This window comes from Tenrec ecaudatus, chromosome 18 (genome assembly GCF_050624435.1).
Source record: "Tenrec ecaudatus isolate mTenEca1 chromosome 18, mTenEca1.hap1, whole genome shotgun sequence".
NCBI lineage: Eukaryota > Metazoa > Chordata > Mammalia > Afrosoricida > Tenrecidae > Tenrec > Tenrec ecaudatus.
Genome location: NC_134547.1, coordinates 13581739 through 13653827, shown reverse-complemented (window position 1 = coordinate 13653827; position 72089 = coordinate 13581739). Strand labels below are relative to the sequence as shown.

Sequence of the window (72089 nt, the reverse complement as noted above, 5' to 3'; positions counted from 1 at the left end):
GGTCATCTCGGGACCCCACTTCCTGGACTTCTGGAGTGACACAGACCATGTGTTTCCTTTGGTTCAGTGAACAACGTTGGTACAAATCACTCTAATCGCCTTGGGAATCTGTTGGACTTTGACAACTTAGCCCAGGTGAGTGACACCTGGCCCTGGCTCCTCAGAATCACCTGGTCCTCTGACTCGTCACTGCCCTCTGTTGGAAAGCGGGCGCAATGTTCTCGCTTTGTTAGGTAAGTGCTCTATATGGCTATCTGGAGGAAGTCTGTTTTGGAAACTCCAAGCCTGTGATGACCTCGAAGATACTGACCACCCTGTGAAGCAGCTGCGCTTCTGCAGTGCGCAACCAGGACCACTGTTGGTCCTGCTCTCACCCCTTAAATTTTTATACTTTAGTTGCAGTCCTAATAAGAGTATACACAGCAAAGACTTCACCACCTCAGCAGGCATTTCCACGTGTTGAATTCCGTGACAGTGACCAATTTCATGCTCTGGGAATTTTTTCCTAAATCATTCTACTTCTGGTCACATGTAATCAATGCCAACGATGCATCTGCCCTTTCAGATTCCAGGAATATAAATGTGTATGTGAATAGCGAGGCCTTGTGGCACATTGGGGAAAGCACAGGACTGCTAACCATCAGTTCAGGGGTTCAAACCCACCAGCAGCTCTGTGGGAGGAAGATGAGGCTGTCTGCTCCCATAAAGATTCACAGTCTCAGAGCCCTTCCCTGAGGTCGCTATGAAGCAGAACAGATGGCAGTGGGTGTGAGTGGGAATTGACGGGAGGACAGAGATGTGGCTTACCTGCATAGGAAGGCAAGTGCGGCCCACTAAGGATGTACGGACTTACATGTATGCATTTTTATTTGGAAGAGATTTTCTTCTAGTTGAATTCATATATATGTGTGTATGTGCATAGGTGTGAGCCTCCGTGTATGGATATGTCAGCCAAAAGAAAACCAACCTGCTGCCATCAAGTCTACACCAATTCATAGGGACCCAACATCAGGTTTCTGAGCCTGAAAATCTTGATGGGACCTGACAGCCTCATCTTTCTTCCTTAGAGCGGCTTGTTTTTGAATCACCAACCTTGCAGTTAGCAGTTCAAGCCTTACCCAATGCGGTTGCCAGGATGGGTGCTGATATATATTCAAATATGATTACCAGTAATTTTAAAATGGGATTACACAGGAAGATGGTAATACTAAAGGTCCACTGGAGATTCTATAAAACATATTACTGCTTTTTTTTTAACCTCAAGGAGATGCAAATTTTAAGAAATTAAAACTTTTTGTCATCGAGTTGATTCCGACTCAGCGACTCTACCAGAGTAGAACTGCTGCTGTGGGTGGATTTTGATGTCAGTCGGAATCTGAGCAAGCTGCCGCAGCTTTCTCCTATGGAGGGATTTGAAGCCGCTGACCATGCGGCTAGCAGAATCATCCTTAACCCACTATGCCACAGGGCTCCTTCTTCTAAGAACTGGTTTCTCTAAAAATGAGCCTTACATCCTTGGGGGGGTCTCTTCAGAAGGAGGTTGAGAATTATCGCACAGTTGGGAGAATGTCGGGCAGGTCACCAGGAGTAGAAATTACTGAAGTCATGTAGGTGTCATTGTGTCTAGTTTCAACAATACGACACAATCAGTAATGTCCCTGTAACAATGTTAAGCTAGGAAATCTGGAAAGGGTAGGGGTGTCTGAAAGGGAAGGAGGGATTGAGTGAACTTCCTGTCCCCTCCCCCCAGGGGCTCTGGAATACTGTGAATTGCAACATGATGTCCCTGGTCCACGTGAGGCCCGGCCACATGGGTGGGTCTGGGACCGCCCTGAGCATCCAGCTGGGCTTCCAGAATACCCTGCACTAGAGGGGTGGGGCAGATCTCTTGGGGTGGGAGCAGGGTGAGGGGGCTGGAAAGGGGAAGATGCGCCCTTCCCCTCTTTTCCTTAGATGACCAGAATCGTCCTGCCCCAGATGGTCTCCAGGTAGGAGCCGGCCACTTTCTTTGCCAACCTGGAGACTGTTTCCATTCTCCAGCTGCCCCGCCCATGTCTCCACCCATCCCTCCCATGTGTCCCAGTTAAAGGGCTCTGCCCAAGGAGGGGGGGATGGGAAAGCCCTGTCCCCTGCCCTCTGCCTACCTGTCACTCTTCTCCAGAGAGTGCTCTCTCTCCAGGCACAGAGGGATCATCATCAATGTCTCTTCCATAACCGAAAACCACCCCTGGCCATTCCTTGCCATCTATCCAGCCACAAAGGTAGCAAGAGACCACACACCCAGTCCAGACCTGCGCTGTCCACACCAGAATGTTCCCATTAGCACCTCCCTCAGGCCTTCAAGGGTAGACTGCAAACACCTTGAAAAGGGAGGGTTAGGTGGGCCTTGATTATGGGTTATTCATCCAGACAAAAACATACTGTCATGGGATGGATTCTGACCCAGAGCCACCCTATGGTACGGAGAGAACTGCCCCCTGAGGGTTTCTGAGACTGTCACTCTTTAAAGGAGCAGACAGCGCTACGTCTACCCAGGAGCAGAGGGTGGGCTTGAACTGAAGGCCTTGTGGTGAACAGCCCAGCTCATCACCTACTCTCATGGAGATGTATAGGGCAGAGCCGGGACTGTGCATTTGAAGAGAAACAGGGGCTGGGAGTCAAGAGGAGGGACAGATTGGATCCAAGGACCCCCTGGAGAGTAGACGGAGACCCGGGGTTGAAGAGACAAGGAGACAGGCGTGACTGGGAAGGGGGTGGGTCTGTAGGAGTGGGGGAGGGGTCGCCACCTGCAGTCACCCTGGTGGCCCCCGTGACCAGGGTGGTCAGGACCCTGGGGTTTCCAGACCTTCAGGGTGCTCTGAAAAGGGATAGTATGGGAGGGGGCGGGGGCTTTACATTCTGTGACCCTCCTTCTCTCTCCTCCTCCACAGGTCTTTGTGCAAAGATTCTCTGCGGCTGTGGGTGCTGAGTACCCCTCTCAGGGTGTCACCATTCAGGTGTGGGTTGGGGCAGGGTCGGGGACTCCTAGAGTGCAGGGAGTTGGAGGGTGTGGTCTCAGAGGGGATGGGGCTTCATGGGAAGAAGCTCAGAGACCCAGTGAGTAAGATGCTTCCAGTGGGGTGGGACTCAGCAAGGCCAAAGAAGGGGGAACGCCTTTTCTTTACCCTCCTCCTTTCTGCAGACCGTGAGCCCAGGTGTGATCGCCACAAACTTGACTAAGAACCCCGAAACCGGGTTACTGGTGAAAGGTCCCCAAGACTGAGCTGAGCAGGTGGTGCACACCCTCGGCCTCTCCTTGCACGCCTCTGGGTGCCTCAGCCACGAGGTGCAGGTGCGTTCCTGGCTGCAGGGCTGGGGGGAAGATCCCTGCACTGAGTCCTCTGGCCCTGGGAGAGGAGGGGGTGTAACAAGCCCCCACCCTGGGCTGGGCAGGGAGTGGGCGAGCTGAGATGCCAAAGAGGGAGGCGGGTCCTGGTCCCTGTCCCTTCTCCTTCCTAGAGCTCCCTGATTGGGCTCCTTCCCTCCTGGTATTTTCACACTAGCTGGGCGTCAGAAATGTTGAAACTCCTGGAATCTTACATCGAAAAAGCCTAGGGAAAGGTGTGATGTAAACGTGGGGGCTGGTCTTCCCGCTCCTGTATTCAACATCCTGGCCCAGGACTATGGAGTTTGGAATAACTGTGCAGACCAAGCAGTGCAGCCAAACTGGATGCTGGGAATTGACATTTAGACCTTTGGGAGAACGACAGCTGGTGTTTTCTTTTTAAAATCGTTTTATTTGGTGCTCATACAACTCTCACCACAATCCATCCATCCATCCATCCATTGTATGTCAAGCACATTTGTACATTTGTTGTCCTCATCATTCTCAAAATATTTCCTTTCTACTCGAGCCACTGATATCACCTCCAATTTTCCCCCTCCCTCCCCGTGACCCCTTCCCTCATGAACACTTGATAATTTATAAATTACTATTATTTTGTCATGTCTTACACTTTCCGACGTCTCCCACCCTTCACCCACTTAACTGTTGTCCTTTTAATTTGTTTTTAAACTTTTATTTAAAAAGGATTTTTTTTTTACCTCAAATAGGTTTTCTGGGAATTAGACATGAGGGCAGTTAAAATGAGTGGGAATTGATTCAATGGAAGTAGCTTGGTTTATCTGCATGGAAGGCCATTGAGGGTCATTGGGATGTATGGATTTATACAGTTGTCTTTGGAACCACTTTTTAAAATCCAAGCCACATGTGTGACACAGTAAGTATATCTATACCTGAAAACAAAACCAGCCCACTGTGACGGAATCTATTTCAACTAATAAGTATCCTCCATAGGATTTCTAAAGTTTCAATTTTTAGTGGTTTCACACAGTTTAAACATTTTTCCTCAGAGCAGCTGATGGATTTGAATCATTAACCTTAAAGTTAGCTGTTCAGCACTTCCCAATATAAGCACCGGGATGTGCTCAATATATAAATATATATATATCACACGCACACAAATGGCTTAGTGGGCTATATAGTGAACTGCTAAGAAAACGGTCAGTCATTTGATATAACCACCCAATTGGCTAGAGCTATAGAAACCTTTTAAATCTCCCTTTTAACTTATTATGAATTGGGGTAGATGCTATGATAATTAGTGTTATTCTATTTATGTGTATATAATATATATTTTCTTTTTACAAAAAGTTCATAGAAAAGTACAATTACAAAAAAATTTTTTGTGGGGCAGGAAATGTATGGATGTGCTTCATACAATTGATGCATGTATATGTATGGATTGTGATAAGAGTTGTATGAGTCCCTAATAAAATGTAAAAAAAGAAAAGAGGAGGAAAAAATGATTAGGGCAAAGACTGTACAGATGTGCTTTATACAATTGATGTATGTATATGTATGAACTGTGATAAGAGTTGTATGAGCCCCTAATAAATTGTTTAATTTTTTTTTTTTTGAGAGAAGGTTCTGAGCTATGGTTCCACAAGGGTTTCAGGGCAAGATGGCAACCAGGTAGGCAGGTTGTGCTGGGAGCTCTGTGGAGATCAGTGAGGTGGGATTCTGAGGCTCTCGGTCAATTCCTGGGACAGTTCAGGGAGCTTCCTGCACTAGGAGCTGACTCCCACCCCATTACCTGCACCTGCAGGAATTGGTTAAAAATGACGCGCTGTTGTGGACCACTGTGCCTCAGCCAGATGCAGCATCCTGAGTACTATCAGAAGCTCACCTGTACATCCCAGGTTTGATACCCAAAACAGCACAGAGCACTTCCCCTAAGAGTTGGCAGATCCCTTCTCCAATAACAGCACTCTCCTATCTTTTCCCTGCCCTGCCTGGTGTTCCCTGCCTCTCTAACACACGCAGATGGGCCCTATTTCATGCACCCCTATCTGTCTGCAGTGCCTCTGGTTGGGACCAGAGAAGCCCCACCCCATCACATTCCGAACCCCATAGCTGGCTGCTCCCGAACCCATTCCAGCACTTTCCTATGAAGTCCTCGGGGTTGCTGAAGTGCAACCCCAGCTTACATCAGAGCCTGATGACTGAGAGAGCCACCAAACCTGCCCTCCAAACAACAGGTCCCCAAGAGGCCAGAGTCAGAGGGAAATCCCTGTGGGACAAAGGTGTAACACATTCTCTCAGGGCAGTGGGCTACTGGCAGCCTGCACAAACATTCATATAAACCTCCCTAAGAGAGATCCCAGGGCACTCGATGACAGGAATAGCACCTAGTACATCCAAAATGACATGTAAACAACAATCTGCTTTAGCAGCCTCAACAACCCCCCCACCCCCAACCCCCTAAAAAACCCAAAAGAAATAAAACGAATGACAAAGGATGACCTGGCCCTAACAGCAGTCATTCAGAAGGCAGACGTTGACCAGCCACAGAAAGAAATCTTCAGAATGCTGCTTGGAGTCATACTGGTTATGATGGAAGAAATACAGAAAGAGGATAAAATTATAGAGGAGATAAAGGTCATGCACCAAAGGGAAATATATGAGCTAGGCTGGAGATAACAATAGCCAGTAACTAATTCACAGACTTTGCCAATAGACTTGAGGAGGCAGAGAACTGTACCAGTGACCTAGAGGATTGTCAGACAGACTTCATCAAGTGGGAAAGACAGTCAAATAAGATAATCAGAGAAGGTAAAGAAACCCCAAGAGCCGTGTCTGATGCTATGAAGAGGAAAAACACCAGAATAATTATACCAGCAGAATAAGACACAATAAAGGAGTCAATGGTAAAAACAGGGAGGGAATTATCCCCAGCTGAATGAATGAATGAATGAATGAATGAAACTCCCCAGCTTAATGATTGAAAACCAGACAACCATACAGGAGTTAGTTAAACTATCCAACTTTGAGGAAAAGGAGGAACTTATAAGATCAGCTAGGGGAAAAATGCAGTCAACTATAAATGCACCCAAATAAGAATTGGCTCAGATCTATTAGTGGACACCGAAGAAGAGGAGAGAGTAGAGTAACTTGTACCAAAAGTTTAAGAGAAATAACACAACCCCAAGGATCCTCTATCCAGCCAAATTATCAATCAAGCTGGATGGAGAAGTGTTTTCCTAGACAAGGAAAAACTCAAAGAATATGTTAAAAGAAACCCAGCCCTACAAAAGATCCTTGTGGACTCAGTATGTGCAGAAGAACAAAAAATCACTAAGCACAAATAAGAGACCACCACATAGAACAACCCCACCCAGTGTTCAACAAAGAGAAAATCGCCCCCAAGGTAGCAATGGCCCAATGGTGGAAAGAAGGCAAGAATGAACACACATGTACAATGCATTGCTAAGAAAGGGACTTAGGAAAACACCTAAGACAGTGTCCAGAGATGGATGCAATAACTCTCAATATCAAGAGACTGAACCGAGGCATTAAAAGGCAGAGGTTAGCAGAAAACACAACCCTTTGATCTGCTCCCTCCAGAAGACACCTCTCAAGATTACAGACAAAAATAGGCTGAGAATCAAAGACTGGAGAAAAATATAGCTAGCAATTGGCAATTTTATTTTTAAAATTTAGTTCAAGGGTCTCTTGTTGGTCTTCAGGGGTGTTTTCCAGTCCATTCTATTGGAGCACCACACCCTTGTCCCAAAATCCACCTTCAGCATTCCCAGGGGACCTTGCCACTCCATTCCCTCACTGTTCTCCTGCACTGCCCCAGTGCTTTCCCTCGGTGTGGTGGGATCAGGTTGGGCGAAATTCCCACACTGTGTCTCCGGTGCTGTCCCCTGCAGGGCCATGGATCAGTGAGGGACGTCATGTCTCATAGTGGGGCTGGCCATGTGGTCCTCTCTGTGGACTGGCTGCTCTAATTGGATCATCGTCCTCAAGGCCTGGTGGGCCAGGTGTGTGCTCCACTCTCTCCTCCTCCCGTGTGCTCCGATCAGATATGGCTCTCCTGGAGCTGCAGATTCAATGCCATCCTTTGAAATAAATTCTTCTGGCAGGAGGGGCAGGCATCCACTTAGTATTTGGTAATGGGGTCAGCCGCCCAGCAATTGGCAAATTTTTAAAAGCAGGGATTACAATCCTAATATCAGATAAAATTGATCTCAAGGTCCAAGACCTAAGAAGAGATAAGGAGGGGCAATGTATAAATTATATAATGCTCAAGGGAATAGTAGACCAAGAAGCAGTGAGTATAATACATATATAAGTGTCCAATGAGAGACCCATAAAATTTGTCCATCAAACGCTCCAAATGATGAAGAAAGAAATCACAGACTCAACAATTATTATAGATGACTTTATTACTCCAATCTCCAAGATAGATCGATTACAGGAAAAGAAGCTTAAAGGAGGCTACAGATGAAATGTTACATTTAGACTACTTGACCTGATAGATCTTTTCAGATCTCTCCACCCCAATCCAAAGGATTTTACCTTTTTTCCAAGTCCACATGGCACATACTCGACGATAGACCACAGGTCGAGTCAGTGAAACTTCAAGCACATACAGAACATGCAGACTTCTCTCCGACCACTATGCCATAAGGCAGGAAATCAACAAAAGTATGATTAAGAAAACAAGGCAAACAATTGGAGGCTGAATAACTCTATTGAAAAAGGAGTGGGTATTGACGCAGATATGAGATGAAATTGGGAAGTTTCTAGAAAGTGACAAGAATGAGAATACAATGTACCAAAACCTTTGGGACCATACAAAGGCAGTTAGCACAGGAAGTCTGATAGAAATTTTATAGCAATACATGCACACAGAAAAAAGGAAGAGCAACTTATGATCGATATGGTGGCACAAAACTTACAATTGGAGCAGAGTCAACAGGAAAATTGGACAAATATAAAAAATAAAAATCATGGTTGAGATTAATGAGAGGGAAAACAAAAGAAGTATAAAAAAAATTAATGGAGCTAAAAGTTGGTTCTTTGAAAAGATGAACAGAACCGACAGACTGCTGGCAAACATGAGCAAAGAAAGGAACACATTTCAATTAGGAATGACTTCCATTGGGAAAGGATCTCCTCGTCCATTCTTTCCAAGGCTATGCCATTTATAACCCATCATTTTCATCAAGTCTTTGCTGTGGGAGTTTGTCAGGGGGTATACAGTCTGGCTCCCCACTGCTGTAACAGACCCCTCCCCTGTAAATGAATTGGGACAAGAGTCATCCCAGGTTTAAGTAAGCCTGGCTGTCCATCAGGCCTTGTGCATATTAAGATCCTGCCACACTCCCACACCTATTCCTAGTTAATCACACCTCTTTCCATCATGGGAAAACGAGGGGCTCTTAGTGGCCAGGATCTGGGCCTTAGCTGATGGCTCATAACAGTGAGGTCAGCCCCAGAGTCTAAAAGTCCAGAAAATCCCTTTCCTTCAATCTTCACTCCCATATAGGGGTGCTCTTGTTGATCCATCATGGCGTTCCAAACCCCCCATGACCTACGGGCAGATCTGATTCTTCTGCTGCCTTTGCTCGAGCGCTGGTAATTTTATCAGCTGGAACATAAGGGAGCAATGCTAATTGTTTTTGGAAACACCCCACTTTCTAAAACCCACGGGACTTCTGATTTAATGACAGCTATCCATTCCCCTTGATACTCATGATCAATAATTCCCTTAATCTGAATATCCTGAGTATTCAAATTAGTCTTCCTAATAGAAGCCCCATTGTTCATTTAGGTAGCGGCACAGAAATACCATTCTTAATAATTGCTGGAGGAACACCTGGTATAAGTTAGACTTCTTCTCCAGTGGTTAAATCTACTCAACTGCTCCCTCTGGTGGTGGGACTGAATGATAGGGCTGTCTGGGGTTGCACACATGTGCCAAGCTGAGTAGGATCGGATTTCCACATGGGCATGGTGTGGACAAGGAGCATGCCTCACTCCCCATTTCCCAGCTAGAAAGTGCTCAACAACAGGACTCCTTCCTTCTTGAATCTTGAGGGAGGCTGATTTGCCCACTGATTTCCATTATTACAGCAGCTCACTTTTAGCTGCCTGGTGGATGCTGACAGCCCTCTGAAAATACCCAACCCTTCCGCAGCTAAAACATTTCCCTTTAGGCCTGTAGTTGACCATTGTGGCCCCTAGGAGGTCCACTTTATGTGTCTCAGACCCATGATTTCTGCAAAACTGGAGTCTAAAGCATGCCCTGTTCTGTATATGGGAAGATAGCTGACCGACAGTTATGGTTAGCATGACCATAAACTAGAGTGTGTATGAGATTATCTGCTATTTAGGCACTGTTGACTTTCTTATGAACTGCTTCCGGTAAATGACATACACAATTTACATATGGCTCATGATTACAATGGGGGTTAGCCGTGTAGCTGGGCCGTTCACGTACTTGGGAGAATACTCGTTCAGCAATCTGCAATTACCCCTCCGCAGTAATAAAATTCCCACTCACCAGTTAACTGGTCTACCCTGTGGGCTCAGCCTGCTCCGTGTTGTGGTGGCTTGCGGTTCCGTTTCACCACCAGGTTTGGTAGTGTCTGTCCTCTGATGGAGAAAACCAGCCTTAGTTAAATCCTTCCAGGGTGTGGAGATCGAACGCGCAGCTTCAGCTGGGAATGGAGTCAAGCTAATCCCGAAAGTGGAGCTTGGGCTAGAGTGTTTCCGACTTCCTTCTTGATGTCTTTTGGCAGCTTAAAGGGGAAGGCACTGTAATGGCCTTCCTGATATCCTCGTGGGCTGTCTGCACTGGGTTGTCTTTCAATGACAGGAACAGGGAAAGGTAGTCTGGTCTCCACGTGTCCTTCCTCTGCAGTTCCTTTATTCATCCTCACAGTAAAGGCGCTGTGCTCTGCTCAGTATCCCGTTCCCTTCTCTCCTTCTGTTGTTTCAAGGCTATTGGGCCTCTCCCAGCTGCGTTACTGCGGTGGGGCGAGGGCATTTACAAGGAAGCTTTCTGCTGAATCCTCCTTCGTGTCTTCAGTTTGTTCTAATAACTTTCAACTACTTCATACCCATTCTGCTTTTGTAAGGGTGGATAGCTTCTTTCAGACTCTCCCTTCCTCGGATGCTCTTCTTTCCTCTCCTGCTCTGTCCGTAGAGATTCCAAAATCATTGTAACTCGTGCCCACAAAGCCTATGGCTCCATCGGGACAAACTGCCCTTCTCTTTGAACGTTAAGTTTACTAGGACCTTCTCGCAGGCCTCTAGAGCAAAAGTTCCACCCTCAGGGAACCATGGATTACACTTTGTAACTATGCGTAGAACACTTTGCCCCTTTTTCTTTTTTTTTTTTTAGTGAGAGAGTGAGTGAGAGATTGAGAGAGTGAGTGAGAGAGTGAGTGAGAGAGTGAGTTAGTGAGTGAGAGAGAGAGTGAGTGAGTGAGAGAGTGAGTGAGTGAGTGAGAGAGTGAGAGTGGGTGAGAGTGGGACATTAATAGAGTGAGTGAGTTAGTGAGTGAGTGAGTGAGTGAGTGAGTGAGAGAGTGAGTGAGTGACAGAGTGAGTTAGTGAGTGAGAGAGAGAGTGAGTGAGTGAGCGTGAGTGAGTGAGAGAGTGAGTGAGTGAGAGAGTGAGAGTGGGTGAGAGCGGGACATTAATAGAGTGAGTGAGTGAGTGAGTGTGAGTGAGTGACAGAGTGAGTTAGTGAGTGAGTGAGAGAGTGAGTGAGTGAGAGAGAGTGAGTGACAGAGTGAGTTAGTGAGTGAGAGAGTGAGTAAGTGAGTGACAGAGTGAGTGAGAGTGAGTGAGTGAGTGAGTGAGTGAGTGAGAGAGTGAGAGAGTGAGAGTGGGACATTAATAGAGTGAGTGAGTTAGTGAGTGAGTGAGTCTCCTCTTTTTCTTTGTTACTGTCACACGGTGTTTTTCTAGGAAGTGGGTGAGAGTGATAGAGGAAGCTTTAGACTTCCTTTCACCTTGCCCCCATTGGCCTGTTGAATATAGTTATTTGTAATTATTGATATTGTTTATCTGTGTTTGTCTTCTAATCACCCAACCTGATTCCCACTTCAAAACAAGTTCCGTGATTCACTCCACCACCCAATGGGGTTACACAATTATTTTATGGGCTAATTTCTCCTTTGGGAAGAACGTCCCCTAGTCTCCATTGAGAGTGCTATTCATGGAGACCAGCCTCCACTGTCCAATGGGTTCAAAAGGGTCGGTTGTGTAATGGAAAGTGCACTAAAGCTGAGTCAGACAAGACACCACTTCCCAGGACTCCCTTCTTCCCAGGGGACCTAAACCAGAATGAGTTTTCCTCAAGGGATTATCTCATCTCGGGTGTGCAAGCCAAGGTGAGGATATACGGAACAGGAAGGGGTTGTATTAGAGACGCAATAACACCATGAGGGGAACATGTTAGGGGCATATGAATAATTGGAAGTGTAGACACTAGACGCATCCATGTGACAGGAAGGCACCTTCTTAACAAGATGGGCGAGTTAGAGAGTTAAAATATTGGCCTAACCTTGCTTGTCCCTGACCTTACCTGCAACAGAGCTCTTCTGCAGGGGAAACAATCTATGATCCTTATCAGAAAGGAGTGGGACTCTTTAGGGTTTGATGGTCTGACTCCTATTGATGACTAGTAACCACCAGGCAAATAGCCTTCAAGGAGTTCCCCTTCAAGTGCATATAGTAGTGACCATGTGTTGGCATCAGCACCTTAAAATGGGCAATATGTCCTCACACATCTTGGGGAATAACTTTTACTGATGAGCGTGTGACTGGAACGCATCTGCACCCTACAAGGTTGCAGCTCTCCCGGCATGTGAGCGCTGGCTTCCCAGACTCCTTAACTTATAAGAGGGGAGAACTTGTCCTCTTGAACCCTCTTCCTGGTTCTGTTTCCCAGGCTATCTCGGAAACATGTGAGTCTAAGCATGACTTGAAATTTAAAAGTGACAATGATAATGTACACATACAATCAATAGATCATGAAGTGTAATTAGTGATAAGCAGGCTGAAATAGTTAGGAAATATGTTCTGAAGTCTGCAACTAACTTTGAAGTGGCCTGGGGCTGGAGGAGTAAGATAGTGTGGGGGCCACTTCTGACCCTTTCCAGCTCCACTGGGAAGGAGAGCCCACCTCCACACCAGCCCAAGTGGATCATGACCATAACAGGTCCTATATGTCTCTGACCTCCTGTCTTCTTTTACTGTATTTGAACACCATCCCTTCCTCAAGTGGCACTCTGCTAAGCGACTGGGATCAATAACCCATTACAATGACCACACAGAACACATGGACAATAATCAAGATTATGAGAGTTTACTAGGGAATTTAAGAGATAGCCATTATGCAGAAGCAAAATACATTAAGGATACAGCCTTTTGTCCAGAGCAGCCCTCCCCAAACTTCCCATGCCATTTAATGCAGATTCCAACACATAGTTTGGGGTCACAGCCTCACACTGTTCTGTAGGCATTGAGTTGGAAATGGACTGGGTGGCCATTTCAAACAGGATAATCATATGACCAACTGTGCCAGGGAGGGCAAATTGAACAGCAATCGCAGCCCATGCACGGTCAAAAGGAGAAGTCCAATTTCTATTATTAAATATATGTGTGGTAGCAGCCCTCCTCAATACTTACCCTAATGGCCCGGACGATATACGTTTTATAGCAAAGTATGGTGAAGAGATTAGATGATACCCAGCTATCAGAAACAGCATCTGGGTTCTAAAAGCTTGTTTTTTTAAAAAGTAGCCATCTAAAAGAGACCACAACAAAGCTTACAAGGAGGAAACACGCCAACATCTGTGATCCAAGGATTGTAAATTATGTACCTAATCCAAATCCGAAGCAAGGAATATTGTCAGAGCTTAGATTGTGAGATTCTTATTGCAGAAGGGTATGGAGGAGAGAGGAAGCCCAAAATACATTCACAGGATCTACATAGAGAATAAGCCTCCTGCGATTTCCCTCTAACCGTCATTGAAGGATGGGAATAACCTGGTTATCACACAGAGTATTGCTGAGATGAATACAGTGGAGTAAAAGGATGACGAATCTGGCTTCATGAGTGAAAATCTTGTCCCTTGATATCCCTTATGATACTCTTTGTGTTTAATTTTTTTAAATTATGTGTTATTTTCTTTCACATAATGTTTTCTCAGTTTGCTTTCTAACAGATTCAATGGCATTGATCCACAATATCATCATTCAGAAGTTCAATCATATCAGGAAGAGTTGTACAATCATCACCACAATCAATATTGGAACATTTTCTTCTTCCTTGGACTCACTGCTATTCCTTTGATTATTTTTTTCAATTGTGGCAAAAATGTATACAAGAAAACATTCTCCAGTTCAACAATATAATTCACGAGTCATTGATTATATTCTTCGTGTTGTAAAATGATATCTTTAGCAAATTATTCCACTACCATTAACTCAATTTCCCCTAAGGAGAACCTTTTCCTCTTTCACCCGAGGTAAACATTGGTGAACTTTGGTTTCTTTTATTTTGCTTGATATAAAATTCCAATATCATACGCTCTTATAGTTAAGTTGCTTTTACCGAGAGTTCCATATACACCACCACAGCAATTCTAATGCTCCCACCCACTCTCGCATTCACTGTTTGCACCCCAATTCCATTCACCCACCATACTCCCCATTTTTGAAGAAACATTATATCACTTATTGTCCCAATGCATCTACTTCTTCTCTGCTTCATAAACAGGACAAACTACTAAAGCCAAAGAAAACCAAAGCTAAAAAAAAACAAAAAGAAGAAATAATAATAATATCAAGATTAAAAATAAAGAGAAAGAAAGACCACAACAATATTTTAAAAGTCAGAGAAGAAATTTCTGTCTTAGAACAAATGAGAAATATTTAAGTATAGCCCAAATTGGAACAAGAGAAATGTCATCTAATGAAGTATCATATTATACCGTGGTTTGATCACTATAACCACGTTTATCATAATCTCTATCTAATAGTAAAGCTGTTTCACAATCATCGCCCTGGGGTTTAAGGCAATCGCATTGATAAGATCAATAATTTATCCAATGCCATAGATTTTATGGTACTGTTGCTATGAGGAGCATATGTGAATATAGTCCAACTTCAAGCTGCAGTCTAGGATTTGTTGCTTTGTACAAACGTTTTCTAAATTGATTGAGCTCTATTTACATCAGGCATGGGCTCTGGTGCTAGGGGAAGTTTTTCTCTGTTGTACTATGTCACTGTGTTTTCTTCTGTTTTTCGCCATATGAAACCCAGCATAGGGGACCCTGTAGGGACATCAACTGGAATGACAGTTCCTGGAAGCAAAGTGAGAGGTGGAGGTCGGTATAGGGAACCTGATATAAAAGAGGTCAAGAAGAAACAAAATGCTTTGAAATGGATTGTGGTAGTGATTTTACAACACTGCTTGATATGATTGCACGATAAAATGGTGTGATGTGGGGATTAGCTTCCAATAAAATGATTTGGGAAAAAGGGTACCTTGAAAAGTATTGGTGATTGCAATGCCAAACTTAGAGGAAAAAAGTCAAGCATTAATAATTGGAAAATATGCCCTTGATAGAACAGCACCAGAGATCACATGAGAGGATTTTTCAAAATCCACAACTTATTCAATGGAAATACTTCTTCAGTCACACTAAGAGTGACTGTTCTTGTGAACCTCACCAGATAGAACAGACTGGAATCAGATTAACCACAGATCTGTGGAAAAACACCAGGGAGAAAGTCAATATCTTCAGTGAGAACAAGGCCTGGGGCCAACTGCATGAAACACCTGAATTGGTCTACGCAAATTGAAGATAGGAAATGAAAGTTCACGGCACCCAATATAAAACTTGGAGCACGTGCCAAGTGATTTCAAAAGGCATATAAAGACTAGTTTTTATGCACTGGACACCAGGGGCTGAAGACCAGAGACGTCGTAGGATGACATTAAGAACATCATTAAGGACTTTTTGGGCGGCTCCTACTTACTGTGCGCTGCACTTGGTGCCAGAGGAGCGCAGACAACCTGAGCACACTGTAGCCAGCGCTCCCAGTGGAGCCTTCTCCAGGAGACTCCTTGTCCCTCTTCAGCTCAAAGTCTCCAATGTGATCTGATTGGATGAGTCAGGAGCTTGCCTGTGCAGAGCCTGGTGCTGCCTGAGGACCGAGACCCGAGCTGCCATGAACAAGGGTGGGAAAAAGCCTCGTGTTGCAACATCGCTCTGGATGCGAAGCTCCACGATACTGAGTGTCCTGTGCTCATTCTGATGAATCTGCTACAAATGGATTCCTGACCCATGAAAGTGCTGGCCAAGAACATCCGGAGTACCATGGACATTGAAAGTACAAACAAGTCTGTCTTGGCAGAAATAATGTCAGAGTGCTACTGGAGAGACATTTTAAAAGATAGGCCTGGTGAGTTACTTTTGAAAAATCAACCTTTAAAAACACTATGAGGCAAGGAGATTGGGAGAAAATGGCAACCAGATAGAACTCATCCATCCAGAGCTCCTGCTGCCAGACCAGAAAATTGGGAGGGGAGGGTATAGTTTGTGTCTCCACAGGGAAAGAGGGACCATATATAAAGCCAGTGCCAGATGACTGCAGTGTGCCGACAAGGAGTGGGCAGCCAGTGGAGGGGCCTCAGGGCTCAGCACCCATACCAGCTACGTGGACAACTGCCCATCACCCCAGAAGAATTTACTTGAGAGGACAGCATTGAAGCTCCAGCTAGGGGAAAGGGGCATGTCGGATCAGCACAAAAGGGAGCAAAAGAAGGAAGAGGAAGAGAGCATGGAGCACATCCTGGTCCAGTAAGCCTGGAAGACGATGTCCCCGCTCTGAACAGCCAATGAACAGAGTGGACAATATGGCTGATCCCACTAGGAGACACACCATCCCTTGATGGCCCAGGGCCCTAAGAGGGACAACACTGGAGAATCAGGGCCAGGATGGCCCAGACTGACCCTGTGACACCGAGGCAACACACTAAAATGTGCTACACAACAACAGTGGGAGCAGAGCAGGGAGCCCCCCGAGGGACCACAAAGGACAGACTCTGGTGCCAGAGCATGGTACCCCATTGGACCTGACTAAAGGACACAACTAGAGATCAAGAATCAGACCTTGATATATTTACAGGTTATTCTTTCTTTAATTTTTTTCCTTTTAATTAATTTATTCTTCTATGGGTAATTGGTTTCCCTTTTTATTGTCATAGCTGTGTTCTCTCTCATTGCCTATCTTGCAATGACTTGATTTTTGGTGCATATTATTATCTCTACTGATCTATATAGATAAGATGGACTGGACGAATAGTCTGGAGGAAAGAATAACGGGATCAATGGTTCCAGGGGGACATGGGAGAGGGGGAGGAGGGGACAGGGAGGTGGTGCTGACCCACCCAGGGACAGGGGAGCAATAAGTGATCCAAAATCAGTAGCAAGGAGGGTGTGAGTGGCCTGATAGGGAGGCAGCAAGGGCTAGGTAACCGAGAGAAATTACTGAAACCCAAATGAAGACTGAGCATGATAGTGGGACAAGAGGAAAGTAAAAGGAAATAGAGGAAAGAACTAGGTGACCAAGGGTATTTATAGAGGTCCAAAGACTGGAATGTACGTATGTAAATATATTTATATGACTGTGGGGAAACAGATCTATGTGCATATATTTAGAGGTTTAGTATTAAGGGAGCAGATGGATATTGGGCCTCCACTCAAGCACTTACTCAATGCAAGAACACTTTATTGAAATAAATTGGCATTCCATGATGCACACCTTCCCGACACGATTGCTGAAGAAAAATGTGTGCATAAGCAAATGTGGTGAAGAAAGCTGACAGTGCCCGGTTACCAAAAGATATAGCATCTAGAGTCTTAAAGGCTTGAAGATAAACAAGCGGTCATCTAGCTGAGAAGCATCAGAGCCCACATGGAAAAAGCACACCAGCTTGCCTGACCACGAGGTGTAGAAGAGACCAGTTATCAGACATCAAAGAGGTAAAAACCACACCAGTGGGTGCTCACCTTCCTGACACAACCACTGAAGACAAACGTGTGCATAAGCAAATGTGGTGAAGAAAGCTAACGGTGCCTGGCTATTAAAAGACATAGCGTCTAGGTTCTTAAAAGGTCAAAGATAAACAAGTGGCCATATAGCTCAGAAGTAACAAAGCCCACATGGAAGAAACACACCAGCTTGTGTGACCATGAGCTGTCAAAGGGATCAGGTATGAAGAATCAAGGAATATAAAATCATATCATTGAAAAGGCCGGTGAGTGCAGAGTGGAGACTCAAAGTCCAAAGGTAGCCAACAGGACACCCCTTGCTGAGGGGCTGTGGGGAGGAGATGAACCAGACAGGGTGCATGGTAGCAACGATGAAACATATACCTTTCCTCTAGTTCTTAAATACTTCCTCCCGCCTCCACCCCCCGCCCACTATCATGATCCCAATACTACCTTGCAAATCTGACTAGACCAGAGGATGTACATTGGTACAGGTAGCAACCGGAAACACAGGGAATCCAGGACAGACGACTCCTCCACAACCATTGATGAAAGTGGCGGTGCCTGAAGGGTGGCGAGAATGTGGGGTAGAAAGGGGGAATTGATTACCGGAATCTACACATAGCCTCATCCCTGGGGGAGGGAGAGCAGAGAAGAGGGCAGGGGGCGACATCAGACAGTGTAACATATGAGAAAACTATAGTAATATATGAATGATGAAGCGATCAGGAGTTTGGGGGAGTGGGGAGGGATGGGGAAAATGAGCATCAGATATTCAGGGCTCAAGTAGAAGGCAAGTGTTTTGAGCATGATAATGGCAACAAATGTGTATAGTTCTTGACACAATGGATGGATGTATGGATTATGATAAGAATTGTACGAGCCCCCAATAAAATGATTTTTAAAAAGGAAAAAAAATTAAATCATTAAGCACGCTCACTCACACACTGCCCTTGATGCCACTCAAATTCATAAAAACCTGGTATGATAGAGTGAAATGTCTTTTGGGGTTTCCCCAGCAGTGTATTTTTACAGGAGTAGAAAACCTCATCTTTCTGAAACGGAAGTCGTGGTGGTTTCCAACGGCTGACCTCCCAGTCAGCAGCCAAGCACATAACCCACCCTTGCAGCAGATGAAGCAAAAGTTTTGTTTTTATCAGTAAAAGGCGTCTATGCTCGTGTAGCAATCACAAAGAGAAAGAAAGAGAAAACGTAAATGATGTCTGAAGAGACTCAGTGAAACAGAGGATGACCCCCAAGCAGATGGTTCTACAAAGGGGTTGCAATGTTGGGCTCAAACTGTCATGAGAATGGCACAGGACCAGACAGCATTCCTTCTGTTGTTATGGTGTTGAGTCACAACCAACTTCATAGCACATAACAGCAACAGCAACAACAACAAAAACAAACTCTTGAAAATTATAATTCTATGTCTAGCAAAAAATTCTCTCAGCTTTTGTTTTACTGGCGATGTCATCGGTACTCTTTGGATTTGAAATGGTAGTTTTTTTGGCTACAGGGCTCTCTTTCGACAGGGCCTACCACTATCCCCTCCCAACCCATTGAAAAACCTCTCCCAGTGCCCTCAGACCTTCATTGTTCCTGTTGAGAAGTCAGCTGTCAGTCTTATTCGGTTTTATTTGTAATTGATGGGTCATTTTTCTCTTGCTGTTTCCATGTTTTTCTCTGTCTTTGAGTATTAGAAGTAATCGTCCTGTTTTACCTGAGGTGTATTCTCTGGCCAGTTGCCTTGGTTTTCCCACTCTGGAATGTCCATCCTACAAGTTATCTGATAGAAGGATGGTATGAGGCCCATATTCACAGCGTGCTATGCCTTATGAGGAGGGACTGAGTGGAAGAAGGGGAGATTGGACCTCTAAGCCATGTACCAGCAATTTAGCCTCTGAATTGCGTAAATTAAGGGTAAGAAATACTTATCACGTCTTCATTCTGCTGAGATACTGGTCTGAGATCCAAGACTAACCTTTAATTTTGGTCACAGTGGCCTTGAGTGGACCTTCCATTAAGCAGAGCTGTGTGAAGGAATGGAACAGGTTATGGCTTACATGGTCATATGAGGCCTCAGGTGCTCCTTGCCATCAACCATGATTCCATTCTTTTTATCCCCATGGTTTTGTTTTTTTCTCTCAAAACCAAGCCCCCATATTTTATTTTGTGCCTTTTCAATATAAATATATTAGTTTTTTAAAGTAAATTACATCAGAAGGGTGGGCTCATCTGTAAATGCTTTTTCGTATAGCAAAAGAGAAATGTGTCACAATGGGTTCCATTAAAAAGTGTGTGCATGAGAGAACAATCAGGGTTTCTCCTGGAGCAAATGGAATGAAAAGGTATAAACATTTTCCATGAGGTTGTTGTCGTTTATTTGCTCTAAGCAATTTGGAAGAACAAAAGCCTACACATAAGAATATATGTTCTAAAACAAATGGGCAGTGTGGGCACAGGGTACTAACCCAACCATGAGGAGGCTATTGTTTATACCTCCATTGTGAAAGAGGGACCAGACTTGAACCCAGTGCTCCAAGATGTGAATGCAACACGCTGGCACGGAGTAGGCAACCAGTGGAGAAGTCTGAGGGGCCGGCCCTTATGTTAACTATGTGGACACCTATCCCTGTGTCCTACCCCCACCCCGTGAACTATTTATTTCAGAGGACATCTCTATTGAATCTTCAGCTCAGGGAGAGGGACGTGTTTGATCAGAGTCCATGGGAGCAAATGAAGGGAGAGGAAGAGAGAGTAGAGCACAACCTGGCCCATCAGGCCTTGAGGAAGAGATTTCTGCTCCGAGCAGCCAATCCTCACTTCTAAAGAGAATTCTAGCTATTCCTTTCTTCTTCTTTCCTTAAGTCATTTTATTGAGGGCTCATGCAAATCTTATCACAATCCATCCATCCATCCATCCATCCATCCATCCATCCATCCACCCATCCATCCATCCATCCATCCATCCACCCATCCATCCATCCATCCATCCATCCATCCACCCATCCATCCATCCATCCATCCATCCACCCATCCATCCATCCATCCATCCATCCATCCATCCATCCATCCATCCATTGTGTCCAACACATTTGATGCCATCATCATCTCAAAGCTGTTCTTTTCAATGACAGATTTGTTTATTTTGGGCGATCCAAGTTAATCTTGATGTTCGTCACCAGCACAATCCTTCAAATGCATGAACTCTCCTTTGGTCTTCCTTAGCCTTTGCCCAATTTCCACAGGCATATAAGGCAATAGTAAATACCATGCAGCACACCTTTACACTTCTCCTCTTTTGGTATGTACTCTCTAACAACGATGATAAAATCAAACTCACACCTAACACGATAGAACCAACATACCTCCAAGGAAAAGACCAAGGGCCCCATTTACTTCTAATATTTGACATATCAAGAAAATAAAAACATGTAGATGCACTCATATAGAGAAGAAGTCCTCAACAATTACAGTCTTCTTTCTGTCCAAGGTTACATAGTCAGAGCTGGTATTTAGAATTATCTTCTTCCACCACCCTTTTAGTATCCCTTTAGTTCTCTATCATTACCACAGCTTGTTATAATTCTTTGGCTGATGGGGTGATTGAACGCTTCATTGCTGAAGCATATTGGTCATTAGTAGTTGTGTCAGAATTGGGGTTCTGTGGTTTCCCATTTACGGTAATCACGGGGCATGGTCTCATGAAGAGATCACCTAAGACATCTCTTGTCCCCCAGGTGTACTCTGCTTTACCTTCATTATGTAGCATCAAGTCAACTTCCCCTTGGAAATTATAAGGTAAACTGAGGCACAGAGTGAAACCAGAGTCAGATGGAAGGAAAGTACATTCAAGGAGAGCTTTATTGAAGTGAAAGAGCTCACAGAGAGGAAGGTCAGGGAAGTCACACTCATGGTGTAGGGTTTTAAAAAGAAGGTAGGTGTAGGGTGTGGGGCTTTTACAAGAAGGTGCTTAGGGCAGGTAAAGTGTCCAGGCGGCAGGTGTTGCAAGCCATCCCGAGAACAGTTTGTCAACTTCTTGCGGTGCCCTGTGTCCTGGAACGCTAGGTTTCACTTCCTCTGCCCGGTTGTTTCTCCTTGGCTCCATTTGGCTAGGCCAATTTTCAACATTGCCCCTTGACTCCTGCCCTACCAGCTAATCCAATCAGTCCCTTAGTAGTTAGGTCTTTTGTCAATGAGAGCCATTTCTGCCACCAAATCTTACACAGAGTATCACTCATAGCTAACTCTTCACGCCCTCCTTCCTCACAGTGATGGTTAAAAATGTGTCCCCTGGGGAATCCATGTGACTAACTTGATGAATCCATTTGTGGCAGTTACATTAGCTCCTGTCAACTTGAGTGAAGTGGGGGAGCCTAGCCTGTCAGTCATGTCATATGCAATGAGGCCTTTGGGAGGGAATGGCCTTTTCCTCTGGATTTTGGGAATTTCTGCCTTTCTCCCTGGAGGTGGGACACAGACTCTCTACTTCACCTTCCTGTGGACAAGCCAGAGGGAGCTCTGCTGATGGGAGCCAGAGCCCTGGAGATAGTCCCACCACCACAGGAACCACAAGTCTTTCTACCCACCAACGTTGGATCCTTCTGCATTCAGCCTCATTGCATGTGCTGCATGAGCCTGAAGAAAAATCCATGGGCTAATAGCTAACTGATGGCCTAATATGGAACTTTTGGACTTGATTTGGCCTGGGCTCTGATTTTTTTTGGATGCATACTTACTTCTTGAAATAAAGTTCTCTGTTACACACTTGTGAATGCCTCTGGATTTGTTTCTCTAGTCATCCCAGAAGAACACGCCATTCTAACATGCTTTTGTACTTCCATGAGCCTTTGAATATGTCTACACAGTGTGGCAGTATACCCGCCTGGGGAAAGACAAGGCCTTCTACTCCCATGAAGAATTACAGCCCGCCAGCAATTCCACTACTGGGCACATACCCAGAAGAAATACGAAACAGGCACAACCAGACATCTGTGCTCTGGTGTTCATCTCCATCACTGCACAGTTCACATTCGCAAAGAATTGGAAACCACCTAACTTTCCATCAATAGACCACCCGGGTCACAATCTCTAGGATAGACACATGATGGAACTATGCATCGCTTATATACCATGATGAAAAGATGAAGCACCTCATCTCGTGGAAAGAGTTGGAGGATATTATGCTGAGTGAAGTTAGCCAAGCTCAAAGGACAAGTACATGAGCCCACTGAGGCAACTTCAAATACCACAACTGGTCTAGGGAGAAGTGTACACATCATCCTCTTCCCGGGCTGAGGATCAGAGACTCTGGCAAGAGCCAGAACACACCCAATGATGCATATGTCGTCAAAATGCTTTTTTCCCACAAAATGTAAAAATGATACAGATAGTATCTGTGCTAAAAGACATGGCCGCCTCCCACACCCCACCGCTGGTATGTTTGTACAGCCCACTGAGTTTGGCAGTATACTGTTTATGAAGAGCGACAGAAGCTCAAACTCAGACTCAGAAATCGTTGGGAGCAGTTCTCCTGTGTCCCATCGGAATGCTGAGTCTGAATGGAAATGACCCCACAACAAATCTGTCCAAACCAAGCTCACCTCCACTAGTAGTTTTTGCCTCACAATTACTCTATTGGGCAGAGCAGAACTGCTTCTCTGTGCTTGACTGTATGTCTATATGGGACCAACCACTGTCATCTTTCTCCAGCAAAGGAGCTGTTGCTATGCTTCAAGTGCCCATCTTTAGGTTAAGGGTTCAAATCATCACCCTATGTGCCACTAGAAGGCCAATGCAGAGGGTTTGATTTTCAATTTGGGCCCATTGTTTGGGAGAAAATGGCAGAGGAGGGAGGAAGAGGCTAGGAATAAGGTGGGGTAGGGTGGGTGGGTGTGCTGGTGGGCAAGGCTCTGGGGCAAGTTGAGCTGCAGCCAAACAGAATGCCCACCACTGTTGGAGCAGCCTGAGCCAGGTGAGACTGGTGCACAGTGCTTCCTTCTGTCCACAGTGGTGACTGAAGCCATGGATGACACAGGCTGGGTCTGAGCCAAAGAGGTGAGCTGGGATTGGCAAGGGGCAGAGAGGGCAGGGAGCTTCTGTTATCATGCAGCCACATCTTTGTCAAGACTGTGCCTTTGTTATGCACTTGGCCTGACCTGATTTCTAGTCCTGGAATCCTTCCCTACAGTGCTAGGCTGGGGACTGTGATCACACTACACTCTACTGCCTTTTTTCACTCCCCAGTCATTCAAAATGCATAGACCGACATCCCCCCCCCCCACCCCACACACACACACCTCACACCCCACCCACCTGGATGGTTACCTGTTGAGCTGCCAACCACAAGTGCTCAGCAGTTCCTTGCAACCAGCTGCTCCCTGGAGCAGGATACTCACTCAAGATTGACAGCCTCAGAAACCCAAAGCAAGCAGATCCACACTTTCCAATAGGGTCGGTCTCAGTGGACTCCCCTCCTTCACAGTGAGTTTAATGAGGGGTGTGCCAGGGTGGTGTAAATGGTTAAAAACTGAGGTAATAGCTGCAAGGTGGGCTTTTGGAACACACTGGAGAGGGTGCCGATTCTGAGGCCTCTTGCAAGCAAATCTTGGCAGAAAGGTTCAACTCATTACCGTCCCCAAAGCACATGGAGTGCAGAATAGAGTGGAGAGGAGGGTAGTACGGTGTAGTGGAATCGAGTGGAGTGGAATTGTGTGACGTGGTGGAATAGAGTGTAGTGTGGTGTCGAATAGCATGGAGGAATGCAGTGGAGTGGAGCGTAGTGCAGTACAGTGTGATGGAGTTGGGTAGAATAGTGTGGCATGGTGGAATAGTGTATGTAGTGTACTGTAGTGTGGTGTAGTATGGGGGAATGCAGTGGAGAGGAGGGTAGTACGATATACTGGAATTGTGTGGCGTGGTGGAATAGAGTGTAGTGTGGTATAGGATAGCATGGGGGAATGCAGTGGAGAGGAGGTTAGTGCAGCATAGTGGAATGGAATGCAGTAGAATGAACACAACAGAATAGAGTAGAAAAAGGGCCACAGGTTTCTCTTGCAGAGCACATGGTGAGTTTGATCCTTCAACCTTTGGCCAGCAGCCAAGTACTTAATCGTGGCACAACCAGTGTCCATTTCTGGTTGTGTTCTTAGACGTTGTCTGGGTGATTCCAGCCCACAGCAAGTCCAGGTGCACAGAAGGAAACAGTGTCCACCATCCTCACAAAGACACTAGGTGTGAGTTCATGGTTGCAGCCACTGTGTCCATGTGTCTCACTGAGGGCCTCTGTCCCTCCCTTTGGCTGACCCTCTGCTTTATTAAACAGGATGTCCTTCTTCAGTGACTGGTCCATCTGTAGAGGCATATAAAGGACTGCAAGTGAAGTCTCACCACCAGGACTTTAAAAAAAAATAAGTCACTTTCCTGGGGGCTCTTACATCTCTTACAACAGTCTGTACATCAATTGTATCAAGCACATTTGTACATATGTGGCCATCATCATTTTCAAAATATTTTCTTACTGTTAGAACCCTTGGTATCAGCTGCTCTTTTACCCCTCCCTCTCCCACCATCTCACCCTCATGGATCACTGATCAATTTTAAATTATTATTATTATTTTCATACATTACACCACCCACTGTTTCCCATCTCCCTGTTTCTTCCCCCCGAGGAGTGGTCACTCACTGTAGTCGGTTCCTCATTTCTCCCGCTACTCTCCCCACCTTCTTCCTCCCCTCATATTATTCCTACTCCCGTTGCTGTTCCTGATGGGTTTGTCTTTCCTGGATTCCATGTGTTGAGAGCTCTTATTTGTACCAGTGGACATGCTCCTGTCTACCTGGATTTGTACAATAAAACTGTAGTCATGATAGTGGGCGGGGTAGGCAGGGAGGAAGCATGGAAGAACTAGGGGAATGTTGTGTGTTCCATTGACACTGTGCCACACACTGTCTGTCCAATTCTTTCCTTGTGGCCCATCCATGAGGGAATGGCCTATTATCTATAGATAGGTCATGGTTCTCCACTCTGACCGCCATCATTTGCATCGATATGTTTGTTTGAGGTCTTCTGATGCTGATACCTGATCCTATTGACACCTCGTGATTCCTAGGGCTGGTGTGCTACTTCCATGTGGGCTTTGTTGCTTCCGTGCTAAATGGCCGCTTTTTAACTTCAAGCTTTTAAGACTTCATAAGGTATATCTGTTGATAGCCATGCACCATCAGCTTTCTTCTTCCCATTTGCTTATGCACCCATTTTTTCCTTAGGGATATGCTGGGAAGGTGAGCATCACAGAATGCCAGGTTATTAGAGCAAAGTGTTCTTGCACTGAGTACTTGAGTATAGACCCAGCCCGTCTGCTACCTTAATATTTAACATTTAAATATATGTACATAGACCTATATCTTTATCATTCCTTAGTAATGTATTTACATATAAGCATGCCTGTATTTATACCTCTATAGATATCTTTTGCCTCCTAGTTCTTTCCTCTATTTCTTTTTACTTTTCTTCTGTCCCACTATTGTGCTTGACTTTCATTCAACACTCAGTACTTTCTCTCAGCTACATTGCACTCGATTAAAACCCATCAGGCATTCTACGCCCTCCTTGCCATTGATTTTAGGTCTCTTATTGTTCTCTTGTCCCTGGGTGTGTTGGCTCCCACCACCCTTTCTCCTAGCCCCTCATCTCCCAGAGCAGTCAATGCCATTGTTTTCCCCTCCGCGTTGGTTATCCTGCCTATCCTATATGGATAGACATGAGAAAAAGGGCATAAAAGAGAAAGAAGAAAAAAAAAAGCCAACCAGTTTCAGATCTTTCTGCAGATCCTTCTGAATGTTATTCAATCTGATCTGGTGAAGTGCCGTGTCCTGCCCACTGATTCAGAAGTCTATTTTGGGGATTCCTCCAGTACTTCATTGTTGCATATACCTACAGGACCACCAGCAGTGGATGAGAGTTCCTATCTCACCTCATGCCCCCCCCATAACTTGTTGCTTTCTTTTTTTTATAACTTGGGTTATCTTTGGGAGTGTTTGTGGTATCATGGTGTTTCCATTTGCATCAAGAACATTTGCTCATGTTTGTAGGACATTTGGAATTCCACCCTTGTGAAACTTTTTTTCACCTTGTTAGCCAGATCCTCGATGGTTTATTTGCCTTTTTGTGTGTGTTTCGGTATTCATTTTATTTCTTTTTAATTTTTTGGTATTTAAGATTATTTATTTATTTATTTATAAAACATTTTATTAGGGACTCATACAACTCTTATCACAATCCATACGTACATCAATTGTGAAAAGCACATCTATACATTCATTGCCCTCATCATTTTCAAAGCATTTGCTCTCCACTTAAGCCCTTGGCATCAGGTCCTCTTTTTCCCCCCTCCCTCCACACTTCCCTTCCCTCATGAGCCCTTGATAATTTATAAATTATTATTTTGTCATATATTGCCTTGTCCGTCATCCCTCTCAGCCCCTTTTCTGTTGTCCGTCCCCTCAGGGAGGAAGTCACATGTATATCCTTGTAATAGTTTCCTCCTTTCCAACCCACTCTCCCTCTACCCTCACAGTATCGCCACCCACACCCCTGGTCCTGGGGTTATCATCTGCCCTAGATTCCCTGTGCTTCCAGCTCCCATATGTACATCCTCTGCTCTATCTAGACTTGCAAGGTGAAATTCAGATCATGATAGTTGGGAGGGAGGCAGCATTTAGGAACTGGAGGAAAGCTGTATTCTTCATTGATGCTACATAGCACCCTGACTCATCTCCTCCCCTAGACCCCTCTACAAGGGGATCTCCAGTGGCCGACAAATGGGATTTGGGTCTCCACTCTGCACTTCCCCTTTCATCCATCATGCTGAGAATTTTTTTTTATGCTGTCTTATACCTGATCCCTTTGACACCTCGTGATTGCACAGGCTGGTGCGCTTTTTCCATGTGGGCTTTGTTGCCTCTGAGCTAGATAGCCGCTTGTTTACCTTCGGCCTTTAAGACCTCAGACGCTTTTTCTTTTGATAGCCGGGCACCATCAGCTTTCTTTGCCACATTTGCTTATGCACCCGTTTGTCTTCAGCGATCATACCGTGAAGGTGTGCATCCAATGATATAATTTTTGGTTTTTGATGACTGATACCTGATCCCTTCAGAATCACGTGATCACACTGGTGTGTTCTTCCATGTGGGCTTTGTTGCTTCTGAGCTAGATGGCTGCTTGTTTATTTTCAAGCCTTTAAGACCCCAGACGCTATCTCTTTTGATAGCTGGGCACCATCAGCTTTCTTCACCATATTTGCTTGTTCACCCACTTTGGCTTCAGTGGTTGTGTCAGGAGGGTGAGCATCATAGAATGCCAATTTAATAGAAGAAAGTATTCATGCATTGAGGGAGTGCTTGAGTAGAGGCCCAAGGTCCTTCTGCCACCTTAATACTAAACTTATAAATATCGGCACATAGATCTATTTCCCCATCCATATATATATATATATATATATATATATATATATATATATATACACATATGTACATGTCTTTATCTAAACCTCTATGAATGTGCTTTGCCTCCTAGCTCTTTCCATCGGTCAACTTTGGTTTCTTTTATTTTTCAGTCGTTTTCTTAGTATAAAATTCCTATATCATACATTCCTGTACTTTAGTCACATTTAAAAAGAGTTCTCTATATATCACCACAATCAATTCTAATTCTCCCTCCCCCTCTCCCATTCATTGTTTGCTTCCTAATTCCAACCACCCTCCATGCTCCCCATTCATGAAAAACCATTACATCATTTATTGTCTCTCTGCTTCTACTCCTTCTGTGCTTCAGAAACGGAGAAGCTTAAGAAAAGGAATAGAAAACAAAAACCAAATGAAACCAACAGAAGAAAAAATAACAAAGACAAAATTAAGAGTAAGAGAGACCACAACAATATTTTTAAAGTAAGAGAAAACATTTCTGTCATAGAACATATCAGAAATATTTTGACCTAGGCCAAATTCAGGTTGGGACAAGAGGGAAGTCAACAACCAAGTATCATATTCTACTGTGGTTTGATCACCATAATCCCATTCACTATAATGTCTGTCTAATAAAGTAAAGCTGTTCCTTAATCATCACCCTGGGCTATAAGGCAATTGTATTGATAAGATCAATACTTCATTTAATGTCATTGAACTTATGGAACTGTTAATATGAGAAATAGATGCAAATAGAGTGCAACTGCAAGTTGCTTTGTACACATCGGTTTCTTAATTGATTGAACTCTATGTACACTGAGCATGGGGGTTGGTGCTCGGGGCAGTTTGCTTCTGTTGTACTATGTGTCTGTGAGTTTTTTTGTTTTTGTTTTTGTTTTGTATGGGAAATGCAGGAGAGGTGAATTTACAGAGACGACAACTGGAATAAGGGTTCCTGGAAGCACAGTGAGAGAGGTGGAGGTCAGTAAGGGGAACCTGATATTTAGGAGTTCACGAAGAAACAAACTGTTTGGAAATGGATTGTGGTAGTGATTTTACAAAACTGCATGATATGATTGCACGATGAAATGGTGTGGATTAGCTGCTAATATTAATAAAATGATTTGGGGGGGAAAGGATGCATTGAAAATTGCTGGTGATTGCAATGCCAAACTTTAGGAAACACACAAGCATTAATAAATGGAAAATATGACCTTGATGATAGAACACCAGAGGTCACATGAGAGGATTCTGTATAATCCATGACTTATCCACGGGAAATACTCCTTCAATCTCACAAACAGTGACTGCTCATGTGAACCTCACCAGACAGACCAGACTGGAATCAGATTGACTACAGATCTGTGGAATGATACAAAGGAGAAGGTCAATATCTTCAGTGAGAACAAGGCCTGAGGCCAACTGCACAACACACCTGAATTGGCCTATGCAAATTCAAAGTAGGAAATGAAAGAAGGTTCACGGCAACCAGTATACAATTTGGAGCATGTGCCAAATGATTTCGCAAGCCATCTAAAGAATAGTTTTCCTGCATTGAGCAATGTTGGCTGGGGAACAGGCAAGCTGTAGGATGACATTAAGAACATCAGAAAGGAAAAAGGCACATTCACTGATACACTGCCCTTGATTCCATTCAAACTCATAAAAACCCAGTATGACAGAGCACAACTGCCTTTTTGGGTTTCCACAGCAATGTATCTTTACAGGAGTAGAAAACCGCACGTGTTAGTCTGGGTAGACTAGAGAAACAAGTTCACAGACACACTCCAATGTGTATAAGAAAGAGGTTTATATACAAGAGCAATTGAATATTGAGAAAACCTCTCAGCCCAGATCAAGTCCATAAGTCCCTTATTAGCCCATATGTCTGATAGCAATCTATAAAGTCCTCTTCACACTCATGAAACACATGTAATCACGCCGAATTCAGGAAGACCACAGGCCAATGGGTGGAATGTCTTGTGAATCCAGTGGCAGTAGAAGCATCTCAGTGCTAGCAGGGGTCTACACGTGGCTCCTCCAGCTCCCAGGGCATGGGCTGTATCAGTGGAGCGGGACCATGTGTATTGTCAGTAGAGCTTCTCTCAGGAAGTGAGCGAGTCTTAAGCCTCCAGCGAGCTATTTATCTCCATAGCGCCTCAAATAAAATCATCAAGCTACCACCCGATTGACAGGCTAAACTCCTTGACTCTTGATCCTCAAATTTTCAACATATTATGTAACTCCCAGACCTCCTCTTCTAACATGCATCTAATGATGGTTTCCAACAGCTGACCTGGCAGTGAGCAGGCAAGCTCATGACCCACTGTTCTAATAGATGATAGGAAAAGTTTTGTTCTGTCAATAAAAGGTATCTGTGATTTGATAGCAATCACAAAGAGAAAGAAAGAAGAGACTAAAATGATGTCTGAAGGGACTCGGTGGAACAGAGAATGGCCCTCCCGCAGATGAATATATAAGAGGATTCAACGCTGAGCTCAAACTGCCATGAGAATAGCACAGGGCCAGATGGAATTCACTGTTTCTGTGGTGGTGTTATGAGTCAGAACCAACTTCATGGCACATAAGTTGTTTAAAAATTACAATTTTTTTTTCTTTAAAATTCTAATTAAAAAACTATAATTTGGGTTGTTTAGCAAAGACTTCTATTGGGTTCTGCTTTATTGGCAATAGCTTCGTTTTGCCTTCATTTTGGAAAGACAGTTTTTCTGGGTACAGAACCTTCGGTTGACAGGGCCTACCACTATGCCCTCCAAACCCTTTCAATATGCTCTCCAAGTACCTTAAGACCTTCATTGTTTCTTTTGAGAAGTCAGCTGTCAGTCATATTAAGGTTTGTTTATAATTGATGAGTCATTTTTTTCTTGCTGTTTTCCCATTTTTATCATTTTCCTTGTCTTTTGGCATTAGGAGTAATCATTCTGTCTTAAATGGGGTGTAGCCTCTGGCCAGATGGCTTGGTGTTCCCAGCCAGGAACCGCCATCTGATAGAAGGATGGTATGAGGTCCTATATTCTTAGGGTGATATGCATTATGAGGAGGGGCTGAGTGGAAGAAGGGCATATTGGACCTCTAAGCCATATACCTTCTGAATTGCATAACTGAAATGTAAGAAATACTTATGACCTATCTTTTCTGGCTAGATACTAGTCTGAGTTCTACGGCCAAAAACAGTCCTTTAATTTCGGTCACACTTGTCCAGAATGGAACTTTCATTAAGCAGAGCTTGTGTGAAGGAATGGAACAGGTTGGGGTTCAAAGAATCAAATGAGGCCACAGGTTTTCCTTGTCATTAACTACATTAATGTCATTAACTGAATCATAGCATACATGATTCAGTTCGCATTTTTTCCTCCGTGGGTTAAGTATTTAATGATGGATGGTGCCTGGCTATCAATAGATATAGCATCTGGGGTATTAAAGGCTTGAAAGTAAACAAGCGGCCATCTAACCCGGAAGGAATAAAGCCCACATGGAAGAAGCACACCAGCCTGTGTGATCATGAGGTGTGGAAGGGATCAGGTACCAAGGCATCAAAGAACAAAAAAATCATATCATTGTGTGCTCACCTCCCCAATATGATCACTGAAGACAAATGGGTGCATAAGCAAATGTGATGAAGAAAGCTGATGGTGCCTGGCTATCAAAAGATATAGCATCTGGGGTCTTAAAGGCTTGAAGGTAAACAAGTGGCCATCTAGCTCAGAAGCAACAAAGCCAACATGGAAGAAGCACACCAGCCTGTGTGATCACAAATGTGGAAGGGATGAAGTATCATGCATCAAAGAGCAAATAATCATATCATTGTGAATGAGGGGTTGTATAGAATGGGGACCCAAAGCCCATCTGTAGGAAACTGGACATCTCCTTACAGAAGGGTCATGGGGAGGAGAGGAGCCATTCAGGGTGCAGTGCAGCAGCGATGAAACATACAACTCTCTTCTAGTTCTGAAATGCTTCCCTCCACCCCCCTCCCCATCATGATCCCAATTCTACCTTACAAATCTGGCTAGACCAGAGGATGAACACTGGTACAGATAGGAACTGGAAACACAGAGAATGCAGCATGATGATTCCTTCAGCACCAGCGGTGAGAGTGGAGATACTGGGAGGGTTGAGGGAGGGTGGGCTAGAGAGGGGGAACTGATTCTAAGGATCTACATATAACCTCCTCCCTAGGGGATGGACAACAGAAAAATGGGTGAAGGGAGACGTCAGACAGTGGGAGATATGACAAAATATTACTTTATAAATTATCAAGGGTTCATGAGGGAGGGGGAGGGGGAAGGAGGGGTAAAAATGAGGAGCTGATGCCAGGGGCTTATGTGGAAAGCAAATGTTTTGAGAATAATGAGGGTGACGAATGTATGAATGTGCTTTATGCAATTGATGTATGTATGTGTGGGATTATAAAGAGACTTTTCCCCAGCTTTGTCTCCCCTAAAGCCTTGTCAAACATTAGGGGCTTTTTGCCAGCATATGGTGGGAAGCCAGATGCTTAAAGACATCCTCCCTGAAGGCATTCAATTGCCAGACAGGTAAACCCCGCTCCCTGCTGTTCAGAAAATCGGGCTACTTCTCCCTACACACTTGTGACCATTAGCTTGATTCCTGTAGGTGTAGCTTACACCCTCCTGATAATGGTTTCTCTGGAGATCCAGAGAACAGATCAAACTAGCTCAGTGACATCAAAAGCTAGTTTGCCGTCTTGACACGAGGATCTGTCCATAATGTCACATGTATACCCCCAATTCCTCCTCTTCCTGTTGCATGTATATCCCTAGATTGTCCCCCTCTCATTGGTGTAGAACCTATAGTGCAACCCCTTCCTGTGACATATGTGTCTACCTGTAATTAGTGGGCTTGCACTCCCTGAAAAAGATATGTAGGCCTGGGTTTGCAATAAAGTCTCTCTGTTGGCTCCTCCCTTGACCTCTCCTCGGTTCCCCCTCTCCTCTTCCATCCTCACTCACCTGTTCCCTTTCCCCTTGTCCTCCTTCCCCTCCCCCTCTCTCTACGTGGACTACCAAGTGGGGCTGAGGTGACCTTTGCTTCCATGAAATGTATCTGACTCCATTATTTCAATATCCCTGCTGTCTCTCATGCTCTCGATGATTTTAATAATATTTACATATCTCAACCATAAAATTGTGCTTACTGAAACTGTGATTAGTGGAGGGCGGCTGGCACCTCCATTCAACCGCATATATGAATTGTGATGAGCTGTATGAGCCCCCAATAAAAAGAGTTTTTAATCTTTAATGATTAATTTTATGTCATTAAATAATTTCTGGAGACTCTCAATTGTATGTATATATATATATATTCTGTTTTAGAAAGCTAAATTTTGCAAATATTAGCAAAAATAGTCTTGAGGAGGCATCTCACCTTCTCCAGCAACAAAAGGGGAGGAGACTCCAACTTCAAACCTGTTCGAGATTAATTTCCATGAGGCAAGATTAAAACAAGCCTTTGCCTTCTTGCTTTATTCAGACATCAATTTTCTCTTCCGTGGCACCCAGATTCTCTGCTACATTTGATAACACATTACAATGGCCATGCAGACAATCGTTATGATTGAGGTGGGGTGGGATGGTATTAGAGAAGTTAGCAGTTTACAAGTTAGAACCAGAAATCCTTAAGGATACAGTTTCATCATAAACAATCACGGTGGCAGGTCTAGCTCTCTCTGGTGCTAATCTTCCACCAGGAGTTCCTTGTCTTCTGGTGTGTTTGGACCACTGTCCGACCCAGAATGAGGTATCATACAAGAGAAACATAGCAATATGTGTGAGAATGACTTCTAATGGTGTGGGATAAGGGTGCAAGGAACCTAAGGTTGGGTCAATGAGAATAGGACTGACTGAGTCTAATTCGGGGCTGTTTCACGGGGTCCTCTGTAGTTCAAAGTGTGTTTCTTGGAACAGGCTACCGGGGGTTCATGACCCAACTTTGCCCCCTTGTGATCTGTGTGATTTGGGGGACATTAAATCATGGCTCTGTACATAACTCTCCTATAAGATTAAAGGAAAGCATTTTGTGGTGATGAATTGATGATTTGATGGTAGAATTCTCCCTTTCCACAGAGGAGGCCCAGGTCCAATTCCTCCCAATGTCCCTCCTGCACAGGCACCAGCCACTGCTCAGTGGGGCCCTTGTGCTGCCAGGGTGCTCAGCAGGCTTCATTGGCACTCCCTGATTAGCAAGAGACAGCTGGCGATTTGCTTCGGCAGAACAGTCCGTTAAAAACGCTCTGGATCACGAGAGTCTTGTGGCCCGCTGATGGTGCAGCCAGAACAGGCATGGCCCGAAGCAGTTTGTGCAGGCGTGGATGAGGCCACCCTGAACCAAGGCTGACTCCCTGGCACCTGACCAGCACCACCACGGTTGTGATCCAACACCTGTCCGTTTGTCCTAGTGTGGTCGCTTTCCTGTTGCTGCGACGCCAGAAGCCACGCAGCTGGTATTTCAAACACGAGCAAGGTCACCCGTGGTGGGCAGCTCCCGGTGGAGGGTCCAGACTAAAACCACTCGGAAGAAAGGTCTGACGGCTTCCTTCCCAAGTGTAGCCAAGGAAATCCCTGTGGGAGGTGGAGTAGCCACTGGGCAGAACATGTGGCAAATTCTGTCCATGCCTGAAGCGTTGTTTTTCCCAGAGGCTTTCTGTTGCATGTGGTATCTAATCAGGCCACCTTCTGGAAGGCTCAATTCAGCTAAGCAGATAATCCCTGGAAATTGGCAGGAGGCTGCAAAGCTGGATGTGGCTGGTGGAAGGGGCGTGGCCGTGGGCGGGCTTCCTAGAAGTGATATCAAACCAAACTCAGATTCCCTCAGTGCCCTCAGTGGATTCCATTCTTAGAGGACAGACTTCCCCTTGGAGGTTGGGTCTGGTGGCCAGTAGAGCTGCGATGTGGGAACTACTCAGCGTGCTGGGCGCCCTCACGGCAGCGCGACTCCTGCTGGGGGCAGCGTGGGGGGTCGCCCGCGCGGTGTACATCTACCTGCTGCCCTGGACTGGTCCAGGCGATGCTTGGATCCGGTCACAGGGAGCCTGGGCAGGTAAGGGTGTGTCGCAGCGCAGGTCGGGGTGGGAATGCAGGATGGAGGACAGTTGGGAGTGGGGCAAAGGCGGGCTGGGCTGGGTTGGGGGTGGGGAGGATCCAGGAAGCCAGAGGAATGAAGGAAGGTGAAGCAGGGGAGGGGGCAGTAGTCCCGGTGGCAACGCCCACCACCTGCTCCTGCCCCAAAACTAATCGTCTACTGGTGAGAGACTAGGCCTGCTGCCACGGATCCAGCCTTGGGCTGCCAGCCAAACGCTGTAGCCGTGTTTCTGCAAAGATTGCTTATGACCCATCCTCACTCAACTGCCGTGCCCAACATGGCGAACTTATAAAGCGGGGCTAGATCTTCCCCGGGTGGGTTTCTGAGACTGCAACTGTTTGTGGAGTAGAAAGCCCAGTCTTTCTCCCTTGGAGAGGCTGGTGGTTTCTAAGTAGTGGCAGTGCTGGTCTCTGCCCAACACATACCCACTCTGCCACTGAGGCTCCTAGATGCCGGCTCACTGAATTTGTATAGGAGAGTAGACGTGCTCCTTAAGACTTCCGACACGGCAAACTTTGATGGGCGCATAGAGCCTCCTTCTCCCACTGGACCGCTGGTGGGTTGGAACTGCTGACCTTGAGGTGTAGGACCCACTTGGGTTCCAGGGCTACTCTGAAAAGGTTACCAACCCCCCAGCCACACCTACTGCTCTTAAGAAGAGATCTCACGAAGAGTTTCAGAGGCTTCTGTACATCTTTGTGAGAGCAGACTCATCGTACTTCTGCGGAGCGGCTGGTGGGTTGGAACTGCTGACCTTGAGGTGAGCAGCCCAGTGATTCACCCAGGGTGCCACCAGGCCTCCATGGCAAAGGGCTTGACTTTCGGGTTGAGGAGCCTCTGTGGGAGAGCAGGGCATAGGAGGGAGTACGGGGACAGCAATGAGGTGGGAGGTGGACATAAGGAGACAGCTGTGAGGACAGCTCTGGGAGACCTGAACCTGAACCCAAAGAGCAAGTCCTGCTGCTGGAACTAGGGAAGCCTGGTGTCACTCAGACCTCCATGGTCCCTTCTCTCCTCAGTGGTGACTGGAGCCACAGATGGCATAGGCCAGGCTTATGCGCATGAGGTGAGCTGGACTTGGGGTGGGCCACAGGGGAGGGAGCTTCTGGGGTGTGCCAGCCAAGCCTCTGTAATGACAGCCTTTACTATGCACATTGTCTGTCTGGCTCAGACTTCTCCTACTACAATCCTCTCATACATCCCCTAGAAAGGGCCCCATGCGGACACTACACTTTCCAGCCCCTTCTCCCCAACCAGACATTCAAAATGCATTGACTGACACCTGACCCTCCACTCCCACCACCCCTCCCCCACCCCACCGCCAGGATGGTTTCTCCGTCAGCTGACCAGTAGGGTGGCCTACTGCTATTTCAAACTGCAGTGGCGTAGTTGCCAGCAGCACACAAACCATCACAGTATGACAACTGACAGATGAGTGAGGTTCCCTACACTGCCCAGGAAGAGCAGGTGCATGGGAACCTCATTTTGAATAAATCCAGGTATGAAGGAAGGAAGGATAGAGATCATGGGCATTCGAAGTTATGGAGACCTTGAGAACTAAAACCCAAGTCTGTCCGGGGATTCTGGGAGCCTAACCAGACGCCATGACCTTCCTGAGCTCGGATTCAGTTGGCCACTTCACTCCCAGGCAGCTCCCTGCTCTGCTAACCCCCTCTCCTCCAGTTCTGCTCTCTGAATGCAGGCTCCCTGCCCGCAGGCTACTGAGTCTCTTTTGCCCACTCCAGTCCCTGGGTCCCTGCAACCACAGCCACTCACAGTCCCTATGACTGCACACCTTCATCAACCTGTCCTTCACCCCTGTAGTTTGCCAAGAGAGGTCTGAACATCGTCCTCATCAGCAGAAACATGAACAAGCTGGAGAAGGAGGCAAAGGAGATTGGTGAGACCCAGGGGGCAGGGGGCTGGGGCAGCAGTGGGGGCTGGGCCAGATCAGGGGGCTGGGCCAGATCAGGGCTAGAAAGGGTCTGGGGGTGGAGCCCTGCAGGGACAAGGGACAGGGGTTGGGTAGGGTGGGGGCTGCAGCAAGGGAGGGACAGACAGGAGCTTAGGGTCTGATTTGCTCCCTCTCTGCCTTCCTAGAGCGGCTTCATGGCACCGACACACGTGTCATCCAGGCTGACTTCACCGGGGGCTTGGAGATCTACGGGGCCATTGAGAAAGGACTGAAGGGCCTGGAGATTGGAGTACTGGGTATGTCCTGTGGTTTGGGTGGGGCAGGGGCAGAGGAGGAAGCCAGCCCTGAACCACCCCCAAGCTCATGTGGCTCCTGGGTCATCTCGGGGGCCGCACTGCCTGGACTGCTGGAGTGACACAGACCATGGGTTTCCTCTGGTTCGGTGAACAACGTGGGCATGAATTACTCTCCGCACTTCAGGAAACTGCTGGAATGTGAGAACCCAGCCCAAGTGAGTGACACCTGGCCCTGGCTCCCCAGAGGCACCTGGCCCTCTGACTCCTCACTGCCCTCTGTTGGAAAGCGGGCGCAATGCCCTGGCTTTGTTAGGACCGTGCTCTCCACCACCATCTGCAGGAAGTCTGTTGTAGAAGCTCCAAGTCTGATGCCCCAGGTGTGACTGACCAGCCTGTGAAGGGGATGGGCTCCTGCAGTGTGCCACCTGTACCTCTGTTCAAGCCGGGCCTGCTTCTGCCATGTTCATGTTCATGTATTTACTGTCACGTTGGTGGAAACTACCTCATGTGCCACAAAAACACTCAAGTCTGTTTCAATATTACTTTTCATCCTCTATAACCTCTCCGACCAGCGACACCATAAGATGGGCAGGAGACAGGAGGGTTTTCACGGCTGTCACTCTTCTCTCCTCTTCACATTTATTGCCCCTCATGTATTTGTAGTGCAAACACATACAAAGAAAAATATACATCGTTGCCCAGCCCATCGAATCAGAACTGGGCCAGGATCCAGGTAAACACCCGTATGTGTAGTTCTCTTGTCTTCAATTTTCTCCTCTCCCTCCCTCTCTCATTCTCTCCCATCCCTACTCTCCCTCCTAGTCCTTAAGGCTTTCCTTTACTGTGAAGACTATTTTTATTTTATTTTATTCCCCTCTGTTGTAATGGAATGATAAAATAGTTATAAGATGGACTCACTTGGCTTAGCATCCAATGTGGTCCACGTCAGGAGGCGTTTGGCAGGCTGGTCATTGTGATTCTTGGATACCTCCCACCCCGCTGTGCACCCGTACCACAGTTTAGTTACCCATTCCTTCACAGTCGGGGGCTTGGGTTGTTCCCATCATTTCCCGTCATACATCTGGCATGGAGCGACATGGGTGTGATTTTATCTTTGTTTTCTCCCTCATTTCTTTAGGGCATCAACTGAGCAGTGAGATTACAGAGCTGTGTGGTATTTTATTCGAATTGGTTTACTGTTTCTGCTGTGGCTGTACAATTCTGCTCTCCCACCAGCGGTGGGTTAGCTTCCCAATACCTCCACGTCCTTTCTGTTTGTTTTTGAGTTTGCTGAGCATTTCAGAGTGAGGTTGTAGCTCTTGTTACCATTCGTCTTCCTTTTCTAACTAATGGTCACGGGAATTTCTTCCTAGGGTAGTGGGTGACGTGGATGTCATCTTTAGTATGTCATTTCCTCATACCTTGTGCCTATTTAAAAAAATGGTTTTATTGGGACATATTCCACCTATCATACAAGTCAATCATTCAGTCCTATCCAGAAGATGAGTTCAGTGAAGTTTAGGACATTTTCTTCTTTCTTGTACTCCTTGTTGTGAGCTCCCCATTTCCCAAAACCTCCCCTTTCCATACTTCCAAGGACCTTTCAATCCAGTTACTGTCTCTATAGATTTAACCACTCTGGACTTCATATACTGCAAAACATATAAAAACAAAGAAACAAGATGCTGAGAAAAATCAAACAGAGAAAAGCCTCGATTGAAAAGAAATCAGAAAACATTAGAACCTAGATCAACTTTAAAACGGATCAAAAGGGACATCAAATACCAAGAGGCTAAATTTTCAACTAGCTGCTTTTACCCTAATTCACTTTCCATTACATTCTACAGGAGAGCAAGGCAATTCATAGCCCTGGTCCATGTTCCGAGGGAATTCACTGGAGACTTCATCCCTTGTTTTTTCCCTGAACATTTTTTTAATAACAACGGATACAACATTTAAATAGGTCAAAAATGGGACTCAAATGAGATGCTATTTTTTCGTATGCCTATTTCTTGATAGGATTATTTGCGTTTTCCTGATTGAGGTCTTACACATTTCTTATATTATTATTAAATATTTTCTGGGGGTTCTTGCGGTTTTCTATAGATTTTTGGATTTAGCCCTTTATCAGCTATCCTTGAACAAATATTTCCCCCTGGTCTGTGCATTCTTTTTTGTCTTTTGTTGATGTCTTTGGAAGTCCACAACTGCCATAATTTCAGTCCTCTAGTTTGTCTGCTGTAGTGTGTGTGTGTGTGTGTGTGTGTGTGTTTTCATTATGATCTGTCGTGTATTTATGCCTACTTGTTGGCCACTTCATTTTGTCCCTATTTTTTCACTGATGGTCGCTTAAAATTCCAAGGTTTATATTTTGGTCTTTGTACACCTTGACTTTGCTTTTTATATGGTGCGAGGTATGGACTCTATTTCATCTTTTTGCAGGTGAGAGTCTATTACTTTGTGTGTTTTAAATCGCAGTGTACGTCCTCACATACACAACTAAATCACCACCTCAGCCATTGGCACACGTCCAATTCCATGACATCGATTGCATTTTCCTGCGATGGCCATCATTTCCCAAAACACTCTAAAACTGTTCACATCAACTCAATGTCCACTGACCCCCCCACCCGCCCTTTTATATTCCATGTAGGAATGTAAAAGTATGTGTGCATAGAAAGTCCTGGTGGCGCTGTGGGGTAAGCGTGAAGCTGCTAAAAAAAATGTTGGTGATTCAAACCAACGAGCTACTCCACAGGAGAAAGATGAAGCTGTCTAGGCCAGTAAATAGTTAAGGTCATGGTAGGCTTAGAGTCAGAATGGACTTCCAGAGAGTGGGTATTAGTGGGCGTTGACTCAATGGCAGGGGCTTACTTTTACTTCAGGGTATAACCAGTTATTGCCATCGTGGACATATGGATTTATACACCCTCCGCCCCAAAAAACACATTTTATTGGGAGATAATATAAATATATCATTCCATAGTTCAACAGCCACAGTAAACACTATTATACAATTGCTACCAAAATCAGTTTCCAAACATTCTCTTCCTTCTTGAACTCCTTGAGCTCAGCTGCCTTTTACTGTCCCCACTCCTAGAATTTTTGGGGGTGTGGGAGGAACTTTTTGACTAGCTAAATCAATATCTGTGAGAATATACACATTTTCAAAACCAAAATTTGCTGTATAGTTGATTTCAACTGAGAGTGACACTACATAGAGCTTTCAAGGCTGAAAATCTTCAGGAGGCAAGACAGACTCACATTTCTTCCATGGCACAGTGTCTGGATATGAACCACTGACTCTGAGTTGGCCGTCCAGTGCTTTCCCCAGAGCACCATTAGGCATGCTTTCTGAGCCACTGGGGAATGCTTTCTGTGCTACACTGAGCTACTATTTGAAAATTCAGCGATTTGAGGCCATCCACCAATCAATGGGAAGAAGTTGTAACATTCTACTCCCTTAAGGAGGACAGCCTCAGGCACCCACAGCAGCAGTTCTAGTCTGTCCTGTAAAGTCACTGAGGATCAGAATAGACTCCGTTACAGATATAAAGGGGCTTCAAAATGTTCGTGGGAAAGGAGAATTAAAATCGAAAGCCCCACCCACCCAATCTTTTTGAAGCTCTGTGGTGTGATGAGTTTGTGTGTAGAATTTCATTGAGGTGAAAGAACACAGAGAAAGAACCTCTTTTTGTGTTGCCCTAGTATTTAGTTAAAAGGTGGCTTCTCTGGGAACAGTTTGGGCTCAAGGTGTAGGGACGATCTGAGGGCAATAGGGTCCAATAAGTCTGGAGTCTATGAGAATTTTCAGCTCTGTTCCATGTTTCTCTGTTTCTAGCTGGCCCATCTCTTTTGATCCTGATCAGAACGAATGGCACCATCTAGCTGTTCTGGTCTCAAGCAGAGGAGGCAGAGGTTCATGAAGACAATTGGTCCCGTGATCCAGTTCCCTCTCTGCCTCCCATGTTTCCTTCTTTCTCTTTGACCCCAGATGAGAGGATAGGGAGAGAATTCCAGATGATTGCTTGTAAACTTTGAAGAATTTAGACACTTCTCACCAAATTAGGGGGTAGAACACAGACTTTATGGACTCCTTTAGGTCAATAGGCTGAAGTGCTACATAAGACTATTCATAGAATCCCAATCATTTTTCTCTTAATCACCTGTGTGTGCTTGCCCACCCTATTGTGTGGGTGTCACATGACGGTTCCTGTTTACCTGCCCATCTCCTTTGACAAATATTACCTTCTTGGCTGTTTTTCTTTCTTCTCAATTAGAGCCATAGAGGGAGAGTCACATGTTCCTACAAGAAAGCAGAGTGCCCCGTTTCCATCTCCCATTCCCTGAGCACCCGCCTACTGACATGTGGTGGGCAGGGAATGGAGGGAGTGACTGGGTGTGCTTCTCTCCCCAGAGGCTCTCGGATCCTGTGAACTGCAACATGATGTCTGTTGTCCAGGTGAGGATGGGTGGGGCTGAGGCCACTTGGGCACACAGGATGGCCCTCAGATGACCTGCACTAGGGGGGTGGGGCAGATCTCCTAGGGGGAAGAACAGGATGAAAAGATTGGAAAGGGGAAGACGCGCCCTTCCCCTCTTTTCCTCAGATGACCAGAATCGTCCTGCCCCAGATGGTCTCCAGGTAGGAGCCGGCCACTTCCTCTGCCAACTTCCAGACTGTTTCCATTCTCCAGCTGCCCCGCCCATGTCTCCACCCCTCCCTCCCATGTGTCCCAGTTAAAGGGCTCTGCCCAAGGAGTGGGGGTGGGAAAGCCCTGTCCCCTGCCCTCTACCTGCCTGTCACTCCTCTCCAGAGAATGCTCTCTCCTCCAGGCACAGAGGGATCATCGTCAATGTCTCCTCTATGGCTGAAAATCACCCCTGGCCATTCCTTGCTGTCTACTCAGCCACAAAGGTACCAGATCCCACACGCCCCAATCCAGAGATCTACTGCCCACACCCAAATGTTCCCATTAGCACCTCCCTCAAGCCTGAAAACATCTTGAGGAAGGGGGGTGAAGAGCCCCTTCAATCTGGGGTTGCTCATCTGAATCTCACTGCCATCGAGTTGATTCCAAGTCATAGCGACCCTGCAGGACAGAGTAGAATTTGCCCCTATGGGTTTACCAGACTATAACTCTTTATCCAGGGAGACAATGTCTCCTGTCTTCTGCGGAACCAAACTGTTCACCTAGAGGTTAGCAGCCCAGCTCTTCATCCAGCTTGGGGCAGATGTCTGAGGCACAGCCTTGTGGGAAGGAGAGCCCACAAGACATCTTATTCTCAGCGAAACAGAGCCCGGGAGTCAAAAGAGGGCATAGCCTGCCACCAGCGAACCCCCAGGGGGAGGGAAAGAAGGCCGGGGTTGAAGAGACAAAGAGACAGGCCAGGCTGGGCAGGGCATGGACCCGTGGCAGCAGGAGAGGGGTCACAACCAGGAGACATCCTGTTGTCCCGGTGACCAGTTTGGTAGGATCCTGGCCCTTCAGGACCTTCAGGATGCTCCGGAACAGGGACAGTGTTTGGTGGTGGGTGGCTTTACATCGATCACCCTCCCTCTCTCTTCCTCCACAGGCTTTTGTGCAAAGATTCTCTGCTGCCGTGGGCGCTGAGTACCTCTCTGAAGGGGTCACCATGCAGGTGTCCGTGGAGCAGAGGGCGGGGCTCTGGAAGGAGTGGTCTCTGACAGGGGTGGGGCCTCCGGAGCAGAAGCTCAGTGGCCATGGTGGGAGGGCAGCCAGTGGATGAGATGCTTCACATGGGGCCTTTGCTCCACTTCTTTCCTGCAAACCATGAGCCCAAGTTCAGTCTCCTCAAACATGACCTATAACGTCAAGACCGGATGGCTGGTGAAGGGTCGCCAAGATTGGGCTGAGCAGGCGGTGCACACCCTGGGCCTCTCCTCCCACACCTCTGGGTGCCTCAGCCACGCGGTGCAGGTGCCTCCTTGGGCTGCAGGGGTGGGGCATGTGTCCTGCAGTAAGCCCTCTGGCTTCCAGGAGGGGAGACAAGGCCCCCACACTGAGCTGGGTAGAAAGAGGGAGGGCTGAGGAGTCCAACAAGGAGGAGGGCACTGATCTCTGTCCATTCCTCTTCCCAGAGCTTCCTGGTAGGTCTCCTGCCCTCCTGGTGTACCTGCAGTCGCTGGGCAGTCAAGCTTTTGTCTCTGGTGGTGTCTGTAACGCTTAAGAGAGTCACTAAGGACCAAAGCGCCCCCTGTTTTCCCCAAACCTGCCCTATAAAGTTCACCTTCAAGGTTGATCCTGTAGAAAGTTTCTGCACAAACGGGAAAAAATGCACCGTTGTCAAAACCAGTGAACCTAGGACCCTGATGACCACGAGGGAATCCGAGAACCACGAACGATGGCGACCGAAAATGACCATCTGGAGCTCGAGCAACAACGGATCGATCAACAAGACCCGATCTGAGGCCCGGCCCATTCCTCCTTTCTGCACAGTGGGTCAGGACACCGGGCCCTGAGCTCGGGGCTGAGGCACGTGAAAGCCTCAGCCCTGCTCATGCACTGGTCTGCCTCAGCCGCCTGCGCACAGGCAAGAAATAAACGCTGTGTGCCACCCAGCTGGCCTGGTGACTGAATTGAGTATCTTCTCTCGACCTTCCAATATCCTCCTTCCCCCCAACCCACGACCCACAAGGCAAAAGGCTAGGGGAACGGGTGAGGTAGGTGTGGGGGCTGGACAGCCTGCTCCTCTTTCCAGCATCCTGGGCCAAGACTGTGAACTTTGGTAGAAATGTGCAAGCAGACCAGTGCAGCAGAACCTGACACCTGGAACTGACCTTTCGACCTCTGGGGAAAGGTGCATGTTCTCAAGGCACAACATGTGCGTGTCTGTGAGTTTACCTTGAGGAATGCTTTCTAACATATCAAATTCCATACATCTTTGGACACCTGTTTTTACATTATCCCAAGGAGCCCTGGTGCTGTAGTGGTTAGGCATTGGGCTATGATCCACAAAGTCAGCAGTTCTAAACCATCAGTCACTCTGGGAGAAAGCTGGGCCTTTCTACAACTGTAGACACTAACAATCTCAGAAACCACAGGGGGCTTCTACCAAATCCTGTTGGATCACTCTGAGTCGACATGAACTCAAAAGCAGCGAATTTTGTTTGAGGGAAGGTCTGGTGCTTTAACTCAATTGAATGTACACAACATATAATCCATAGTTATGTTAGACAGGGTTCTCTAGAGAAATAAAACCAGAATGCTAATAAGTTTATATATATATTGATATAGAAAGACAACATAAGAAATAAACAGTTTATTAAATTATAAAGCAGTAAAAATGGCTCAGTGTCACTCACTCCCATGAGGCAGTTGTGAGACACTGCAGTCCTTCAAGTCTTGACGGCTGCCGGATAGTCGTCTGAGCAACACAGACTGTCTGAGCACAGGCAGAAAACAGCAAGGCAGGTCACCAACTGTCAGCCAGATGACAGGGTTCGACAGTGCCCAGCTCAAGAAATGTATATTCCAATAGTTTTGTGAAGCAGGTCTTGAAGGAACCTCACATTACAGCGACACAGTCCACGGGTTAGGTGTCCCACAGGTAGTGTAGCTTGCAAATGGAGGCACAGAACAAGCATGGCAGCCACACACTAATATAACGATCAAAGAGCAAGAGACAAGTATGGTGAGGCTCGCTGAGTCATTTATCTCTCTGCCCTTCAATTAATCCCACATGTGTTCATTGGCCACGTTGGCAAAATAAACCTACCTATCACAATAGTGAAGCAACCAAATAAACTGTGAGGTCCATTCCTAACCTCTCCTAAATCTGTGTTTAATGCCTCATAGCAATAAACTCCCATTGACCCAAACTTCTGCTACTTGCACTATCATCCCAGACCCTTAAAGTCACTCTCACACATATTCCTATGTTTTCTTTGCACCAGTTTTTTTTTTAATCAAGCAATGTATTTGAAGTGTACCATATCTCTTCCTGGGTCTTATATTGTCGAAACAGGCCAGATCCAAGGAACGCCTGGTGTAAGCTTAGAACCAGAGAGAGAGAGAGAGAGAAAGAAAGTGACCTGTCACCACGATTGTTTATGATAAGGTCCTGTCCTTAAAGTTTTCTGGTTCTCACCTGTAAAGCACTAAGTTGTTTAATAACACCCCACCCAACCTCAATCATGACAATTGTCTGCATGGCCATTGCAAAGTGTTATCAGATCTAGCACGGAGTTTGAGTGTCCCGGGAAAGACAATTGATGTTCAATTAGCGTAAGAAGGTGAAGGCATGCCTGATGTTTGCCTCATACAAATTAGTCTTGAAGAGGTCTGGAGTTGGAGTCTTTTCCCCCCTTATGGTGCTGAAGAAGGTCAGATCTCTCTTCAAAGCTAATGTTGCTAAAATCTGCTTAATAGAGCTTTCTAAAATGGAAGAAACATACACTTAGAATCTCTGGAAATTCTTTCACTAGCATTAAATACATCATTAAAGATTTACACGGAGGGAAAAAATAAAAGAAGTTATATTATGGTGAAGGACAAGGAAACCCGTGGCTTCATTTGATCATGTAAGTCACAACCTATTCCATTTCTTCACACACTCTCTGCTTAATGAAAGCTACATCCTGGGCAAGTGGAACCAAAATTAAAAGGTTGCCTTTAACCTTGGACCTCAGACAAGTATCTCATCAGAAAGGATAGAACATAACTATGTGTGTGCGTGCGTGCGCCCATGCATGTGTGCACACACATGTATATAACAAACAGAATGGGTCAGCCCCTATTGCAACTACATGGACTCCCTCCCAGAAGAATATACTTCAGAGGACAGCACTGAAGCTACAGCTGGAGGAGAGGGGCACTTCTAATCATATCACACAAGAGCAAACAAAGAAGGAAGGAGAGAGTAGAACATACCCTGGCCCACCAAGTCCTGAGGACGATATTCCTGCTCAGAGCAGCCAATGCACAGAGAGAATCATAGAACCAGCCCTAACACGAGACACAGAAACGATGTCCCTCACTGACCCATAGCGCTACGGAGGACAACACTGGAGACACAGTGCGGGAATTGTGCCACATCTGACTCTAACACACTGGCTTAACAAAAACTAAGGGCTTGCAACAGAGCAGCAAGGGGATCAAAGCAATGAAGCCTCTAGGAAATACCAAAAAAAGACTTTGGGGCGACGGTGTGGCACCCCATTAGATTCAACTGGAACACACTCCTAAAGGTCAACAAACAGACATGGAAGTATAGAGTTTTCTTCTTTTTTTGCCATTGGTTTTATTGTTGCTTTTATTTTGTCTTCTTTTATTGTTTTGTCTTGTTTTTGTGCTTCTTATTGTCTCTATGTGTCTATCTCGACAAGGTAGGCAGAATAAACTATCCAGAAGAGAAAACAACAGGACCAACAGTTCCAGGGCTACACAGAAGAGGGGGAGGTGGGGGAAAGAGGACTGAGAACAAACCCAGAGGCAAGGGAACAAGTTATCTAAAATCGATGGCAAAGAGGGCATAGGATGCCTGGTGGGGCTTAATGAATGGCAATGAAACTGAGAGGAATTACTGAAACCCAAATAAAGAACTACCATGATAGTGGGACAAGAGAAAACTAAAAGGAAATAGAGGAAAGCACTAGGAAGCAAAGGACATTTATAGAGGTCTAAATACAGGCATGCACATATGTAAATATATTTATATATAAGGATAGGGAAATAGATCTATGGATATATATTTATATGTTAACTATTAAGATAGCAGATGGACATTGGGCCGCTACTCAAGTACTCCCTCAGTGCCAGAACAATTTGTTCTAATAACCTGCCACTGCGTGATGCTCACCTTTTTGACATGATTGCTGAAGACAAAATGGGTGCAAAATGGGTGCATAAGTAAATGTGATGAAGAAAGCTAATGGTGCCCAGCTATCAAAATATGTAGCGTTTGGGGTCTTAAAGGCTTGAAGATAAACAGGCAGCCATCTAGCTGGGAAGCAACAAAGGCCACTTGGAAGAAGCACACTACCTTGTGTGATCATGAGGTGTAGATGGGATCAGGTATCAGACATCAGAGACCACAAAAAATCATATCAATGTGAATGAAGGGGAGTACAGCGTGGAGACCCAAAGCTCATCTTCAAACAATTGGACATCCCCTTACAGAACAGTCACAAGGAAGAAATGAGCCAGTAAGGGTGCAGTGTAGCAGCGATGAAACATACAACTTTCTTCCAGTCCATTAATGATTCCCCTGTCCCCATTATCATGACCTCAGTTCTACCCTACAAATCCGGTTTGACCAGAGCATGTACACTGATAGAGATAAGAGCTTGCAACACAGGGCATTCAGGACAGATAAACCCCTCAGGACCAGTAATGAGAATAGAGATAACAGGAGGGCAAGGGGAAGGTGGGTGGAGAAAGGGGGAACTGATCACAATGATCTACATATACAGTTTCCCAAGGGGAAAGATAAGAGAAAAGTGGGTGAAGGGAGACAGTAGACAGTGTAAGACATCATTTTTTTTAAATGATCAAGTGTTCATGAGGGACGGAGGGAGGGTGGGGCAGGGGGGGGGGAAATAAGGAGATAATATAAAGTGTTCAAGTAGAAATAAAATGCTTCAAAAATTATGATTGCAACATATGTACAAATGTGCTTGACACCGTGGATGGATGGATTGTGATAAGAGCTGTAAGAATCCCCAATAAAATGATTTATTTAAAAAACAATTTTTTTAAATAAATTTATTCTCTCACAGAAAAAAAGAAAATCACTGGTGATTGCCATGCAAAACTTAGGTGAAAAACCACAAGCATCAATAATTGGAAAATATTTCCCAGATGATCGAACAACACTAGAGATCACATGAGATGATTATGCATAATCCATGACTTATTCACTGGAAATACTTTTCCAGTCACATAAGAGTGACTGTGCATGTGAACCTCACCAGATAGAACAGATGGGAATCAGATGGACTACAGATGTGTGGAAAGATACAATGGAGAAGTCAATATCTTTTCCTTGTCTGGGAAGATTCTTACTTCTCCACCTATCTTAAAGATAATTTGACTGGATAGAGTATTCTTAGGTTTGCGTTATTTCCTTCAATTTTTGGAATATGTTACTCAAGTCCCTCCTCTTCTCCATTGTGTCCACTGAGAGGTCTGAACACATTTTTTAAATCATTTTATTGGGGGCTCGTACGACTCTTATCACCATCCATCCATCCACTGTGACAAGCACACCTGTACATTCATTGCCATAATCATTCTCAAAACATTTGCTTTCTGCTTCAACCCTTAGTATCAATTCCTCATTTTCCCCCTCCCTCCCTACTCCACGTACCACATGAACCCTTGTTAATTTATAAATTATTATTATTTTGCCATATCTTACACTGTCCGATGTCTCCCTTCACTCATTTTTCTGTTGTCCATCCCCCAGAAAGGAGGTTATATGTATATCCTTATAGTCAGTTCCCCCTTTCTACCCCACCTTCCCTCCACCCTCCTGGTATTGCCACTGTCAACACTGGTCCTGAAGGGATCATCTGTCCTGGATTCCCTGCTTCCAGTTCTTATAAGTTCCAGTGTACTTCCTCTGATATAACTGGATTTGTAAGGTAGAATTGGGATCATGATAGTGGTGGTGGTGTTTGGGGGGGGAGGAAGCATTTAAGAATTAGCCGAAAGTTGTATGTTTCATCGTTGCTACACTGCGCCTTGACTGGATCATCTGCTCCCACGAACCTTCTGTAAGGGGATGTCTAGTTGCCTACAGATAGACTTTGGGTCCCCAATCTGCAATCCCCTCCTCATTCACAATGATATGATATTTTGTTCCTTGATGCCTGGAACCTGATACCTTCGACACCTCATACTACACAGGATGGTGTGCGTCTTCCATGTACTCTTTCTTTCTTCTCAGCTAGATGGACACTTGTTTACTTTCAAGCCTTTAAGACCCCAGATGCTATATCTTTTGATAGCTGGGTACCATTAACTTTCTTCACCACATTTGCTTATGCACCCATTTGTCTTCAGCGAGCGTGTCAGGAAGGTGAGTATCATGAAAGGCCAGTAAATAAAGCAAAGTTGAACACATTCTTATTTGGGTGCCTTTAGACGTGACTGTTTGGTTTCCCCTAGTTGCTCTTATGATTTTCTCCTTTTCCTCAAAGTTGAATAATGTGACCATTAAATATCTTGTTGACTTCTTCTTGAGATTCATTCTAGCTGGTGTTTTTTTTTTCGGCCTCCTGAATAGTTGCCTGATTTTCATTCATAAACTGGGGAAATTTTCCTCTAAGAATTACCTTGCTATTTTTGCCGTTAACTTCTTCATTGTTTCTTGCTCTGGTATTCCAGTTATTTTAATATTGTGCCTCTTCATAGCATCAGTCATGACTCCAGGTTTTCTTCAGCCTCTCTGATTATCTTATTTGACTGCCTTTCCCATTTGTTGAAGTCTTCTTGGTTACCTTCTAGGTCCGTGGTGCGAGTCTTTGCCTCAAGTCTGATGACAAAGCCTGTGAATTTTCTACTGGATTTTGCTTTCCCTTCCCATACATCTTGTATTTCCCTTTGGTGTGTGGCCTTTATGTCTTCTATCATTTCATCATTTTTCTGTATTGCTTCCCTCATATCCTGTATGACTCCAAGCAACGTTCTAAGGATTTATTTTTGTGACAGATCAATGTCTGTTTCCTCTATGCCCATCGGTAGGTTCCAGACGTCTTCTGAGATTGCGTTTTGTTTCTCCTGCTTTTTTGTTGATGTTGTTGGGGCTGGTTGCTATTTTCATGTTGTTTTAGAGGTGCCAGCCACCATTTTCCAAAAAGTCAAAGCCTCTATCTTTGGGAGGCTCTTGGGAGTGCTTCCTTGAAACTGCCTGCAGCTAATTTCATTGAGGGGCTCAGGCTACCATTTTTTCCTCCTGTGCTTTCATTCTTACCACAGCCAGCCAGTATTCTGTTATTTGGAAGGCAAATTGGATGGCCCTCTCAGGGGATGTTTGTCAGGTGGTTGTGGGCCCATGAGGATGGCACTTCACTGGATGATCTCACAGGAAACCATGGTGGTGTGACCCTTGGCTGCTTAAGGGTCTCAGAAGGAGTGCAGCATTGCCTTGGTGTAGAGTCCCTTGGATGGTAGTTGGAATTTCCCTGATTGGCAAGATCATCACTGATTTAGGCGGAGGTTCCTGCAGTGGCGTGGAATGCTGGAAAGGGCAGGTGTAGCTGCTTTATGCAGTGTGAAGCACTGAGACAGAGGTGAGGAAGTTCATTCAGCCAGGTGTAGGAACAGGGAGGACAGGCAGGGGATCCCCCAGCCACGTGGCGCACCAAAAAGGACCAGCTGGAGTCTCCCCCAGCCACTTAGAGGGTCTTGGGTTGGTAGGCGTGCGTTCCTCCAGCCATTTGAAGGGGGAGATCCTCCAGTCATTTGGGGTGCAGCAGAAGGTGGATAGAATTTCCCCAGCTTTGCCTAGAGCACCAGGGACAGGTAGGAGCTCCGCCACCAGGCAGGTGGTGTTGCCATAGCTTGTACTCTGTGTAACTATATTCTGAGTTTGATAAATGCCCCAGTGGCTCTTTGTCATGTTGAAAGGCCCTGGGCTATGCTCTGGAAATTACTTGGCTTCGTGTAGACTAAATGACACTGTTCTGAAGGCTTGCATTCAATGTTAGACAAAGGGCCAGATCTGGAATTGGAAGTTTATACCAAGAAAATATTTTCCCCCTTTTTTTATATTGGGCTTGTGGGGTGCCCTGATTTCAGGGATGTGTCACACTGACCCACAGGGGGGGAGGGCTAGGTTATCAGAGAGGTGTTTGTTTTCCTTTCCCAGCCAACTGGAACTGAATTCTCCCCCCAGCTATGGGCTACCCGTTTGTGCTCTGTGGAAATGCAATCTGACACCAGTCAATAACCCAGCGGTTCTTTGGTTGCTGCACAAAATTATCTAACACCATCCATTTATCTATCCAATTATCTATCTCTATCCATGCTGTCAGGTGTGAAGCTGGGGAGAGACTGAAGTGGATGGCTGATGTATTATGCCTATTCCTGGCTGGCAGGTGGAGGTGGAGCCACCAACTACCAGACTGGAAGTGCAGGGTGGCTTGGAGCTCGGGGGACTCTGATGTGGAATCTTGTGAGTAGCTCTTGGAGGCTCTTTTTGAGCTTTGGATTGTGACCACTTTTAGACAGCAGTTTGCAGGAATCACCGCTGCTCACTGCGGGTCTTGGTCCCATGCAGGGGTTGTTGACACCGTCCTTCCAGATCTGGCGAGCGCCCAGCGAAGCCCACAGGTAGGCACAATAAACCAAGAGCATTTCAGTGCATTCTTGACTCGCCTTATGAGTGAAAATAAAAAAACGGAGGGGTATGGGTCGGATGCTAGAACAGTGAGTCTATTTTTAGCACTCAGCCTCCCAGGCTTGGCCTCCTTACCTCTTAGTTTTCAGGTCTGGTAGCAGGAGCACCTGTCAGGTAATTAATTCTACCTGGAGGCCGTCTTGCCCACCTCTATACCAGTGATTTTCAATTCATCCTTTTCCCCCAAATCATTTTATTATCAACTAATCCACACATCATACCATTTCATCGTGCAATCATATCACGCAGTGTTGTAAAATCACTACCACAATCTATTTCAAAACACTTCCTTTCTTCTTGAACTCCCCGATATCAGGTTCCCCGTACCATGCCCACCTCCCTTGCTTTACTTCCAAGAACCCTTATTCTAGTTGATGTCTCTAGATTCACTATCTGGGGGTTCATATACCAAAAACTAGGGGGGAAAGATATCATACAATAGAAACAAACTTCCCCTAGCACCAACCCCCATGCCCAATGTAAATAGAGCTCCATCGATTAAGAAACCAATTTGTCCAAAACAACTCCTAGATTGCGGGTTGCAGTGGAACTCTATTCTCATATACTCCTTATATCAACAGTACCATAAATGCTATGCCATTGGATACATTCTTGATCTTATCACTGCAATTGCCTTATACCCCAGGGTGATGATTGTGAAACAGCTTTACTTTTAGATTGAGATTATAGTAAAAGTGATTATGATAATCAAACCACAGTATAATCTGATACTCGGTTAGTTGACTTCCCTCTTGTCCCAATCTGATTTGGTCTAGGCTTAAATAATTCTCATTTGTTCTGACAGAAATATCTTCTCTAACTTTGAAAATCTTGCTGTGGTCTTTCTTACTCTTTATTTTTATCTTTATATTATTCTTCTTTCTTTCTTTGTTTCATTTAGTTTTTGTTTTTTTATTTAGTTTATTTATTATTTATTAGGTTGCCCAGTTCATGAAGCACAGAAGGAGTAGAAGTAGAGAGATAATAAATGATGTAATGATTTTTTTTTAGAATGGGGAGTGTGGAAGGTGATTGGAATTGGAGCGAAATCAATGAATGTGAAAAGCGGAGGGAGCATTAGAATTGATTGCGAGGATGTATATAGACCGCTTTAAAAGTGACTTATCAATGGAAGTGTATGATATAGAAATTTTATATCAAGCAAAAGACCGAAAAATAAAAGAAACCAAAGTTGACCAATTGTTACTATGAGTGAATGAGGAAGAGTTTTTGCTTACGGGGTATTGAATTAATGGAGGTGGAATAATTTGCAAATGGATATCAATAGTGGTTGCACAACCCAAAGAATGTGATCAATGACACTGAATTATTCATGCAGAATTTGTTGAACTGGAGAATGTTTTGTTGAGTACATTTTGGCCACAATTGAAAAAAAATAATTACATTAATAACTGTGAGTACAAGGAAGAAGAAAGTGGTCTAAAATTGATTGTGATTGGTGTTAGCGAGCGAGACTCTCACCCAGACCACTCACTGAAACAGAGATGGAAACAGTAAAGCTTTATTCAGACAGATTCAAATCTGGGCTCTCACCAGCAACTGAGGCAGGTTCAGTCTGTAAGGCGAGAGCCCCGAACAGCTTCAAAGGGAAGTTATTATACATCCATGTGGGGCGTCTTGCCGAGCAAGGGGAGTGGGAAGGCAAGTTCTTGTGTGCAACTGGCAAAGCATTCTCAGAAAAGTGAAACAAAACTCTTTTTAAGTCTAACAAAGTAAGTTCTACATTTAAGGTCAGTTTGTCCCCAGTGGTGTGCCAAACCATACTGTAGGTAGGCTAGGCTGCTTCTTGGAGCGTAAACATCCTGGGCTGGGCTACACCTGTTTCAGGCTGCAATTTTAAAATGTTTCCATTTCTGACCGGGGGTGGGGGGTGACCTGCCTGTTACTGTTACAGGGCACTCATTCCTGATCGGGCAGGGGGGTGAGCTGTGACCGAGAATCAAATCCTTGATTCAAAATTTTCCTCTTCTACTAGAGCTAGATTTCGATAATGTGATCTCATAATTAGGATTTTTAAGTCTTGGGTTCTCTTTTGGATTAATGAAACAAGAGTTCGCTGCACACAAGGACCTATGGTTATAGCAAGCAGAAGGAAGAGCACTGGTACAGCTACTGCACTAATCAAAGTCGTGAGCCACGGGGACCAGGTGAAAAGGTTTTGATACCAGTTTCCCTGTGAGTATCGGGCTTCTTCTCTGTCTTTTATTCTTTTTCTGAGTTGGCTAAGGTTTTCTTTAATAATGCCTGAGTGATTGGCATAGAAACAGCATGTTTCTCCCAATGCTATGCATAGGCCTCCTTGCTTCAAAAATAGTAAATCTAAACCTCTACGATTTTGGAGGACTACTTCAGCTAGGGAACTTAAGGAAGTTTCCAAAATAGAAACAGCCTGTTCTAGGGTACTGAGATCTTCATCTATTCTTCGGCTGAGCTCCTCAAAATGCATATTTCCTCGTATTAAGGCTGCAGTTCCAACCGCTGCTGAACCTGCGACTCCAAGTCCTACTAAAACGGGGATTAACACAGATGCTCGTTTCTGGTGGTTGGGAGGTAACCCTAAATGTTCCCTACCTCCTTCACCCGAATAATAATAGACTTGAGGCAGAACATGGGCTAATACACATAACTCAGGAGGGTTTTTGGCTAAGATAGGGGGAAACGCGCAAGGGGTGATTCCATTGGAGCACGCCCACCAGGTTCCAAGGGGAGCCTTTAACCAAACGATCCAATTTGAAGACCAAGAGTCATTGACAGGGATGACGATGGATGAGGTGCAGATGTCCTGGTATGGAGAGGAGTCCCAATTATACTGGTCAGTAGTGAGGCAGAGTCCTTGTCCCATGATGTCTCCTAGGGTTAGCTTGGGTTCACTTCCCCACATGTAGGGGTCTTTATAGCTCCCATTGTTTATTTGATGGATGGAAATGTTCTGGATGGAGTGCAGGCTGGTTGCGATAGATGCATTTGTGGCAATACCTACATAAAAGGGAGGCTCGGGATTCAAACATAACCAACAATCATTAGTTAGATCAGGATTAGAATGATTTAAAAGGAAAACATGGCTGTTAAAGTATTTAAGATTGAAGACTGGGGTCTTGAGGTTAAATTAGCTGTTTTTTCAAGGGTTTCTGGTGAAACCGCTGGGACTGGGGATTGCCACGTGGGCTTTGGCAGATTCTTGGTAGATTTGTAAATGAGAGGCGGTGGCGGTATGATAGTGTCCCTTGCCGGCCCTATTGGGTTAGGTTGAGTAAAAATTATTTTCTTCTGGATAGTAAATTCAATCCCTAGATCATAGCCAGACACATACAGTCTTAGTCCCCATGTTTTTTCACCTATCCAGTAATTTTCTTCCCAGGTTGTCACCCTGATAATCAAGGGGTTGCAAAAATCCTCTGACTGGCAGTTCTTGGACGGGATTTTCCTTGTAACATAAATATGGGGGTCAGACTGTTTCCAGGGTGCGATGGTTTCACAACCCCAACTTCTGCAATAGTAGTCTTTACGATCACCACAGTTCCCCTTACCTGCGCGTGGACACAAGTAAAACTGGACTGATTGCCATGCCTTCTTCCTGCGTTGGTTCCCGCACCCATAGAACCGAGTCTGACCCCAGTTCTGGCCTAGGAGTTTACAAAAGTCAAACAAGAAGGTAGGCTCACCAATGCCGGTTTGGTTAGCAACGGTGATTTCTCCTCCTCCATTGATGGTACGGGTTAGTGTCCATTGGTGAGGCGGTATCTGGTGCGGATTTTTCGGTTTCCATATGGCAGCTGCTTTTACTGCGAAAGAAATCAAAACTATGAACATGAAAGCTTGATTTTTACGGGGTTGTTGGTGCGGAGTACCCGCCATGTTGGGGCGTCTGTCTCCTCGGCGGCCTTCTTTAGTCTGGAATGTTGTATCCACTGTTGCTTTCCTGCAACCTTTGCTGCTGTTGGAGTGCTGAGAACAGCGATGTCCGGTCCATCCCACCATGGCTGTGGCTGTGGCTGTTCTGGATTGAGCTTCTTTACCCAAACCAAGTCCCCAGGTTGGAACAAGGGATCTCGTTCCGGGGAGATGTTAGTCTTTCGGGGGACTGTGTGGTATACTTCTTCTCTGATGGCTTGAAGGGCCTGCAAAGACTTAAAGAGGTTATTACTTTTGATAGAGCTTAAGGTCTCATCTTCCATTCAGGGAATGAGGGGAGGAGCCATCCCAAACATGATTCCAAAAGGGAATCATTGAGCGTGTAACAGGGCGAAGGGAAGGAGCTTGACCCAGCTACCACCAACCTCTAATTTTAATTTTGTAAGGCCTTCTTTAAGTGTTCTATTCATGCGTTTTACCTGACCTGAGCTTTGAGGCCTGTAACTGCAATGCAACTTCCACTTGATTTTTAGTGCCCTGGCAAGCATTTGAGAGACCTGGGCGATGAACGCCGGGCCATTGTCCGACCCCAGGGTTACTGGGAGGCCAAATCTGGGTAAAATTTCATATACTAACTGCTTAACTACTACTTGCGCAGTTTCCTTCCGAGTGGCCCGTGCTTCTGGTCAGCCAGAAAAAGTGTCCACCATGACTAGCAAGTACCTGTAGCCCCCTTTTGTTTTAGGGAGCTCAGTGAAGTCCAACTCCCAATGTTCTCCAGGTTCTCCACCGCGGCTCCGGACTCCCTGAGCTGACACAGGACATGGATTGGCATTTACCTGAGCACAGGTGACACACCCTTGGGCTATTTCTCGGGCCATTTTTGGGAGGCCTCGGATCCAGTATTTTTTCTTTAAAAGTTCAGTTAATTTTTCTCCGCCTAAATGGGTGTTTTTATGCAGTTGCTGGATCATTTGGCGATTGACGATTCTGGGGAGGAGGACACACCGTCGGGTAAAATAATCCAGCCATCTGCATTTTTCTTTCCTCCCTTTTGCTGCAGGACCTTAGTGTCCTCCAGATCATATTTAGGTTGATGATTTTCATTGTCAAGGATGACCGGAGCTAGAGTGGTTGCAAGTTGGGGTTGCTTGGCAACGGCCCTGGCAGTTTCGTCCGCATACCGGTTTCCTCTGGCCACTGGGGTGTCCTCCTTTTGGTGGCCTTTGCAATGAACGACTGCCACCCGCGAGGGTTTCCAGACGGCCGCCAACAATCACAGAATTTCTTGTGAATTTTTAATGTCTTTGCCTCCTGCTGTGAGAAGGCCGCGCTCTTTGTATAGCGCTGCATGAGTATGGACCGTGGAGAAAGCGTACCAGCTGTCTGTAAAAATGCTTGCCCGCTTTCCTTCAGCCCATTCCAGGGCTTGGGTTAAGGCAATGAGTTCAGCTTTCTGCGTCGAAGTCCCTTTCGCCAGGGGTTGGGCCCAGATTACCTTTTCCAGTGTCACTATGGCAGCCCCTGCAAACCGGACCCCGTCCTCCACGAAGCTGCTACCGTCTGTAAAGAGAGTTTCTTCTTCATTTGGTAGTGGAAAGTCAGTCAAATCAGTTAGGAGAGATGTGAGTGAAGTCACTACCTCCACGCAATCATGTTCCGGGCCGCCTTCCTCATTTGGGTCAGGGAGGAGTGTGGCTGGGTTGAGGGCTGCTGTTTTAAGGAAGCTGACTCTCAGTGGGTCCAGGAGAAGAACTTGGTACTGAGTTATGCGGGCATTTGAGAGCCACCAGTCCGGAGGTGAGCACAGCAGCTGTTCCACATTGTGTGGGGCCGTGACTTGTAGGTCCTGCCCAAAAGTTAGCTTAGAGGCTTCTTTAACCAGGATGGCAGTGGCCGCGATGGCTCGCAAGCAGTTTGGCCACCCCGCAGCCACTGGGTCCAGTCTTTTTGATAAATAGGCCACCGGTCGATTCCATGGCCCCAGTTGTTGAGTTAACACTCCTTTAGCCACTCCTCGGGTTTCAGCCACAAATAAATGAAAAGGTTTATCTAAGTTGGGGAGCGCTAGGGCGGGGGCGCTTACCAATGCTGACTTGAGATCCTGGAATACTTTTTCCTCAGCCTCACCCCAATTGAGTTCTTTGCTTGCTCCACCCATCGCAGCATACAGTGGCTTGGCTATCTCTGCGAAACCGAGGATCCAGAGTCTGTAGTTACAGTAACCCACTGCCCCAAGGAATTCCCGTACCTGTCTCTTGGTGATGGGGGTCTTGAGCTGCAGCACCGCTTATATTTGGCTTTGGGATAGTGTCCGCGTCCCCTTTTTCAAGTTGGTGATGCGGGCTTACTTTTCCCGTGGCCCCCACTATTTTTGTCCGTTCCTTTGAAAGGGGGCCTTGGGGTCGGAGCAAAACTGAGTGAGTAGCCTCGGTGTCTACGAGGAAATTTACTGGTTGGTCCCCCAGTTTTAAGGTTACCCGGGGTTCCCTGGGGGTGCTGGAGCCCTGACATCCTCATTCAGTGTCTTCAAGGAGGACCGGGTCAACACCTTTTGGGGGTCCTTTCTTGGCCGGGGGCTTCTCTGGGCAGTCTTTTTTCCAATGACCCATCTTTTTACAATAGGCACATTGGTCCTTTCCAAGCGGTTTACGGGAGCCTAGCGCTGGTGGATGTTTGGAATTTTGTGGAGGCCTGTCACTGGCAAGCAATACCCGGGCCATCTTCTGGGCAAGTGTGTGGGTGGCTTCTGCAGGGTCCTCTCTGTTGTCAAAAACCTTCTGAGCTATGGCCAATAATTCAGACAAAGACTTTCCTTCAAACCCTTCTAATTTCTGGAGTTTCTTTTTAATATCTGGGGCAGACTGGGCTACAAATTGAACTGCTAGGGCGGCCTGGCTTGCTGGGGCAGTGGGGTCAATGGGGGTGTAAGTCCGATAGGCCTTACACAGCCTTTCTAGAAACGCTGTTGGGCTCTCTGTAGGTCCTTGCCTGGTCTCAACTATCTTTGAAAGATTGATGGGCTTTTAGCCCGCCCCCTTGACCCCCTTTTGCAGGATACGGTGGTAGCGATTGAGAGCTCGTTCCCCCGCAGAGGTGTTGGGATCCCATTCCAGACGGGTGGAAGGGAATGTGGCCTCAATGAGGGCTGGGTCAGTGACAGGTTCTCCGTCTTTGTCTAAAACATTTTTCTTAGATTCCATTTTAATTTTTTTTTCCCACTCTTCAGCAGTGAACAGGTTTTAAGAGCTGCTGCCAATCATCCCAGGTGGGCTGATGGGTGTAAAAAACAGACTCGAGGAGAACACTCATGGCTTGGGGGTCCTCACTGAAGGAGGGGGGTTTATTTTTTTCAATTATAAAGATCAGAAGTGGTAAAAGGGACATAGACTCTTAAATTTTGCCTGCGGCTGTCAAGTTCCCCAACCTCACGTAGTGGGAGTTGGGCAGCTGGAGGGTTGTCCCCAAAAGGGGCTCCTGACCGAGTATGGGGAGGACTAAGGGGATCAGGTTGGGTGGAGTCGGGGGAAATGGCTCCGGTGGCGGTGGCTGGTGTAGAGGTTCCCGGTATAGCCGGTTTTGGATCGGCATATGGGGGAGGTCTGTCCCGGCGGGCAACAGGGGGATCCTCTGGGGCTGAGGGCAAGACTGGTTTGGAGGCCCACCCTCGTCCCAGCAGTTTTCCGGCCAGAAGGACTGGCCTTTGCAGGTGGGAGTCTAAACGGTTTGCTGGGTCCGGTGGGCACTCACAAGCTTTTAAATATTTCGGGTTTTCATCAAAGATATCAATCCAAATATCAATATAGGGAACTTGATCTGGGTGACCCGTAGTGCCATAACAAATCCGCTGGACTGATGAAGCTTGGAGGGGATTAAAAGAGCCCTCCGGGGGCCAGTCCACTCCAAATGTGGGCCACTAGGATTTACAGAATTTTTAAACAATTAAAAGCATTTACAAAAATACCATATCCGTCCCCTCGGCGCCTGAAATCAGAAAATTTTTTTAACAAACATTCAAGCGGGTGGGCGAGCCCCGCACTAAACATTCGCAGGCACTGTCAGAATTTTTAGAATTTCCCGGCCCATAATTAAGCTTAAAGAGACAAATAATACAGACAATCTTAATAACAAAAATGACAAGCTTCCAGTCAGACAAACATACAAACTTCCTATCAGCATTCATGGCCGGCCACATTCACTCTCACTTCAAAATTTGGGATTTCCAATAAACCAGGGCCTCTACAGTCGTCACTGTTTGGGTCAGACTCCGGGGCCTGCGATGGCGTCCCGTCCCCTGTAAGTCTCACTGTGGAGCGCTCCCAACCAGGAATCAGGAATGAAAACAGGCCTGACTTACCACCGCCGTGCAGGCAGTAACCGGGCTGCTGGGTCCGGACCCTCCACGAGTGAGTTGCAGGTAGGGACCCCCCAGTCTCTGGGGTCTGGGGGATCTCGCTGGGGCCTCCAAATGTTAGCGAGCGAGACCCTCACCCAGACCACTCACTGAAACAGAGATGGAAACAGTAAAGCTTTATTCAGACAGATTCAAATCTGGGCCCTCACCAGCAACTGAGGCAGGTTCAGTCTGTAAGGCGAGAGCCCCGAACAGCTTCAAAGGGAAGTTATTATACATCCATGTGGGGCGTCTTGCCAAGCAAGGGGAGTGGGAAGGCAAGTTCTTGTGTGAAACTGGCAAAGCATTCTCAGAAAAGTGAAACAAAACTGTTTTTAAGTCTAACAAAGTAAGTTCTACATTTAAGGTCAGTTTGTCCCCAGTGGTGTGCCAAACGATACTGTAGGTAGGCTAGGCTGCTTCTTGGAGCATAAACATCCTAGGCTGGGCTACACCTGTTTCAGGCTGCAATTTTAAAATGTTTCTATTTCTGACCGGGGGGTGGCCTGCCTGTTACTGTTACAGGGGACCCATTCCTGACCGGGCAGGGGGATGAGCTGCCTGTTATTGTTACAGGGCACAGTGTCACAGACTTGACTGATGGTGTTGTCATTGTTGAGAATAGACATGATAACGCTTACACGGCTTCAACAATTTCTACTCCTGCTGTCATGCCCGACATTCGCCCGACTGTGTGATGGTTCTCACCCTCCTTCTGAAGGGGGCTCCCTCCCCCAGGGATGGAAGGCTCATTTTTAAGAGAAATCACTTCTCAAAAGAAGGAGCCCTGCGGCAGAGTGGGTTGTGGCACTTACATAACCTCCTGTCAACGTGAGTGAAGGGGTGAGTCTAACCTGACAGTCAGGTCACAGATAATTAGGTCCCTGTGCTCTCCTGAGGGTTCTGGTGACTCCTGTCTTCCTCGCTGGAGGTGGGACACATTCTCTGCATGACATTCCTGTTGACAAACCACATGGAGACACACTGGTGGAACCAGAGTCCTGGAGCTGGAGAAGCCACAGGGAGACCCACACCAGCACTGAGATACTTCACCGCAACTTGATCCACAAAACTTTCCAACCACTGGCCTGTGATCTTCCCGCATTCAGTGTCATTGCTTGTGTTGGCGTGAGTCTGAAGACGAAAATTATAGACCATATTGAACTATGGGCTAACATGAGATTTATGGACTTGGTCTGGACTGGCCTGGGATGTTTTCTTAATATACTCTTTATATAAAGTTCTTTCTTATACACATATGAGTGTCCATGAATTTGATTCTCTATTAAACCCAGAGTAACGCATTATGGTATCTTGGGATCAGGGTACTAGAGAAAGAAATCATCAAGCTGGAGAAGAAATGATTCCTTGACCTCTGCTTCATGGTAATTCTCCTTTGGCTGGCCAGAGATAAGATATGGCCACGTTTTTACTGGATTGTTTTCTGGACAACACATGGAAAGCTAAAATTTTGATGATTTACTTTGGTTGTAGTCTTAGGTTATTATTTCTTTTTGAAATAGCAAAATGTGATTAATGTATATTTTGATCTCATGGGCCAAAACATCTTGAATTTCTCATTGAACGCAGTTTAGTGAAAATGGCTGACAGAAAGAAGGAAATGGCTGATAGAAGGTCCTGGATTGATGCCCTAGGCCATATTTTTTATGAATGATATAGTTATGATAAGGATTAAGATAGGATGGATAACGATCAAAACTGAATGCTTTAAGAATTGAGTTTAGAAGGTGGATGAACTAGGTGTGTACTGTTTTCTTCTGACTATTGTTATTTAATAGTTAGAAATGATTAGTAGGGAGGATGAAAATACAGAACTTATAAACCCACTTGCCTTCCCCCATTAATTTGAATCTTTAACCCTCTAACACCTGAATTTTTAATTTTAGGAAAAAAGATTTTGGTTTTTATTCTTTACTTTCATAGTTATCAATACATTAATATAATATACATAGTTATCAATACATTTATATAATATAAACATTTTAATTAAATGTTACCAAAACTGTCACTCTCAACGTTATAGGGTTAAATGGGTTAGGACACACCTGCAAAGAAGGCTCTGAGAAGCTAAGCCCCACCCATTACCTTGAGTGCTCAGGACATGCAAAGGTGAAGAGACTTGCCTAGAGGGCTGTTCATAGATTGAAGGGAAAAAGAAACCCTTTGGATTATTGAATTTTGAACTAATGGTTTGTATCGGAAGCTAGAAAACATCTGAACCACTGAAGCAAATCTGTTCTAGGACTGAACTGTTAAAGGGAGCCTCTGGGCACGCTGAAATGCTTGCTATGTGACCACCTGGATCCACTTGTTGAGTGGAAGTAAGAGAAGTGCAGCAATAAAGAGACAGGTTGAGTCTGGCCTCTGACATGCATGGACCTGGTTCACAGGAACTAGAGGAGAAAATGAGAGCGGGCTGACTGGTCTGAAGTTCATGGACTAGCACAAAGGCACTAGGGTTGTTGAGGATGTGTGATTGGGCCTGCAAGGTAGCCAATGGCCACTCTGGTGAGGCTGAGTGTGGCAGACCACACTGAGATGACCAAGACCCGACCAGATGAAGAGAAGATTTTTGAGCCTGTGAATAGGTGCATACTGCTCCTGAGTTGATCAATTATCTGTCCTGACTTGACTTTGCCTATGGATGCCGTCTTCACAAGGTTCCAACTAGAAAGAAGATTCTTCACATCAAAGAATATGGTTATCTCCTGTCAGCACTGGACTTATGTAAGTGGGCAGTATTGAAATTGGATACTCCAAAATGGGTAGGATAAAACATGAATTGGTTAACTTACAAGCTTTCATAGGTGGGGGAATATTTTCATAGGATTATCGGATTATGGCCTAGGTGTTCACTTAACTGCAATTGTTAGGCATGGAATATTTTTGTTTTGTTTACTTACAGAATATTATGTGTAAATGAGTTTGGCACATATTGAATTAAATGCATTTAGTCTTGTCTTTAAGGACAGACATGATTGTATTATTGGTTTTTTTTTTTAATTTTAACAATTTATTAGGGGCTCATACAATTCTTATCACAGTTCATACATATACATACATCAATTGTATAAAGCACATCTGTACAGTCTTTGCCCTAATCATTTTTTTCTCCTCTTTTCTTTTTTTATATTTTATTAGGGACTCATACAACTCCTATCACCATCCATACATATACATACATCAATTGTATAAAGCACATCCACACATTCCCTGCCCCAATCATTCTCAAGGCATTTGCTCTCCACTTAAGCCCCTTGCATCAGGTCCTCTTTTTTTCCCCCTCCCTCCCCTTTCCCCCCTCCCTCATGTGCCCTTGGTAATTTATACCTTGTTATTTTGTCATATCTTGCCCTATCCGGAGTCTCCCTTCCCCCCTTCTCTGCTGTCCCTCTCCCAGGGAAGAGGTCACATGTGGATCCTTGTAATCAGTTCCCCCTTTCCAACCCACTCACCCTCCACTCTCCCAGCATCGTCCCTCACACCCTTGGTCCTGAAGGTATCATCCACCCTGGATTCCCTGTACCTTCAGCCCTCATATGTACCAGTGTACAGCCTCTGTCCTATCCAGGCCTGCAAGGTAGAATTCGGATCATGGTAGTTGGGGGTAGGAAGCATCCAGGATCTAGGGGAAAGCCGTGTTCTTCATCGGTACTACCTCGCACCCTGACTGACCCATCTCCTCTCCTAAACGCCTCTATGAGGGGATCGCCATTGGCCGACACTTGGGCCTTGGGTCTCCACTCTGCACTTCCCCCTTCATTTAATATGGTACATATATACATATACACATATATACACATACATACACACACTTATATCGTTGTTGTTTTTTTTTGCATGATGCCTTATACCTGGTCCCTTGGCACCTCGTGATCGCACTGGCCGGTGTGCTTCTTCCATGTGGGCTTTTTTGCTTCTGAGCTTGATGGCCGCTTGTTCACCTTCAAGCCTTTAAGACCCCAGACACTATCTCTTTTGATAGCCGGGCACCATCAGCTTTCTTCACCACATTTGCTTATGCACCCATTTGTCTTCAGCGATCCTATCATGGAGGTGTGCAGTCAATGATATGATTTTTTGTTCTTTGATGCCTGGTAACTGATCCCTTTGGGACCACTCGATCACACAGGCTGGTGTGTTCTTCCATGTGGACTTTGTTGCTTCTGAGCTAGATGGCCGCTTGTTTATCTTCAAGCCTTTAAGACCCCAGTCACTATCTCTTTTGATAGCCGGGCACCATCAGCTTTCTTCACCACATTTACTTGTTCACCCACTTTGGCTCCAGCCGTTGTGTCGGGAGAGTGAGCATCATAGAGTTCCAATTTAATAAAAGAAGGTATTCATGCATTGAGGGAGTGTTTGAGTAGAGGCCCAAGGTCCTTCCGCCACCTTAATACTTGACCTATAAATATAGACACATAGATCTATTTCCCCATCCTCCTATATATATTTGCATTTATGTGTCTTTGTCTAGACCTCCATGAATGCCCTTTGACTCCTAGCTCTTTCCTCCATCTCCCTTGACTTTCCTCCTGCCCTACTACCATGCTTCATCGCCACCTGGGCTAGAGTATACCTCTTCTCTAAGCAACCTTACCCTTGATCATTTCCCACCATGCCTGCCACTCCCCCTTCTCTACCATTTGGGGTCCCATGTTTTCCCTTGTCCCTGGGTTTGTTAACACCACTTCCTTATCCCCCCTACCCCCCCACCCCAAGTCCCCCCTGAACTGTCGGTCCCGTTGTTTTTCCTCCAGATAGTTCATCCAGCCTGTCCTATTCAGACAGACCTGTGGAGTCACTAACATGCACGAAAACAAGACAGAGGAAAACAAAGCAACAGTATACAACCAGACAACAAAACAACAAAAACAAACCACTGACAAAGAACAGAACAAAACAGTTCACAAGAGAAAAGCTTGTAGTTAGTTCAGGGATCGTTTGCTGGCCCTTAGGAGCGTTTTCCAGTCCAGTCTGTTGGAGCACCACGCCCTGACCCCAAAGTCCACTTTCAGCATTCCCTGGGGACCTTGCCACTCCATTCCCTTGCTGTTCCGCTGCGCTCCCCCAGTGATTTGCCTCGGTGTGGTGGGATCAGGTCAGGTGCAATTCCCACACTGTGTCTCCGGTGCTGTCCCCTGTATCGCCCTTAGTCACTGAGGGGCATCATGTCTCATAGTAGGGCCAGCCATGTTGTTCTCTCTGTGGACTGGCTACTCTACTCAGGAACATTATCATCATGGCCTGGTGGGCCAGGCTGTGCTCCACTCTCTCCTCCTGCCCCTTCGTCTGCTCCCGTGTGCTCTAATCAGATATGTCCATCTCCCGGAGCTGCAGAGTCAATGTCGTCCTTTGGAACAAATTCTTTTCGGGGGAGGGGCAGGAATCCACTTAATTTATGGTGCTGGGGCCAGCCTCCCAAACCTCTCCACTGGTTCCCTCCTCCACGCCGGGATATTGCATTCACACCTTGCGACACTGGGTTGAAGTCTGGTCCCACTTTCCCTGTGGAGATATAAACAATACCCTCCCCTTGGGTGGATTAATGCCCCATGACCCCACTACCCTTTTCTTCCTTATATTCATCCTTTTGTTTTCCTTTCCCCACCTCCTCCACCATTGTCTACCATGTACATCCCTGGTTTTTGTCTGGTCTCTTCCATACTACACCGTCTTCACCCCTAAAATGTTTGTATACAGTAGCTTTTTTCCCTATGCCACTTTTGCTTTTAAAAATTTTTTTTTTAATTCTTACCTCAGCGGACTCATGTTGTACTTGTCCTTTTGTGCCTGACTTACTTCGCTTAGCATGATTTCCTCCAGTTCTTCCCATGCCACTATGTGCCTCATACGTTCATCACTGCTTTTTAGTGATGCATAGTATTCCATTGTATGTATATACCAAAGTTTTTTAATCCAATCATCAGTTGATGGAAATTTGGGTTGCTTCCAACTCCTTGCAATTGTGAACTGTGCCGCAATGAACATTGGAGCACAGATGTCTGGTCTTGGTTTGTTTCTTGCCTCTTTTGGGTATATGCCCAGTAGGGGGATTGCTGGGTCATATAGTAACTCTATTTCCATCTGTTTTAGGTATCGCCAGATTGATTTCCATAGTGGCTGTACGTACTTACAGTCCCACCAGCAGTGGATGAGAGTTCCTGTCTCCCCACAGCCCCTCCAACACTTGTTGCTTTCTGATTTTTTGAATTGGGCTACCTTTGAGGGTGTCAGGTGGTACCTCATTGTTGTTTTAATTTGCATTTCTCTTATGGCTAAAGATCGGGAACATTTTCTCATATGTTTGTTGGCCGTTCGGATTTCTGCCCCTGTGAAACTTCTGTTCAAGTCCTTTGCCCACCTTTCAAGTGGGCTATTGTTTTTTTTCTTTTTGGAAGCTAGCAGAGTACTGTAGATTTTAGTAATAAGGCCTTTGTCTGATGTGTCATTGCTAAAGATGTTTTCCCAGTCTGTGGACTCTCTTATTACTCTCTTGGTGAATTCTTTAGATGTACACAAGTGTTTTGTCTTCAGTATATCCCATTTGTCGATTTGTGCCTCCTCTGTGTTTGTGTCCTTCCCTATTTCTGATAGCCTGTGTATTCCCTGCGCCAAAGTTCTCAAGTTGGCCCCAATTCCCTCATTGATGGCCCTAATAGTTTGGGGTTTAACTTCAAGGTCTGTGATCCACCTTGAGTTTATTCTTGTGCATGGAGTGAGATAAGGGTCTTGCTTCATTTTTCTGCATGTTGATATCCATTTTTTCCAGCACCACTTGTTAAAGAGGGCATCTGCTTCCCATTTGATATTTTTGGGGCCCTTGTCAAAGATCAGCTGTGTGTATGCTGATGCTTTTATTTCTGGGTTTTCAGTTCTTTTCCATTGGTCTGAGTATCTGTCATTGTACCAATACCATGCAGTTTTGAGAACTGTGGCTGCATAGTATGTGCCAAAGTCAGGTAAAGCAAGCCCTCCCACAGTATCCTTCTTCTTGAGGAGTTCTCTGCTAATTCTGGGCTTCTTCCCTCTCCATATGAAGTTGGTAATCAGTTTTTCCATTTCTTTGAAGAAAGATGATGGTAATTGTATCGGGATAGCATTAAACTTATATAGTGCCTTTGGCAGAACTGACATCTTAACTATATTAAGTCTCCCAATCCAAGAGCATGGAATATTCTTCCATTTGTTGAGGTCGCTCTTGGTTTCTTGTAATAGTGTTCTATAGTTTTCCCTATTTAGATCTTTTGTTTTTTCAGTCAAGTGTATCCCTAGATATTTCAGTTTGTGTTTGGCTATTGTAAAGGGTACCACCTTTTTGATCTCTTCTTCTGTGGTCTTATCGGATGTGTATAACAGTCCGATGGACTTCTGTTTGTTGATCTTGTATCCTGCCACTCTGCCAAACTCCTCTATTGCTTCCAGTACTCCCCTTGTGGAACTTTTGGGATTTTCCATATATAAAATCATATCATCTGCAAATAACGATAGTTTCACCTCTTCCTTCCCTAGACGAATACCTTTGATGTCACTTCTTTGCCTTATGCTGTTAGCTAAAACCTCCAGCACGATATTAAATAGGAGTGGAGACAAGGGGCATCCTTGTCTGGTTCCCTTTTTCAGTGGGATTGTGTTAGTCTTTTCTCCATTGACTATGACTTTGGCTGTTGGTTTTTCATATATAGCTTGTATTGTCTTGAGGAACTTTCCTTCCATTCCTATTTTCGCTAGTGTCTTAAACAGGAATTGGTGTTGGATGTTGTCGAATGCTTTTTCTGCGTCTATTGATATTATCATGTGATTCTTATACTTTTTCATGTCAATGTGACGAATAATACTAATGGTCTTTCGTATGTTGAACCATCCCTGCATCACTGGTATGAATCCCATTTGGTCATGGTGAATTATTTGTTTTATATACTTTTGTATTCTGTTGGCTAGTATTTTGTTAAGGATTTTTGCATCAATGTTCATTAGGGATATCGGTCTGTAGTTCTCGATTCTTGTGGGATCCTTGCCCGGTTTGGTTATCAGAGTTATACTAGCTTCATAGAAGGAGTTTGGGAGTTTGCCATCTTTTTCTATGTTCTGGAAAAGTTTGTGTAGGATTGGTATTAGTTCTTCCCTGAATGCTTGATAGAATTCTCCAGTGTATCCATCTGGTCCAGGGGATTTTTTTGTTGGTAATCCCTTGATAACCTTTTCTATTTCTTCTATTGCTATGGGTCTGTTGAGATTCTTGATGTCCACCGAGGATAGTCTAGGGAGGGATTGTTTTTCCGGGAATTTGTCCATGTCTTCCAAATTGTTGAATTCATTGGAGTACAATCCTTCATAGTATTGTGTAACTATCCTTTTGATTTCATTAGGGTCTGTTGTAATGACCCCTCTTTCATCCCTTATTCTTGCTATTGAGATTTATTCCCTCCTTTCTTTGGTTAGGTTTGCCAATGGTCTATCAATCCTGTTTATCTTTTCAAAGAACCAACTTTTAGCAATATTAATTTTTTCCATAGATTTTTTTATTTTCCCTCTCCTGAATCTCAGCCCTGATTTTTATAATTTCTTTTCTTTTGCTATTAGTAGGGTTGTCCTGCTGACTCAGCTCTAGTTTTTGTAAATTTTGTGTCAGCGTATCCGTCATGAGTCTCTCTTCCTTTCTTAGGTGTGCTTGTATTGCTATGAACCTTCCTCTGATGACTGCCTTTGCTGTGTCCCATAAGTTTTGGTACGTCGTGTGCTCATTTTCGTTGGTTTCGAGAAATTTCCTGATTTCGTCTCGGATCTGCACCAGTATGCACTCCTTTTGCAGTAGAGAGTTATTCATCCTCCAATTATTTGCTCTTATTTTCTTTGTCTTCCTTTTGTTGATTTCCAGTCATATGGCACAGTGGTCAGAGAGAGAGAGGTCTGTATTATTTCAATGTGCTTAAATTTATGTAGATTTGCCTTATGCCCCAGCATGTGGTCTATCTTTGAATATGTGCCATGGGGACTTGAAAAGAATGTGAATTTTTTTGTATTTGGATGAAAAGCTCTGTAAATATCTATTAGGTCAAATTGTCTAATTGTGGAGTTTAGCTCTCTAGTCTCCTTGTTGAGTTTCTTTCCCTGTGATCTATCTTTCTCAGTGAGTGGTGTGTTGAAGTCACCCACTATAATTGTCGAGTCTGTGATTTCTTTCTTAATCTTTTGGAGTGTTTGGTTCACTTATTGAGCTGGTCTCTCATTCGGGGAATATATGTTTACAATGCTTAGTGGTTCATTGTCTATCATTCCCTTGAGCATTATATAGTGTCCCCTCCTTATCTTTTTTTATGGTTTGCACTTTGAGGTCAATTTTATCCGAGATAAGGATTGCAACCCCTGCTTTTTTTGTATTGCTGTTTGCTTGGTAGGTCCTTCTCCAGCCTTTGATTCTCAGCCTATTTTTGTCTGTAGCCTTGAGATGTGTCTCCTGTAGGCAGCAAATTGATGGGTTGTGTTTTCTAAGCCATTCTGCTAGTCTCAGTCTTTTAATGCCTGAGTTCAGGCCATTGATATTCAGGGTTATTATCTCCATGTATGGACTCTGTGATGCCATTTTATACTTTTTGTGTTGGGAGTTTTCCTACTTTCTTTTATCATTAGTGTGTGTTTTGTGTGTGTATCATTCTTGACTTCTTTCCATCCTTAAGCCATTGCTATCTTGGGGTCTGTTTTCTCTTTGTTGTGCTCTGGGTGAGGTTGTTCTATGTGCTGGTCTCTTATTTGTGCTTGGTGAGTGTTGTTCTTCTGCCCATACTGAGTCGGCGAGGATATTTTGTAAGGCTGGGTTTGTTGTAACGTATTTTTTGAGTTTTTCCTTGTCTGGGAAGACTTTTCTCCATCGATCTTGATTGATAATTTGGCTGGGTAGAGTATTCTTGGATTTGCGTTGTTTTCTTTCAATTTTTGGAATATGTTACTCCACTCTCTCCTTTTTTTCATAGTTTCTGCTGATAGGTCTGAGCATATCCTTATGTGGGAACCTTTATATGTGATTGCTTGCTTTTCCCTAGCTGCTCTCATGATTTTCTCCTTTTCCTCAAAGTTTGAAAGTTTAACTATCATGTGCCTTGGTGATTTCTTCTTGGGGTCCCGTCGTGCTGGTGTTCTTTCAGCCTCCTGGATGGTTGCCTGGTTTTCATTCATTAGGCTGGGGAAGTTTTCCTCCAAGAATTCTCTCGCTATTGTTGCAGATGACTTCTTTGTTGTGTCTTCCTTCGGTAGGCCAATAATTCTAATGTTGTTCCGCTTCATAGCATCAGACATAGCTCTTAGGTTTTCTTCGGCTTCTCTGATGCTCTTATTAGATTTTTGTTCACGTTTATTAAAGTCTGCTTGGCTGTCCTCCACGACACTGATGCAGTTCTCTGATTCCTCCAATCGATTCTCAAGGAACATGATTCTGCTATTGTTTTTCGTTACCTGCTCCTCAAGCTCCTGTATTTTCCTTTGGTATATGTCCTTTATCTCCTCTATCATTTCATCCTTTTTCTGTAGTGTTTCCCTCATATTCTGCATCACTCCAAGCACCATTCTGAGAGCTTCTTTGTATGGCATCTCAATGTCTGCTTCTTCTATGTATGTTGTTATGTTCAGGACATCTTCTTCCTTTGCCTTTTGTTTCTCCTGTTTTTTCGTTGAGGTCGTTGGGGGTGATGGCTGTTTGCGTTGAGTTGTTTTTGAGGGACCAGGTGCCATTTTCTAGTCTCTCTCTGGAAGACTTATAGGATTTCTTCTTCGATCTGCCTACAGCTGATTTTGCTATGGGATTAACCTACCACTTTATCTTCCTGTGACTTCCCTATCAGGGGAGTGCCCCAGATGGCAGATCGACTGCCTGCACCAGTGTTGCAGAGGCTGGGCTGAAGTTCCCGCTATTGGTTTGAATATTGATAAGTGTTGGCTGAGCTGCCTTATGTCCCCAGGTACACAGGCAGGAACTCCCTGGTGAGAAGTCTGAGGAGTATCCCCTGGAGAGCAAGCAGGCCTTACCCTAGCCTTGGGCTATCTATGCAGGGTGGAGCTCACCTAGCTGGGTGTGACCCAGGCGCAAATGCCCTAAGGCAATGGGAGTGCCCCGTAAGTCCGCAATGGAGTGTGAGAGAGCAGGGCAGGAACAAGGGGGGTGAGAAAAATCAAAAAGTGAGACTAGACTGTGCAGGGGTACAGGGAAGCAAGGGAAGCAAAAGAAACTATGTAGCTGAGTCCCACTCCCTGCCTGTGGATCTACAAGGGCTTACTCCCTGCCCCAAGCCCCAGCGGTAGTTCGCAGCTGAGCCCCAAGAAGGGTCGCAAGAAAACTGCTGAGCAGCCCCCAGAGAAATGGGGAGACAGAGAGCAGAGATGTTAACAGACGCCGCCGTGTAGCTGAAGCTTGATCCCTGCCTATGGAGCTGTGGGGGTTTGGGTTTATTCCCTGCTCAGACCACGCGGCGCGGCTGCAGCTGTGGCTGTGCCTTGAAAAAGCCCCTGTGCAGCCCTCCAAGGCTGTGTGGGAATATAAAGCAGAGACGCAAACAGAAGCAACAATGTAGATGAACCCCGATTCCTGCCGGTGGAGCCGCAAGCATCCTGTTCCTGCCCTGAGGCAGATAGGGAAAAACTGTGGCTGTGCTGAGACCAAGCCCTGCTACAGGCTCCAAATGGTCCCGGCTTGTGCAGATCCGGCAACTGGACTAGGGTCGAGCCCCAGCCGGCTTCCACTGAGGTAAGCCAAAAGCCCCCAGCCCCTCAAAACCCCGTGGATCTGTGCCTACTTATCTTTATGATGCACCTCCTGCGATCCAGTGGAGTTGAATTTCACTCTGAGCAACTCTCCTGGGCTGGATTCTGCGGAGTCCCTCTGGTGTGTGTCACTCCATCGCCATCTTCCCGGATAGTTTGTATTATTGTTTTGTTTAAAAATTATATATGGTTAAATAGTTGTGTAAAAATGGCAGGTTGACAATGGGTGGTCTGTGGCAGTTACATAATCGCAACTCGAGTGAAGGTGTAAGTCTAACCCTTCAATCAAGTCATAGCCAATGAGACCTCTGTATGGGCGTGCCCTTTTCCTGTGGATTCTGAGAACTCCTGTCTTCCTCCCTGGAGGTGAGACACACTATCTGCTTGACATTCCTGTTGACAAACCACATGGAGTCACACTGATGGAACCAGAGCCCTGTAGCTGGAGGAGCCACTTGAAGACCCACGCTAG

General features: G+C 45.5%; 1 protein-coding gene across 1 annotated transcript; it reads left to right on the top strand.

Annotated features, from left to right (window-relative positions):
- The first annotated feature begins 34808 nt into the window (after positions 1 to 34808).
- On the top strand, positions 34809 to 58634 carry LOC142431591 (very-long-chain 3-oxoacyl-CoA reductase-like). The gene is made up of 11 exons (XM_075536613.1): positions 34809 to 34959; positions 36021 to 36067; positions 36826 to 36901; positions 37102 to 37216; positions 37337 to 37427; positions 41630 to 41674; positions 41823 to 41857; positions 42049 to 42130; positions 42790 to 42848; positions 42998 to 43154; positions 58509 to 58634. The coding sequence occupies exons 1-11, from the start codon at positions 34809 to 34811 to the stop codon at positions 58632 to 58634; spliced, it is 984 nt and encodes a 327-aa protein (XP_075392728.1).
- Positions 58635 to 72089: the final 13455 nt, after the last annotated feature.

Bases quoted from the DNA above. Each gene is read 5' to 3' on its own strand.
- LOC142431591 (XM_075536613.1), top strand. From the start codon at position 34,809: ATGTGGGAACTACTCAGCGTGCTGGGCGCCCTCACGGCAGCGCGACTC. The intron at 37,217-37,336 runs GTCCTGTGGTTT...GGAGTGACACAG, and splicing joins GAGATTGGAGTACTGGGTAT to ACCATGGGTTTCCTCTGGTT. The intron at 41,675-41,822 runs GTGAGGATGGGT...TCTTTTCCTCAG, and splicing joins ACATGATGTCTGTTGTCCAG to ATGACCAGAATCGTCCTGCC.